Below are 72,089 nucleotides of genomic sequence, written 5' to 3'. Positions count from 1 at the left end.
CATAAATTTCTATATAATTCAACAAATAATCAAGCACAAATTAACAAACAAGAAAAAAACAAAGTGGGAAAGTGAATTTTTGTAAGATAACCTTCATAAGCACACTTCTTAAGCATCTTCTCTAAAATCTTAATCCAAGTGGGGTCATCATCAACGACAAGAACTCTGAGACCAGCCGGGAACGTGTCGTTCCGGGGAGAAGAGAAACCATTCTCCATGAGAAGTGAGATTGAGAACCCAACAAACAATAAGAGTTAAAAGTTTGAGAAGGGTTAGTAGTAACTTAGTATTGAAGTGTTGTGGGGGGGGTGTAGTCCGGTAGAGTGGAACAAATATGGTAGATATGAGACTCTTATAATATATGTTCTCTCACTCTCTCTGTGTTTTCTTTTGTTTTTTTTTTCTTTAAATAAACAAACAAATAATTAATGGGTTTTGTTTGGATTTTTAAGGGAAAGTGGTCAGAGAGAGAATATTGGCGCCGGATTGTTAACTGTCCCTGTACCTTCATGTTAGCCTTCAACCAACTTTTTTCAGTTTGGATTTTTTTTTTATTATTATTCTTCTTGTATTTTTACCCTCCAAAAAAAAGTTCAAAGTTTGCTTTTTTATTTTTTTTATAATATTTTATATCTATGAATTTTAGGTAACTAAGAGTAGAAAATTATACAAATCCTTTTTAAAAAGGAAAAAAAATATATAATATAGTCATGTTGAGCCTTAAGCATAATGAGAAGGAGAGAAAAAAAAATGGGAACTTTGATGTATTGGGAGTAGAATCTTAGGTTAAGTTGATAGAATCTAAAAGTGGGGATAGGGAGAATGTTTGAATGAATAAAAGCATCTTTAAATAATATTAATAATAATAAACAAAAATGTGTTTATGCATAACAGCTCTTTGAGGCAATGTTAATTCCTTTGGACAAACCATGCATGATGAAGCTTAATTTGACTAATAGAATGATTGATTTAACCTCACATGGGATCCTTTTACTTGAAGTTGAAACCATTCCAAATCCAATAGGGTGTAAAGATATGCTCAAACAAAGCTTATTTGTTTTTGTTGTTTTTCCAAAAGAAAAAGGTGATCCATTTTTGGACTAGCAATATTGGACAAGTTGAATTCTTGCTATGGAAAAGAGAACAGAAGAGGCAAGATAGATGCAAGGGAATAATAAGCAAGAAAATAACAAGATCCAAATATTATTAGGAGGGAAAGAAGATAAGGCTTTCTTTATTTTATTTTTCTTTTATGTTGTTTATTTTGTGTACCATATTTGTACCTACTTCATCATCACATTCCTTGAAAAGTTTGAGTATTAACTCTCAACTTTATGGCTACATTTTGGAAATTAGGCCATAATTCTTCAATCAAGACAAAAGTGTATCATTATGCTGCATATGAAGACCTATTATTGTTGTCTTCATTGAACATATATAATATATATATATATTGCTCAAATTTCCCATTAATATATAACAACATATAATATATAAATATATATATATATATATTGTACATAAAAGTTCTTCTTTTTTCTTCTTTTCTTTTAAGGTGGCTTGGAGGGTCAAAAAGATTTGTACTTTTTAATATATAAAAAAGTTAGTAATATGATAATAATGATGTTTTGGGTTATGCTTGTTAATTCATGCACCTGGAAAACTCTAGACTGTGAATAGAACATATTGAGATTAATGTCAAAGAGAATAAATATATTTTTTTTTATGTTGCCAACCACAAGAAGAAGATGAAAAAATTGAATTACATGTGTAAGGCTCAAAGGGTTTTGGTGAATAGCACGTGGAATACATTTGAGAGACAAGTTGGAAAGGTGTTTAAAGAAGACTAGTGGTTTAGATAAGCCAAAGGCATCTAAGCTTGGAGGTACACAAATGAAATCCTATTCATGCAAAAATAAAATGTTATATAAATATATATAATATATTTTTATAGCTTTTTCTCTTTTTTTTTGACATTTTAATGCCTTTATCCAATCCACATTTGACAACATTATGCTCAAGCTCACTAAAACTTGATCCTGATCATCTATTTTTTCAACTCCCTTTCAATAAAACTCTTAAAATAATAGAAGTGGAAGCACATGAAAAAACTTTTCTCATGTTTGATGCGCAATAATTCATTTAAGTTTAGAGCATCTATAATATGTACTTGAATTGTCCAAATATTGATCAATATTTTAAGCCAAGTTATCATATATTTATATGTATATATATATATGACCCCAAACTCCATACTTTCTTTCCTTACTCTTCTCTTCCAATAAGCATAGTATTTATAGGACCCATAATAGTTTTAATATAACAAAATCCAACCAGAGAGGGACAAACCATCTTTGTCAGAAAAAAATTTAGTAATCTGACAGACATTCTTTGTCTATAAATCATTGGTCCGTGAGTTTCACGCATTGATAGTTTACACTATTATATTATATGATGAAAGTGATGGAGCAATAGAAGAGAAGGAGATTCCATAATACATTATGTTTTAAGGATTAAAAATGTTAATTACCGCACTTAAGTTGCATGAAACACTAGCTATCTATCTATGCTTTCATTTCATTAATAATTTTTTCCAAGATACTTCAATGCAAAGAAAAAATAACTTTAATTAGCTTTTAAAAAGGAAAAAAAAGGTTCCATTTGCTCTATGCGAACCTCTAACCATATGACATCTCTCTAATGACATAACAACTATCAAAGCTCTTTTTTTATGTACTATTTAACATAAGATTATATGATACAAATTTTAGGGTCCATGCCCTAAAAGCATGTGAAAAAGACATTTTATTATTTTAAATAAAAGTACAATTTTATTATATTTGAATATTATAATTATTGTTTGAATAATTTGTATAAATATCATAAAATTTCATATTCATTTACGATAATATAATCTTGTATTAGTACAAGAGAAATAAGATCATATATAATGAATAAAATAGTCAGCAGCGTATTATACAGAATCTGTAATGAATGGTTGCTAGTACGGTTTACTAAGCATATGGGATGCAAGTAATCTTGATTCGGATTACTGATGTAGATAGACATATTGGTAAAGATGTTGTATATAATAGTGATTGTATATGACAAGACCGATATGAATTAATTATCTTTATAAACCTACCGTTTGTCATAAAGATTTAATTTATATCACAATAGATGATCATTTGTAGATCAGTCTAAATCATGAGTAATTATGAACTCATGTTTATGTTTATTGGATATTTTGCTTCATCCGTTGAGGTCTCTTGATATAATGAGGCTAGTAATTTTTGTTTTGAAGATTCAATATCATGAATGGCTGGGAACATGATTTTACAATAATGGAATTCATGCTTTCCTAATGAATCGAATATTGGTTCCCTTAAGAGTTAATTTTGGGACTGAATAGTTATTGAACTCAAATCTATAATTTGATTATAGATTATAATTATTCGCTAGTGAATTAATGATACTTAAGGAACAAGAGGTAATTAGAATGGTAAAACGGCAATTTTGACCAGCTCTAATTAGCGAACAAATAAATGGAGGACAGAACTACATTTATTGATTATATCAATGTACTAAAAGAGAAAACTTTGTAAATATAATTATATAAATACTTAGAGTGCAATTCCTCCCAAAATTTTGGGAGGAATTCAGGTTGGCCATTAAATACTGGGGGGAGACCAAGCATAGAGAAAAGCTATTGTATCCGAGAATTTTGATTGAGGTGAGTCTTGCTCAAGATTTTCGTCCCAAAATTTCATTTACTGGTGAATTTGATCATGATATTGAATTGGATGTGAAGTATGAATGGATCCCTATTATATGCAAGAACTGTTCGGGTATGGGGCATGAAACTAATGTGTGTAGGAACAAAGTTCAAACAAAGCAGACCTGGGTCCTAAAGGAACAAACAGAGGTTAGGTCTGTGGAGCCAGTACTTGATGAAGATGGATTTCAGTTGGTGGGAAAAGGGAAGAAAGTGCAGCAACAGCCTATGATAGAAACAAAGGTGAATAATCAGTTTGCTATTCTAGATTTTGATCAATTGGAGAAGAATGAACAGGAGATAGTTAATGTAATGCCCGGATTCCCTACTATGGTTAATGGCTGGATTAGTAGGCCGGGAGGGCCATAATTGTTTAATTATGCCATTGAATGTGTTTATGCATGTTTGTGAGAATTATATTATAATATAATGTTAATTGTATGCATGTCGGTGATATATGTTGAGACCACATTATGATGTGGGTTTGTTCGAGCTATTCGACATGAGACGATCGTAGAATATTGATTAGCAGTTTAGTCACAACAAGTTTAAGTGTCGGGACTTGGGTTGAGTCTCGGGGTGATTTTGGTGATTAGAACGTTACCGGGAGATAAAGGGTAACGGGATGTGAATTATTGGCATTTGAGATTATTGAGAATAGCGGGAATTGGAGAGCGTTAATTATGATTAACGAGTTAGGAGGAAAGTACCAAAAACGCCCTTGGGAGCCTTTAGAAAGTATTAATTGACCTAGGGGTAAAATGGGCATTTCACCCCTAGGATAGATATAACTCTTGATGGCTGAAGAAAATGATGGAAAAACAGAGTATACTTTAGAGTTCTCCCGTACCTTCTTCTCCTCACTGTTCTTTGTGGTTTTTGAACCAATTTTGAGGATTCAAGCTTAGGAAGCAAGCCTTGGGAGTCTAGTAGTGTGTTCCACCATTGAAGGCCATCATAAGCCAAGCTTTGGGTAAGTTTCTAACCATGGTTTTCTCTGGTTTGCTCTGTTTTGGTTTTGTTTTGCAGCTGAGTTTACTAGGGTGAATTCATGGTTTTGTTGGGAGTTTTGGCTAGGGTTCCCATGCTTGTGATGTTTGGGGTGTGTTGGGATGGTTTTTGGGTTTATTTGGCATCAAGAATAGGCTTTGGAAGCTTGGAAATCGAGTTAGAATCGAAGGAGATGAAGAAGGTCGGTTCAGGGGTGTTTGGGCCTGGAGGTAGCGCTACAGCGCCCACCCTAGGGCGCTATAGCGCTCCTCAGGAGGTTTTCTGGCTCTTGGGAGGTTCTGTGTAGAGCGCTGTGGCGCTAGGGGTTGAGCGCTATAGCGCTACCCTGTTCCTTCCAAACCCCGTTTTGAGTGTTTTTAAGGGTTTTTGACTTGGGGTTTCAATCCTTAAGGCCCGGGATCGAATCTACTCACCGTGTGGGCATGTTTCGAGGTCTCGAGGGTGGTGCTTAGGTTAAGACCTTATTATTGTGGATTCTCATTAATGGAGGTTATAATTGGTTGTGATTAGGTAACCGCTAAGGAACTAAAAGATCGATCGTTCTCAGGGGTCGTCTTTATCATACTTCTCGCTCGAACTTGAGGTAAGAAAACAGTGTATGGATACAGTTGCACCCTGTACAGGTATATGACATGCATGGTTTGATATTGAGGCATGTTGGTTGATATATGTGAACGTGGATTGCATAATAAATGCTAATGAATGCTGATTACCTGTTTAAGACACTGACTAGTCAGGGACCGACTCTAAAGTTGATGATCACGCATTGAGTGGCTCCATGGCATTAATGCGGGACCGACCCTAAGGTCGAAGAACTTATAAGCGCTTGCCTGGTCTACGACCAGAAGACTATAGCCAAGGTATATGACCCTCGGTGACCGTTTGTCACGTGGCTAGGGGACGTTGTCCATAGTTTCGACTCTAGAGTCGTGAGGAAGGTTATGTTGGTGACCAATCACCATGCACCTGTCCTAAACAGGCTTATAAAAGAATCTCTTATCTGTTAAGCCCTGGTGACTCTATCGTCACATGGCTAGAGGGAGCGTTGCTCATTATCGTGGCTTTTGGCTATTGTCACTTATTTGTTTGGACTGAGAGTCCTGAAGGGTTATTATGATCGTTGTTGATATTATATCATGTCTTATTGTGTTTTCTTGCTGGGCCTTGGCTCATGGGTGCTATGTGGTGCAGGTAAAGGAAAGGAAAAACTTGGCCAGCCTTGAGTGGAGAGCCTAGGCGATGTGATGTACGTACATGGCCGCTTGACCGCCACGGTCAAGGAGTTCTCTGAGGGACTAGGGGTTTACCCTATTTTTGCCGCTTAGGTCGGCGGAGTTTGTAAATTTGGAACTGTAGCGACTCTTTTGTATTACGAACTACTTGTAAACATTTTGAAAGGCTCATGAGCAGTTTATTTACGTAATGAAATGTACCATTTCCTTTTTACTGGTTTTCACCTTAACCTGATAATAACACTTAGATCACGTTTTAACCAAAGGACTCGGGTAGCGGGTCAAATTCCCGGTTCACCGTAACTGTTCTGGGGTAACCAGGGCGTTACAGTTAATACTGGAGAGGGGAAAGATCCCTCTACGTCAAATGGATAGAATTATCATTTGGAATGTTCGGGGGATTAACAGCCAGCACGAACATAGGGAAATCAGGCAGCTAATTCACTCAAAAAATGTTGGTCTGGTTAGTCTGCTCGAAACCAAAGTTAAGAATAAAAATATGGGTGATCTTTATATGAATTTGTTTACGCCCTGGTTACCCCAGAACAGTTACTGTGAACGATGGATCGGAAATTTGACCCGCTACCCGAGTCCTTTGGTCAAAAACGTGCTCTAAGTGTAATTAACAGGTTAAGGTAGAAAACTAATAAAAAGGAAATGGATATTTTTCATTTCAAACTGCTCTACAGAGCTAATCAAAACATTTACAAGTTGTTCTCAGTACAAAATGGTCATTACAGTTTCAAATTTACAATCCCGCCGACCTAAGCGGCAAAATAGGGTAAACCCCCTAGTTCCTCTGAGAACGCCTTAGCCGTGGTGGTCAAGCGGCCGCATATGTACACATCACCACCTAAGCTCTCCACTCAAGGCTGGGTAAGCTTTTCTTTCCCTTTACCTGCACCACATAACACTCATGAGCCAAGGCCCAGCAAGAAAACACAATAAAGCATGAGATAATATCAACAATGATCATAATAATCATTCAGGACTATCAGTCCCAACAAATAGGTGACTATCGCAAGAGTCACTAATACAGGGACAGCACCCTCCAGCCATGTGACGATAGGGTCACCAGGGCTTAACAGATAAGTGAGCCTTTCACAAGTTTGAACAGGATAGGTGTATGGTGATTAGTCACCAACATAACTTTCCTCATGACTTACAGTCATAAACCCTGGAACAGCGTTCCCTAGCCATGTGACAAACAGTCACCGGGGCCATATGCCCTGGCTCTGAATAACTGGTCTTAGACCAGACAAGCGCTTATAAGTTCATCGACCTTGGGTCGGTTCAGAGTTAATACCCCATATGAGTCATTCTTTGCTGATATCGATTAGATATAATCTTCATTTGGCTCGGCGTTCATGACGCTATGCCATTTCTGACTCTTTAGGTCAATGTCCCTGACTAATCAATACATATACAAGTATTCAACATATGCTAGCATTTAATAGGCAATCCATGTCCACATTTATCAATCAACATGCCTCAATAATAATCATGCATGTCACATATACACAGGGTGCAGTTTTCTTACCTCAGATTCGAGCTAGAAATATTAAAAGAACGACCCGTGAGAACGATCAACCTTTAGTCCTTTAGCAGTTACCTAATCATAAACAAACACGGGACATCGTCAATAATAATGGTCAACATAGGTTTCCACACCAATATCTAGCCTCCAGAAGATCAATCCCAACTAATCTAAGTAGTAGGGACACTCCCGAGGCCCATAGCTAGGTTCCCGGGGTCAAAACGAGCAAACGGGGTGAAAACAGGACAAGGGCTGCGGCCTTGGCACCATGGGCCGCGGCCCCCAGAACTTCCTGAAGCAAGGGCCGCGGCGCCCAGCAGGCACAAAGAACCCCACCTGCTTCTTCAAGGCAGGGCCGCGGCCCCCAACTCAGGGCCATTCCCAAACGTATTTTTAACACTCCAAAGCCTCCAAAATCATACCTAAACATTCCCCAATCATCAAAGCAAAGTTCCCAAGCTTCCCAAAGCTCCAAAACCCTCAAAACCCAAGGTTCAAACCAACCAAAAACTCAACAATTTACAAAGTCTAATTCAAAGCTTAAAAACTCAGAATCTCAAAACTTAAACTTCGATTACCTTCAATTGGGTTGTTTTCCATCAAATCCTTCGGTTAAGAAGCTTCTAATCTTTCCTAGGATCGCTATGCCTCAATCCTCGCTTGATTTCAACTCCTAGAACTCGAGATATCTTCGAAAATGCTCAAACGGTAAAACAGACTACCGAAAGGGAGAACGAGAGGTTTTCTAATCGTACGTTCTATCTGACAGCTACTTCAAGTTTAAGTAACCTCAAATAAAACATAATGCTCGGGGTCCCGAAAATACCCCGGGGACATTATAGTCAAAACCTTCGAAATTTCACCCTGATCTCAAATATTCTCAATTTATCATCAAATAAACATTTCTATTACCCCAAAAATTGACCCCGTTATGACAAAACCGCTAATCCATTATATATGACCGTCTCATGCCGAATAGCTCGAATATATCTCCATGATAATGGAATCTCATTCACAAAACAAGTTATGCACCCAAATACACATATTCACCCTCAATGGGCCAAATTATCAAAATAACATAATTATTCAAATGTGGACCCACATGCATGCATACAACATCATATGATAATATAATTCACATATACATGCATAATATCAATTAATGGCATAATTAAACAAGTATGGCCCTCCCGGCCTCCTAATCTCGCCATTAAACCACATCGGAGAATTCGGGGCATTACAATAATCCTTGGTTAGACAAAGGGAGAATAATAGTTGCTTGGAATCCTTGTATGTATTTTATAGATATAAGGATGTGTACAAGCCAATTGATTCATTGTATTGCTCAAACAAGTCAGAATTCAAGGAAATTTCACATTACCTTTGTCTATGGGTTTAATGAGGAAGTGGGAAGAGAAGTTCTTTGGCAAGACTTAAAAGGGCTCAAGAATGGTATTGAAGAACCGTGGATGATAGTAGGTGATTTTAATGAGATTCTGAACTATGATGAAAGAGCTGGCAGAAGGAATCATAAAAAGCCATTTGACAGTTTTAAGGATTGTGTGGTGCATTGTCAAATGGAGGACCTTAAATTTTCAGGGTGCTTCTTTACTTGGAACAATAAGCAGAAGCCTGAAGAGAGAATTTTCTCTAAGATTGATCGTGCCTTGGTGAACTCGAAATGGACAGATTCATTCTTGAATTCAGAAGTTGTCTTCCTTCCGGAAGGGGACTTTGATCACTGTCCTATCTTAATCTCGTTTTATAAAGATTTAAGTACTGGAAGGAAGCCATTTAGATACTTCAGCATGTGGAAAACAGCTCAAAATTATGTAGAAGAGGTTCGGCAAAGTTGGCAGACCCCCATTGCAGGTACACCTATGTATCAGTTGGTGGGAAGATTGAAGAGACTTAAGAAAGTGTTAAGAGCTATTAACAGGGAGGGGTTTAATGAGATACACAAGGCTGAAATGCAAGCAAAACAAGAGATGCTAGCTATCCAAGAAGAATTGAATAGAGATCCTTGGAATAGTGATTTAATGGAGCAGGAACAAATGGCTTAAGACAAGTATTCTCATTACCATAAAGCTCACAATATGTTTTTAGCTCAAAAGGCAAAAATTAATTGGGTTAAAAATAGTGATGAGAATACTGCCATATTCCATGCATCTTTGAAAGTCCGGAGAGCTCAAAATAGAATTAATTCTATCCGGAATGAGAGTGGCATTTGGATTGACAAACCAGAGGAAATCCAACAAGCTTTTTTGAGCTATTATCAGAACTTGTTAGGGACCTCAATGAGCAACAGAAGTAAGGTCTTTCAATCAGTAGTGGCTGCTGGACTTTTACTTTCAGAGGAGCATATTCAAGTTCTACAGCAACCTTTCACTATCCAAGAAGTTAAAGATGCCATATTTGCCATTCCAGGTATGAAGGCTCCTGGCCCGGATGGGTTTGGGAGTTATTTTTATCATGATAATTGGGATTTGGTGGGAGAAGGGGTTGGAACTGCTGTGATTAATTTCCTAAACACAGGGAAGATACTTAAAGAGATCAATACAACAACCATTACCCTCATCCCTAAAGTCAAGTGTCCAGATAGTGTCAAAGACTTCAGGCCAATTTCTTGTTGTAATGTGATATATAAGGCTGCTACTAAAGTCATTTGCTCGAGATTAAGGCAAATCCTCCCTGAGATAATAGCAGAGAACCAAGGTGGGTTCGTTCATGGGCGATATATAGCTCATAATACTATGGTATGTCAAGACATTGTCAGGCATTACGGAAGGAAGAATTGTAAACCGAGTTGCATGATCAAAATTGATTTGAGGAAAGCATACGACACCATCGAATGGGGATTCATTGAAGAAATGCTCATTGCTTTTCACTTTCCTTGGAAGTTCAATGATCTCATTATGGTGTGTATCAAAACCCCGAGATTTTCTTTATTGCTTAATGGTGAAATGCATGGATTCTTTGAGTCCAAGAGGGGTTTGAGACAAGGCGATCCGATGTCTCCTCTCTTATTTGTTCTAGGCATGGAATATATGTCTAGAATAATGAGAGAAGGGTTCTCGGCAAGGTTTTAAATACCATGACAGATGTGCTACATTAAAGTTGAATCATATGTGCTTTGCGGATGACTTACTATTATTTTGTCATGGTCACTTCATTTCAATTTTGTTAATGTTGAAGGGCCTGAAACTCTTCTCTTCGACTTCTGGTTTGCTGCCAAATGAAGAAAAAATGGTTGTTTATTGCAGTGGTATGCAGGAGGCTGAGGTTACCCGAGTGCTCGAAATGTCAGGATATACAAGAGCTCATCTTCCTTTCAGGTATCTTGGCATCCCAGTTTGTTCAAAAAAAATATCAGCTGCTGAATGTAATGGAATTCTTGAGAAAATGGTTGCTCAGATCAAAGTTTGGAGCTCGAGGAATTTGTCATATATGGGAAGAGTTACATTAATCAATTTTGTTTTGATTACCATTCACTCTTATTGGACCCAAATAATGATTCTTCCAAAAAAGTTGTTAAAGGGTGTAGAAGCTATTTGTCGGGCTTTTCTTTGGAAGGGTTTGGCAGACATTAATGGTCCGGGTTTAGTGGCTTGGCAACATGTTTGTTTTCCAAAGAAAGCAGGGGGTTTGGGCTTTAGGAAGGTCCTCGATTGGAATATGGCTGCAATGGGGAAATACGTTTGGGCAATTGCCACCAAAAAAGATAACTTGTTCGTAAAATGGATTAACAATGTTTACTTGATGGACAGGAATTGGTGGGAGTACCAGCCACCAACTGATTGTAGCTGGTATTGGAAGAGATTAGTTGTTGTCAAAGAAGCTTTCAAAGCCAAGGCAGATCTGTCATATTTTGCAGCATTGAGGTATAGCATTAAAATTGGTCATGATTTACTATTTGATCAACCACTTGCAGTAGGTTGGAGCAAAGTGGTTTGGGATAGACTGAGCATTCTGAAGCATAGAATTGTGCTTTGGCTGGTAATGTTGCAGAGACTTCGAACTAGAGATCAGATTCAAAAGTTTGAGCCTCTAGTGGATCAAACATGTCTGTTATGTGGAGCTGATAATGAGACCATAGGCCATCTATTTTTTCACTGTCATTATAGTAGTGCTTGTTTGCAGAAAATTAAGCACTGGATGGGTTGGAAATCAGCTTCATTGGATCTGTTGCAATTAATTCGGTGGATCAATAAAGCAAAGAAGATGAGTGCTATTCGGAAGAACATCATGTATGCTACTCTTGCAGCTCTAGTCTACCACATTTGGAGAGTCCGGAATGATGTGTATTGGAATAAAAAATTCTGGCATATTACTAATACTGTACAGAAAGTGGAAAGGGAAATACAAGTTAGGATTACTCTCGTAATGCCAAAAAAGGCTCAAACCATAGATAGAGATTGGTTCACTAAGATCTGTAAACAATAGATGTAATAATGGTTGAGATGTGTTTGGTGTTGTAATTGGTTGGTTGTAAACTTTGGAAGTTGAGCAATACAATGATTCTTATTCATAAAAAAAAGAGTGCAATTCCATATTTATAGTAGAGTAATTATGGAATTAATAAATAAGATTATTGAATTAAAGAGTTTGATTAATAATCTGGTTTATTGGAGCTTCGTATTATAGGTCTATGGTCCTCGGGGTCGTCTCTGTCCTACACTGTCAATGGTGGATGTCACAAGGAAGATTAATAAAGAAAAATGACTAAATTGCAAAGGAATTAATTTTCCAAAGCAAGGAGATAATTATGGGCAATTAATTAATTGTGAATTAATTAACTAATTAGTTTTATTTGAAAAAATTTATATTAGTTAAAATAAATATTAATCATGTTTTGATTAATATTTGAGAGAGTTATCTTACACTACTAGAAATATAGGTTTTTACTTCGTTTTTTACATGTAGAATATAAAAAAACTGAAGTAAAAGCCTTTCAATGGGTTTTTACTTCGCTTTTGGGAATGGTAGCACATAAAAATAGGCTGTTACTTCGGTTTCTTAAAAAAACGAAGTTAAAATAGAAAATAGACAAGGGTCATGTTTGGTTTGCACACTATATTGGGGCTTTTCTCACTTCGTTTTTTATAAAAAAACCGAAGTGAAAAGTAGAGCAAACCAAACGCGGCCCTGAAGGCTTTTACTTCGGTTCTTATATAAAAACCGAAATAGAAAAATGGTATTTTCTACTTCGATTTTTATATAAGAACCGAAGTAAAAGATTTTTAATACCCATAATATATAGCTCTCACGCCTCATTCGTCTCTCTGAAGTAAAAATCTCAAACACCAAACCCAGAAAACCTCCATTGTTGTCGTACTCCCACGAGGGTTTCACTAAATATACCATTTTTTATGTTTTTTTACCATTTGAAACTAGTTTTCTTACTTAAAAACATAAATATTAGTTCAATTTTTATTTTTGAGGGAGAAAATAAAGACTTTTGGTGTGGGTATTTTTAGGGTTCGAAAATGGGTATTGTTATTGGACTTTGACTGGTTTTCTTACATTAAAATATGTTCTTGAACTTCAAAAAAGGTATGAATCACTAAATCTTTGTTTGTATGATTTTTTTTTTCTATATTTTTTTCATATTTTTTTTCTTATAGATATAATGTGTTTATTATATATAGATTTTAGAGTTGTTAATATTGATTTAGAGGTTATTTTGAGCATCAAAGAAGGTTTGTTACCTTAAAACTTTGTTTGTGTTAATTTTTTTTATAATATTCCGAATTTAATACTTATTTTTTGGTATATTTGTGTTATATTTTTTTATTTATTTTGTTATTTTATATAATGTTATTAATTATATATATATATTAGTAAAATTTAAAAATTGTTGTGACTTGCTATTTAAATTTCTAAACATAGCTTCAATTAGGGGTGCACATTTAACCCGCAAAACCCGCCCGACCCGAACCCGAAAAATCCATTTTTTCGAAAAAACCGACAAAATCGGGTTTAACCCGACCCGAACCCGAAAAAATCGGGTCGGATTCGGGTTTGCAATATATGTACTGTCGGGTTCGGGTGTAACCCAAAACCCGACTGAATTTTTTTTAAAAATAAAAAATAAAATAAAAATAAATATAATCAAAATCTGAACTGAAACAATTGAATTTAACCCTAAACTTTACCCGACCCCCTTTTTTTTTGGTTCTTCTCCTTCGTTTCAGTCAAGCGGCAGCCCAGCCCCAGCCTCCCTCGTCGTCCTCCTTCGATTCAAGCTTCAGCAGAGCAGCACCATCATCAACATCAAGCACGGGCCACGGCAGCCTGAGCTGAGCCTCCCTCTTGGTTCAAGCTTCAGCACGGCAGCAACAGCAAGGAGGAGAGAAGAAGAGAAGCCGAGTGCCAGCCACTGCCTTGCCTGCCGTCGACCCAACCCTTCGAGACGAGCCCGGAGCCTCCCTCGCCTCGCCTCCCTCAGCTCTCACGCGGCGGCACCCAACCCTTTGTGATGTTGTACATGTATATATATATATATATAATATCTATACGATAATATATATATAAGTACCAGTATACTTACTGGGCAATTAAAGGTTATTATTACATAGAAACTTTAAGTAACTTAATTTTTATCTTCTTTTGGCAAATATCAGAAACAATCGCACATAGTACTACTGAAACTGCCAAAAAATGATATTTTTGAAAGAAAAAAAATGGTATTTTTGAAAAAAAAAATGGCATTTTTGCAAATCTGGGCTTTTCGGCCCAAAATCAGAAATGGCCCATCAAACCCGAAATTACACCCGAACCCGACTGAACCCGAACCCGAACCCGAAAAAATCCGAAAATTTCGGATCGGTTTCGGTACCATTTTTCGTAACCCGAAACCCGCAAAACCCGAACCCGATGAACCCGAAACCCGAAAATACGACCCGTGTGCACCCCTAGCTTCAATAGGTAATGTTGTTGCCAATGTTAGAACTTGAAATGTTTGGATTATTAGTGACATTTTTTTTTATTTTCTATAACTAGCTAGCTTGATATGTTGTTTGATGATTATGTAACTAGTTTAATTAATTATGTAATTGATTTTTATTTGTTTTTGTTTAAGCTTTTTAGTAGGGTTGTTGATTTAGTTGCCAATTTGGTATTGATTTTGGGTGACTTCAAGAGTAATATTGGAGGTGAATAATCTTTAAATTTTATTTATTACTATTGCAATATTTATTTATAAAATTAGAGTTAAATCATGCATGTTTTACTTTAGTGAAGTAGGTTATGGGAAATTTGTTGTTGACGGTGATATAAGGATGAAATTATGTGTGTTGATTTTGTGTTTGTTTGTGTTGAATTTATATAAAATTTTAAAATTGGGATATGCTACAAAAATAAAGGAAACTCTGCCAATTTTTTATAGATTTTATTAATTGTTTTCCTTTTTCAATTCGCACACTATGTCGAGATATTTTGTGTGTTATTTACAGGTTTTTAAATTTTTGGAGATGTTAAAATGCAGTTGTTATGCTGCCGAAATTTTGTTAGACTTAGGAAAATTTAATAATTAAACTTCAATTATGTTTGATGTCCTAGAAAAAAGAACTAGGAGTGGAAGATGTAGAGGGATATGAAATTTGGATAAGAGCGCGATAAACGAAGAAGACTCGTGTCGAATATAATTTGGACAAAAAAATTGAAGAAAGAGTTGTAAGTGTTTTAAAGCAAAGTAGGAAATTTTTCTAAGTGTTGTTACAAGTTACTAATTTAATCTATCATTGGTTTGTTTCATAGAATGAACTAAATGACAAAGTTACTAGTAGACAAATTGTCGCCAAGGGTCGGGAGGACATCTTGCCAATCCAACAAGAATAGTTAAGCCGATTGATGACTTAAATTTATTAGTAAGACTATTTTGTTTATAGATACATTTAATTTTATGTGAATGTATATATAAATGTTTAGCCTATTTTACTTAATTACAATTATGTGATGTATATATGATTGATTATGTTATTCTACTTAACAATTATGTGAGTGTATAAATATTTAATTTTATAAGAAATATAATTCTAAGTATAAATTTTATGATTTTTATTTCTGTTATAAATTAAATAAAAATAAATCAATTCCAATTGTAAAAATATATATAACTATAAATTCATATAATTAGACTATTTAAAACAAAATAGGAAAAAAAAAAATATATATATATATATATAAAAAAATAGAATTGAGCCATTTAAAAATAATTAGAAATAATTATTAAAAAAAATGGGGTTTTCTACTTCGATTATTATGTAAAAACCGAAGTAGCGGTTTTTACATAATAACCAAAGTAGAAAGTTTATTTTTCACTTCGGTTTTTACCTACTTTTTACTTCACTCCGAACTACTGCGGTTGCGAATTTTAGCGAAAACCGAAGTAAATCCAGCTTAAAAACCGAAGTAAGAGCCATTTTTTCTTATTGTGTTATTATAAGATAAATATGTAAAACTGATAGTTTTTTAAGATAAGGTTAATTTTGAATTAACAAATATTTATTTTGGGAATAAATATATTGTCTTAAAATTAATTAAACAAATAAATGAGAAAATTAGGGATATCACAGTAGTGGCACATGCCACTCATTGTGTCAGATAGTGAGTGGTGAGTGGCACCACACGTTACTACATCATCTCTTATATTTGAATTTCAAATTAATTTGTTAATATAATTGTTTAATTATTCTTTTTAAATATGATTTAAATTAAATAATTAAAAATTGTTGTTTTTATTTATTAAATAAAGAATATTGAAATAGTTTAAATTATCTTTCTAAACTTCCTTTAAAAAAGAAGTTGTTTTTCTAGGTTATATAAAATTTTCAAAAACCTCACATTCTAGAAGTTTCTATACCCTTTTCTCTCCTCAAACCTCTCTAGATCTTTGGGAATATCTAAAAAGCCTAAAATCAATATGTGAATCCTACATGGTCACACATGTTCTTGTGTGTTAGATGAACGACTTGGAAAACAAGGTGTAAGCTTTCAACTTAGATAAAAATATCGTTTATTTTTACGAAAAGATTCAACTACGAGAAGTAATCTCTACATCCTGACTGATGTTAATACTTTTTTAAATTCCCCTCCCATATCTTCTGCTGCGTATGATATTTTTATATTTAAATACCAACAACAAAATGTGGAGTAGACTAATCATTATCATTGATTGAGGCCACTATATACCCCAAAGAAAAAGAAAAGGGTTTTAAGGCCATAATAATGTGCCATTTGTTTCATATTGGTTCCAACTAAAGTTGCATATTCTTGAAGTTGATTTTAAAATGAAGAGAATGGATAAATTCAATTCTATGTGCTAATAATCACTTAATTATGTTTCTTATGGTGTCCAACTGGATTAGGTTTCTTGGCGCACTTGGGATACATGATTTAAGCTTTGAGAACATCTTGTCTTGAGTTTTAGAAGTGGCAAACCTATTTCACTATCAAGGGTCTTTCTTCTTTGCTTTAAAATATTGGAGTAATTATCAGTGTAATAAGTTTTGATGTTTTTTCTTCATTTTTTTAAGAAGGGGTAATTGGTATTGCGTATTGTGATTCAACTCTCAATTATAGGAGCCTAAAAGGTATACTTTTTGAGAGTGGAGTATTGAAAGGGTTTGAAGACAGATAGGGAGAGAGAGAAAGAAAAAAAAACACTAAATGGCTCTAAAAGGAAATGCCCACTTACAAATTCTTTATGTCAATGAGCATTTTTTTAACTTAAAAAGAGGGTGAGCATGATTGGTGATTAACATATTGGGAGGATGAACTCCATGCAACTTCTCTTAAGTGGAGAATGCTTTTTCATTAATTTAATTTAAAGTTTGGAATATGGCTCTTTCTTTCTTATGCTCTACTATGATGCTTCAGCTGTTCATGTTCTTTACCTGTTTATTCTTTAACCCTTTTTTTAAAAAAAAATTATTTAATTTCTAGTATTTTACTGCCATAGCTACTTTACTTCTCTTCTTACTGTTGTTTATGTTTGATGCTAAATAATGCAATAACCTATTTGTTCATAAGAATATGCTTTCAGCCTGTGTTTTAGCACCCCACTTAGAATTTAAAAGGTCTGATGAGAGTAGTAGTGTTTGGTATTAGACCCATTAGAGATAATTTTATTCTTTTTTTCCCCTCTAGATTGGACACATGCTTCTTTATGCATATTGTTCAGCAAACACTTTGTCTGCTTTGATAATATAGGCCCAATCAAAAATTTATGATAAACCCAACCACTATTATCATAGATGGGCTTTTTCTAATGTCAACAGTAATGACTGGTTAAGAATAGTTGGTTAATAAAGACTGAACTCATTTCTTGATGGACACTTTACACTAGAGCAAGCTACCCAACACTACTGGCATGATCCCATAATTGGAATCCCTTAAAGACACAATTAAGCTAATTTAAGACATAAAATGAAGTTAAACTAGAGGGTGTGGTTAATTACTATTGTCTAAGCTGCATGAGGAAAACTTCTAGAATTAGAAATTTGGAGCAAAGTAATCATAAACTAAATCAAAATTACTTAAGGGTATAAAATTTGTTATGGCTATGATCTTTGGTATACTATCAAGATTCATCTATGGTATCAGGCTCATGTTTATTGTTGTGGTAGTCATCTGATGGATGAAGGCATAACTACAAATAACTTTTCAAAGAAGGTTGGGAAAGGAAGCTTTGGATCTGTTTATTATGGAAGGATGAAAGAATGAAAAAGAGATATCAGTGAAGCTCATGCCTGAGTTATCAGCCATGAGGTAGTACCATTACTCAATCCATGTAATTTCTCATAGTTAATAGTTCATATTGACATGAAATTGCAATTATAGCCTATGAACTAAATGATTTTAATATCTTATCCAAAGTAGTTAATTCAGCTATATTGGTATCTCATGCCTTCTTGATTTCTTGTTAGGTACTATTGACTAGAAGTGCTTTGACTGGCCACTTGACCTCTGAATAGCAGAAAACGCAGCTAAAGAACTAACAGAGAACTTTCTGACTAACTTTTTTCATGCGTTGCTTATTTTTACATACTGGATGCAACCCCACTATCATCCACAGTGATTTGAAAACAAGCAATATTCTCTGACATCAATATTAGGGCAAACAAGGCAAGCTGAGGAAGATTCTACTCACATATCAAGTGTGGCAAGAAGAACTGTAGGCTACCCAGATCCTGAGTAAGTTTTATGTGATCATTTTAAGTATAATTGATGAGAGGCTCTCTCCTGCATTTACTTAAGCTAGCTAATTATGTCAATGCTCCAATTCAGGTACTATGCTTGTCAGCAATGGATAGTTTTGGGGGTTGTTCTACTTGAACTTATATCAGGAAAAAACCTGTCTCACAAGAAGACTATGGAGCTGAACTGAACATTGCTCGCTGGGTATGGATACTAGTTACTATGTCATATATTGCCAATATTTCATATCACTACCCTATCTGTGCTTTAGTTTAAATCAGCATAAGCTAAGCAAAAATGATAAAACTTTGCTTTAAGAAATTCAGTGGAAAACTAGGTGAACTTAAACATAATAGCATCTTAATGGGAAAGAGGATGTACAAGGAAGAGTATAATGAAATTTAACAAATGCAGTAGTAATGTGACAGCCAAGCACAAGAAGACATTAGTCTACAAGATGGCAATGTATTATATATAAATAATTTACAAGAATCACATGTGAAATAGAAAAATGACTTGATTCACATGTAGATATTTAAGAAATCCATTAACACCAGAGTCCAATTTAAGAGAGAAATTACTGCCACAAATTCTGTTGCTTCCATCAGAACATCATCTTGGGGAACACTACTCGAGCTCTGAAGGCCAAAGACTTAGAGGATGAGATTTTCTATAGGTACTGAAAGGTTTGGTAGCATCCCACAAATTCTGTTTTAGCACCCCACAAATTCTGTTGCTTCCTCTTCCCTTTGCAGCATCCTCAAGTAAACGCGGTACTTCTTCTGCAAAGGCCAATATTTATGATAAACCCAACCATTATTAACATAGATGGGCTTTTTCTAATGTCAACAGTAATGACTGGTTAAGAATAGTTAGTTAATAAACACTAAACTCATTTCTTGGAAGGCACTTGACTTAACACTAGAGCAAGTTACCTAACACTACTGGCATGATCCCCTAATTGGAATCCCTTAAAGACACAATTAAGTTCATTAAAAACATAAAAATGAAGTTAAAGAAAACTTAACCAGCAAGAGGGTATGGCTAATTACTATTGTCTAAGCTACATGAAGAAAACTTCTAGAAATAGAATTTGGAGTAAAGTAATCATAAACTAACCAAAAAAATTTTGAGGGTATAAAAAAATTTGCAGCTAAGATCTTTGGTGTGTTATCAATATTCATCTATGGTGTCAGGCTCATGTTTACTATTGAAGTAATGAAGCAACAAAATGCACAAGGTCGCAACCTAAATGACTGACTATACTAAAATATCATCATGATCATTACAGGTAAATGTGAAAAACCAGTGGTAATCAATGCTGTTGATCTTCACAAGAAAAAGAAAACAAGATTTAATCAAGTCTCATCATAGCATTAATATCTGAATGAGGAAACTACAGTTAATAGGGTGGAACTATGGAACCTTATTGTTGCAAGGAGCCAAATTTTAGATATATTATAAGTGATACATTATTCCAATCATAGATTGTAAACTAATGAGCAAAAGCCCAGATACATACAATTGCCATTTGCACTACTCACTCAGGTTCCAAAAAAGCTGAGTTGAGTGCCAGACATTCTCATATTTTCTTTACATAGAAACAGCAGAGTTATAGCAGTAGACTAGGGACCATAATCCTTTCATTTGTACAGGCTCTTTTTATAAAGGTGACTTTTTGTAATCTCCTAACTCCATGTTTATCACCTAATTAAAAAGTTGGGAAATGGGTGTCTTCTGGTTGTTTGGTTTAATATATACATCTACCAGAAAACAACTCCCAACCAGTCATGATCCATGGAAATAGAGACTATTCTTCAGACTACCAGACTCTATATACAAGGGGGTAGTACTAGTAAACATTCTATAACTTGCTGCATCAATCTTCCTCTACAGTTCAAAGCATGTAATCAAACAACATAACATGTGTGTCTGGTGCTACAAAAGGCCTCAGATTTTCGATATAGAGATAGAAGCGTCTCAGGTTTTCTTTTGCAAGAGCTACTGCATCAATGACATCGTTGATGCCAGTTAGAACCCACAAATCTGTGGAGCTAACTCTCTTGAGACAGCCACGACAAAATGGGCAGGATTCTGATCGCGCATTCCTGTAATTCAAGTGAAATTCTTGCTTAGCCAAAAGAAAAAAAAATGGACATTTCTCAATCTACACACTATTGCAAAAAAAATTGAGATTTATTATAAAGGAAAAATGGAAACTTGAGATAAGATACCAGTCATGGAAGCAGCAGATGCACATGGAGTGCCCACAGTTGGGCAAAACCATCTTTGTAAAGTTTTCCATGCATATCCCACATTCTTCTTCTCTTTCAAGATCTTTATCAGAAATCTTTCTGTGGTGTTCTTCTTTATATTGGTTTCTTGTATTGCAATCTTCCAATTCGGAAAACTCGCTTTGAAGTTGCCTAAGCGAAGGATATATTACAGCTGCCACAGGTTTTAAATAATGAAAAAGTATGAAAAATAGTGAACCCCAAAGATTCATAATATTAAATTGAAGACAAGGCCAAAAGAACAAACCATAAAATTCCCTTAGAGTGGCTTTCCTTTCCTTTGAGGAGATAGAAGGCATTCCATCAATATATACCTAAGCAATCATGTATAGCTTAGTTTTGTTCCTTTAAGTGGGTAGGGAAAGAATGTAAGGAAACATGAACAACAAGAAACTAAAAATAAGCAAAGAAAAAAAACCACTCAAACTAGTTACCATTCCATGACCATATTTTTGTTCGAAACTAAGCTACCCCGCCTAACCCTAATATATTTGGGAATTAATATGTAAGTACCAAGGACTCGGAGGAGGGCCTCGAAGCGCAAACTTTGTAGAAACAATCCACATGCCCGACCATTTGAACTACCCTCTTGGATAGTTACCATGAACATATTGAAAAGAGTTATAATAACACTTACTAGATAACAATTAATGACCACCATGAACATATTGGAAAGAGTTATAATAACACTTACAAGATAACAATTAATGACCATTTGAACTACCTCTCCTGGGTAGTTACCGTGAGTCCGTGACCATATTGGGAAAAGTTATAACACTTAACAAGATAACAATAAATATAAGGGAATAGCTACCTTGTACACAAGTATGTGAAGAAGGCCTAAATAACTAGGCAGTGAATCGGTGCAGCTATAATCCATCCATTCAATCAAATACAAGAAAAGAGGAGCCAAAGGACTGTAAGACAATCTCATCTGAACACAATCCCCATCATAGTCTCTAGGGAGAGCAGCAGCCCTGCAAAGCCTCAATCAAAATCACAATGATTAACTCTTCTTGGTCAATGCTCAACTAGGGAAAACTAAATTCAGCATAAGCTTTCATCTGAATATTATTTTGAATTTTTTTCCCAACAAAAAAAAAAGAATGTTATTTTGAAAAACACCCCATTATTACATTCAAAGATAAAATTGCCAGGAAATAAAAAGGAATAGAATTGGAAGAAATTATCATAAAATATACATGACCACATTATTATATTGAGTCAACTTTACCCTTCTTCATTATGACATAAACCACCCAACTACCACAACTTCATGTAATTAATATACACAGCACCAATTATCCAGGAAGAAAACAAAAACAAAAAAGAAAAAACCCACCTTAAACATTCAAGAACATAGCAAATGCAAATGGGTTCACAGGTTTTGATCAAATACAACATATAGCTATAAAAAAATTACAAACTTAAAAGAGAAAAAAATCCCTCCTTCAAGACAATAAAAGTAAAATATAGAAATAGAAATAAAACTCACAAGCTATTGGCATGCTGTATATCTGCTTCAAGAGTTTTCAAAGACTCTCTGTAAGAAGAATTGCTAGCTTGATTTTGCCACATATGTTCAACCTTTATGGAAAAGAATTATATATATATATATATATATGTGTTCAACAAGAGACAAACCCAGAAAGAGAAAGAGATAAAAAGAGTGACCCTTTTCTTAGTTTCTTTTTTTTCTTCTTTCTTTGGGAGAAGGTTGGAGAAGAGAGTTTTTTTGCAGTGGGATTCTTAAAAGGGAGGAAGAAAAGATACAGAGAGGGGGAGAGAGAGAGAGGCACAGGTTGCTTAGCGTTCAAACTATTGTCATTTGAAGAAAAGAAAAGGATACCTTCTCCTTCTCCTTCTCATTCTCATGTTATGTTATCTTCTTTTATCTCTCAACTCAACTGCTCTATTTGAGGGCTTTCTCTATCCCAACTCTGACTTTGCTTTCCTACTTTCGGCTGACTCAGCCATTCTTTCTATCATACATTTGTTGTTAAGTAAAATATAGTAAAAAATAATGAGATTCTCATTTCTTAACACGACACCCTCCCTCTTCCTCTTTTGCTTTGTCTTTTTCTTGTTTTTCTGTTTTTTTTTTTTTTTTTTTTTGAGAAATGTCTTTTCCTTCTCTTTAGTATCTCTTTTCTTTCCTTCTTCTCATATTTTGTTTGGGCCAGTCAAAACCTTTAAAGCCCATTCATTGAACCTAGCCCAAAGGTCGGCCTTGGCCCAACCTATAACACCAATATGTCATTTTTCTTGTTTTTTGTTTCTTTAAGGATAAAAATTATTGGGAAACTTACAACTATACCTTAATACGGGAAAAAAATTCAAAAAATACGGTTAATGAAAATATTTACATATATACGGTAGAAAGTTGTAGACACAGGAGATGTTAATCCGAAAAAGTAACTTAGTTGACAAATAATTCTACATTAATCGGCTATATACTCCAAACTTGCTACACAAAATAAAAACAAAGAAATGAATTTTTGTTTTTCAATAAAATATAATTACTAATATTAATAAAAAAAATTGTAAATATATAATGATATGAATTTAAATATATTAATTAAATATTTTTTTATGAAATTAGTTATATTTAAAAAAAAAAACCATTTAATGATAATAAATATTTTCTTATATATAAAGTAATAAAAACTTTGTAAGATAATAATTAAAAAAATCATTAAAATGGAAATAAGTTGTAACAAAAAATAAATATAACAAAATGAATGGAAAATCAAATTATAAATAAGTAGTTACAAAAATATGAAAAAGCAATAACATAATTGTTGATAGTAAATCCTATAAAATTTTGAAAGTATTACTAACCTAAATTTACAAAATTGATAGTAATTAATCTTGTAATTGAACAATATATTTATAACACATGTCACAAAATTATTAGTGATTACTTCAATAACCCTTTAAAATAATTAATAACTCATGTTTACAAAATTGTTAGCAACTAATCTAATCATAATTAACATTTTAGTAATCATTTGGTAATTCATCATTACAAGCTTAACTCATTGTTACCAAATGGATAACTCATTGTTACAAACTTATAATTAATTGTTACGAAATTGGAAACTCGTTGTTATTAATTTGGAACTTATTTTTACGACCTCATAACTCATTGTTATAATATTAGTAACTCTTCCTTGTAAAAGTATTACTATAAAGTTTATAGTAATACTTTTCTGTGTAGTTACAAAATTGTAACCAAAGTTTACAGAAAAATATTTACTTTTCCATATTGTTACAATATTGTAACCAAAAGTTACGAAAATCCTCATAGTTATATAAAACAACTTAAAAATAAATATTCATTATATATGAAAAATTCACAAAAATATAGTAACATTTAAAAAATATATGAAAAATATGGAGTTTTATGAAAAACACGAAAAGAAAAAAGTGTAAATATGGAATGACAATAAATTATGTTTATTTGTAAACATTTGTTACAAATTTGTAAATATTATTTACAAAAACTAGTTTCAAAAAAACATTTCTGTAAACAACATTGACAAATATATAACTAAGTTTGTAACACATATTGTAGCATATAAATACCAAACTAATAACCAATGTTATCAGATTGTAATCATGGTTAACTATTTTGTAATATATAATTATTAAACAAATAACTAAATTTTTCTATATTATAACTCATAACTACCAAATTAGTAATCATATTTACATATATATGTTGTAACTCACAGTTACAAGTTTGTATCACATATTGTAACATATGGATACCAAACCAGTAACTAATGTTTACTGTATTGTGAACATCGTTAACTATATTGTGGTTCTCTGTTAACTAAGGTTTTAAGTAAATGAGTAGTAGAGTGTACCTTATATTACATTGGATTAGAATGACGTATTGACATTCAGAGTTCAGAGAAAAGGATATTTTCTCATTTCCCCATTAAATCTCTAATATAGAACCAAATGAAAGCAGTGCATGAGGCTAATATGGTAATTTCACTGATCTCTCCAGCAGCCAATCTTATAGTGACACAACCAATGCCATTCCTAATAAAAGTTGTGATCATGCACAGAATATAAAGCGGCCTTCATTTCTCTCTCTCTCTCTCTCAACAGAGAAATAAAAGCTTATGTAACTTAGGTACAATGATCTTTTTTCATGGCTTATAACTTAGTGATCACTGTAATGTGTTTTGAGAAAGTGAAAATTTTTATCTCTTAACGATTTAGTATTAATTATTTTATGAGCGTTGGTAGTCCAGAAAGTGGAAACTGAAAACCACTACAATTGCATGCTTCGTTTTCCGATCGGCGAGTTTTCCGATCCGAGATGGATCTCACCAATCACACACACTTAAATGAGGAGCAAACTCTTAGATTCATTGTCCGATGGACTCGTTGTCGAGGGACCAATTTTGATAGAGGTGGAGACTACTTTACTTTGGTTGGGATGTTGTGCGTGTAAATACTTGAGGAACAAACTCTGTTTTTGTCTAGACAGAGGTGAAGACTTTGCTTTGATTGGCATGTCGTGCATGACAGGGATGAAGAACAAAGTCTTTAGTCTGAAGTTAACCGTAATAATGTAATTATTTCTAATTACCGTAAAAATCGAATTATTTTCTAAATCACCGTAATATGTATAATTTTCCCAAAATTATTTCCACATAATGATTATGTAAGTTGGAATTACTCAGAGATCAAACACAAATAAGATGACTAATATAAGCCTATCAACTAAGCTGTTTATAAGATCAAAAATTCCAAAAGCATTATAAAAACACAAACTAAAAAACTAATAAGGCTTAATCAATCAAATTTCATTGTTGTGTAGAAGAATCTTAATTCTTCTTTATGAAAGAGTATTGACATATTAACTCTAATAATGACCGGCAAATTAAACAAAAAAATCTTCAAAAGATTAAGGGTGATTGAAACTCTTTTATAAAAACCTAAAATATAAAACTTAAAATCAAACAAAACACACTAAAAATTATATTATTAGATACCCATTAAATAATTTCAGACAAAATACAACAACAATCTATGTGGCTAAAACTTAAAATTTAACAAAAATTTCACTTTACAACACTGTGAATAATTTTTAATGACTTGAAAAAATTAGGAGGCACAAAATGTATTGGTCATAGTTCGGACAAAAAAATCCTAAATAACACTTCTAAATATATCGATAGCATTTGTATTAATTCATCACTAGTGTTAAGCATTACTTGACTTACTTTTTTTCATATAGAATAAGTACCACTCGTTTTCAAATGAATTGTATGCTCAAAGAGATTAAATAAAGAAGTCAAAGTTTAAATCTTGAACTTTCAAACTAGTGCCAAAATGATTTAATAAATGAAACCAGATTGTTTGTCTTTATGGTTTTGGATTATGTAAGCTATGACTATATATTTTGGGTTTGAAAGTAATGAATGGCATTGAGTTGGGTAGGTGTGGTAGTTAAAAGTTGAATGCATTAACAAGTGGAGTGGGGAACACATACGTTACAAACTACAAACCCATTAGATTAAGGTATGGCATTTATAACCAATGACTTTTTAGAAAGAGAATTGCTAATGGGAGTCGTTGGTGCTTAACATTGTAAAAATGTGACATATTGCTATTGGTAAAATTCAATACTGAATCTTACATATTTTAATTTAATAATTATTATAAGGTGTCACTAATTAATTATAAAATGTCATATTTTTTGGTATTAAACACCTTAAAATACTAAATAACAATAATCTTTTAGAAATCATAATATAACTGCTTTACTTAAGTGAATGGAATATTAGAAATATAGCTATCCAAAAAAATAATATAATGTGTCATTAGTGTGGTTAGTGGTCACCCTTAAAATTCAAATATAAAAATATATCCATTGGCTGCTGTAGTTGGGACTACTCTTTTGACAAGGAACAATTATGAGAGAAAAAAATAAAATGAAATAAATAATAAGACATAACATATATATATATATATGTATATATATTAGATACAATCAACGTCCAATATGAACGTTTTGTTAGTTTTATTTATAAAATTTATTAATTATTTTTATTAAATTTATATTAATGTCATAAATTTTGAAATGAATATCTTATTTTAATTAAATAATTTACTTATTTTTGTTTGTTGTGGTTTTTGAATTTGACAGTGGCAACAAGAGATTGTATATTATATATTTAATGTAATATTCACAAGAGATTATATATTATATGTTTAATGTAATATTAAATATTATACGTGGATTTTAAATTTAAGTTTATTCCTAGTTTTAAAAAAAAGCAATTTGTTGCTAATTCACAGTAGATTATTTATATTTTTAATATGATGTTATTGTAATAAGTGAGTTTAAGTTTAATTAAATTTTATTTGAGTTATAAAATGTATGATTTTATTATTTTTAAATAATAATTATTAAAATATCTAAAAGATATTATATTTTAATTTGTTTAATTATTTATTATTTTAAAATAATTATCATTGTAAAATATCTGAAAAATATTATATTTTAATTTGTTTAATTATTTATTATTTTTAAATAATTATTATTATAAAATATCTCAAAAATATCATATTTTAATTTTTTTAATTAATTATTTTATTTTATTTAAGTTGAAGTGTTTACAAACTACCGTTAAATATAATAATATTCCGTTAAAGTTAACATTAAAAAACTAAAAACCGTTAAAACCAAGAATCTCCGTTATCTACACGCTTATTATATAGAATAGATATAAGAGCACTCTCTTTCGGTGCTCTACTTCATCTTTTAAAATATCTCCCCAAAACACACATTTTTCTATTTTACCTCTAAGTTTTACATTTTACCATACATCAGATTCTGTATATCATTTAAATATTATATTTTCACACATTTTTTATTCATTTCAAATATTTTTTATAACTATCAATAATATCCTTATATATTTTAACGTTATAATATTAGGTTGAATGATGAATAATATACATTAGATATAGCTTTGTATTGTAGCTTTATCTAAAAATATTTGTAAAATACATTATCCAATGGATTCCCATTTTTCTTAATTTTAGCTATTTTTTTAAAGATTTTGGTAATATACCTCACTGGATGGGAGTGCTCTAATGTAAATGACTGTCTTAGCCTTTCGCCATTTTATATATTCTTTCCAAACAAGTAATGACTCGTATGCAATGAGAAAGCTATGATTTTATTTGTGGTAATTTGAAAACAAAAATGTAATAAAAATGAAATTTTTGCCTGTAATTATATAGGATATTTTTTATAAGATGCTAAATAATATATAAATATAATGAAATAATAATATTAAATAAAGAGACGGAGTCTTTTAACTATTTTTTTTATAGTTATGGCATGTTTACTAATACTAGGTAAAAATAATATGTAATGGAGGATGACTTAGTTTTAAAGTTATAAACATGATTATTCAAATATGTATTTATTTTTAGGAATATTTGCGGCATAAATATCTAATGTTTTACACTTGTTACAGTTAAATACCTAATTTTTTATTTTTACGTCAAAAATACTCAATGTTCAATATATGTTAAAGATAAATACCTAATCATTTTTCTTTGCGGCAAAAATATATAAAGTTTTTAAAACATTACTTTTTTCAATACCTCATCTTTTGGAGTTGTTAAGTGTTGACTCACCAGATATGTATCAGTCTGTAATTTATGTATTTTTGTTATCAAAATATGTATTATTTAAATTTGTATTAATTTAAAATGTCTTTTCAATTCATTTTTATAATTTAAAATATTTAAAAATAAATAAATAAATATGAAATTGATCGATTACAGAGTAACAAATGTCTGCTTAGTCAATATGCTGAACAGTTCCAACACAGAAGGTACTAACAAAAGTAATGTTTTAGCAACTTTAAGTATTTTTGTCGCAAAGAAAAAAGATTATGTAGTTATCTTTAACATATGAGTAATGATATGTGCACCCAAAATATGCACCCAAACATTACACACAGTGACGTGTCACTGCTTTTTAAAACAGTGGGTCTCAGTTTTAATAAATGTGATTGGCTAGGCCAAACTGTCACATCACTGTGTGTAATATTTGAGTGTATATTTTGGGTGCACATATCATTACTCTTAACATATATTGAACATTGAGTAATTTTACCGTAAAAATAAAAGATTAGGTATTTAACTGTAATAAGTGTAAAATATTGGTGTTGACGCGGTTCTTCGGCAACAGATAATTAATAGAATAAAGAGCGGGATTAGTGCTAAATAATGAACCGTAATAGATGAATGATCTTAAAGCAAAATGATAACACAAACACTTTTTTAGGTGGTTCAAAGGTTAAAATCATTCTAGTCCACTAGCCAATATTATTGCTATCCTTCTGATATTCTTTATAGGGTATTTCTTTACAAAATAGAATCCAACCCTTTGCAACTCCCATGGTCTCCATATTTATAGGGAGAGGGCACCTGGGGGTCGGCAAGGGAGGTCATCCCGTGACCTTCTCACCCATCATGTCACTTCTGTGACACTCATGATTAATTCCTAAAACCTGACAACGAAGTGTGGTCTAATCAATAGGTAAGGGGGATAATGGGCCGCACGGCCCAACCTAGTCGTGGGTGCCTGAACACGCACGTTTATGCTGCGTGTCCGAGAATTCAGGGATGGATCAGACACGTGATGTCTGATATATGCACATTTACATTGCGTGGTTGACTTTATAAGGGGTCAGAGGTGCCAACCCAAGCTCGTATCACGAGCTTGATGTAGTCTCAGCCCGTGGTGTCCCTACTTCTGACTCGACTCCTTAGTAATCCCATTAAGACTTAGATTACCTCGAGCTAAAGAGGTAGGACCTTGTAACAGTAGCTCCGGGGACATGATATCCACGTGGCTGATATAATTATGTCTTTTCTCAGCTCGCTAATAACCCGTGGATATTTAGGGCGTACATTTTCCCCTCAAGCCCCTGCTCGTGGCATATGACATCACCCAGGGGCCACAGTGGGGGCTTTTAGGCTCCTTTGTGGACTCTTCACATTCCGCCCATTATGCTGGCGTCGAATACGTGGAGCATCATGGTTGGTGACGGTACGTCTTCCGAGGACCGCATTAAATGGCCTAGCCTATATTCGGCCGTCGTTTCGTCTTTCGAGTAGTGATCCTCGTATCCTACATCAAGGCGATCCAATGACCCTCTTCCTTTGGCCTCTTATGTATATAAAAGGGCTGGCCACCTTTCGCATGGGCTACCCGTTCATTTGAAAATTTTCTCATTTTCTCATCTTCTTCTTAGTCTCAAAATGCTCTCTTTCTTCCGGTCACTGTTCCCAGCATCCTAGAAATTCAGGCACGAGAGTTCCTTCGAGACTCCGGTACCAGCGATCCCAGCAGGATTCCAACCCTGACGACCCTTTCAGCCTCCTCACAGCAAAACATTTCTGTAAGTCCTCCGTTTGTGCATGTTTTAAATGTTTTCCTTCATTGTCGCTTAGGTAAACTGTCTCTGTAATCGCATGCAGTATGTTGCTTGTTCTTTGCTGGTAGTTTATGCGTAGGTTTTTATCCTAGGGGTATCGACCGTAGGAAAAACCATTTAGGAGCATGACTCATAAGGTACACTTTCTGGGGAGATTTTCTGGGTAAAATCTTCGTATGCCTGTTTGGAATAACCAGTTCTTAGGGTGCAAAAACCGGGTAGCTTAGGGGACACGCTTCACAGGCGGTTTTGCACTGTTGCCTACTGAAACTTTCCTTCCAAGGCAAAATTTTACTCTGACCCTCCTGACACACGGATTTCGAGTAATCGGGGACCCATTGGGAGCACAGGCGCGTGTTCATAGAACCGCGTGGTCTCACTCTCCACGGGCTGAGATTACCTCAGCCCGTGTAAAGGAAACACTTCGCGCTAGATTCTTTCTTATGCTTAGGTCGCCCTTTCTAAATTTTATTCTTTGTTCGTTAGGCGACCAGATGGGACCAAAGAAGAGCGCACCCAAGAAGAGTGATGGCAGCTCGTCCTCCCAGCAAGCCAACAAGGGAAAGGAGGTGGCCACGGACTCCCCGATCCCCGCCTTCGATCCAGCTGTGGAGAAGGAGGTCGAGGTGGGGCCCGACGCTTTCTTCGAGGCCAAGAGGATCGCCTCGAAGGTCACAACCCAGGGGAAAGTGAATAAAATCTTCATTTCCCATAATATTGAGATAGGGAGGGGCACCCTAGACGCCCGACCTCCCCTTGAAGGCGAGCGGAGCTGCGCACCGCTCGATGAGGAGTACGCCGCTTGGAGCGACGAGCACCTCAAGGCTGGGGCCTTCCTTCTGCTGGACCAGTACTTCGCGGATTTTTTAAATTACGTGAAGCTAGCTCCCTTCCAGCTTCCCCCTAACTCATATCGTCTGTTAGCGGGGTTGAAGTATCTATTCCTGAAGCAGGAATGGGAGGTCCCCACACCGGCGGACATCCTCTACTTCTTCTGCCTCAAGGCCAGCCCGGAGCAGCGGGGGCGAGGCGACAGGTTCTACTACCTGACCCGTTTTCCAAATTCGGCTGCATTCATCGAGCTACCCAGCCACCCCAACGACTTTAAGGACCAGTTTTTTATGTCCAAGGGGTTTTGCAACTGCGAACACCACTACTTCAACCGTCCTCATAAGTACCTTCTACTCTCAGCTCGTAAGTTGATTGTTGATTAGCTTCTTTTATTCATTCCTGACTTAGAAACTATCATGCAGCTATTTTCACGAGGATGGCCAAGTCAGTGACTCTTGGGGGTCAATACGAGACCTTGGCGGGGCTCCCCCCAAGAGAAAAGGATTATTGCCAGCTCGTGTCCGACGAGACGATGCTGGCGTGCAAGCTAATCTCTCCGGGCCAGACTTTGGCCTTGAGGAGACCGCGGAATCTCCCTCCTGCTCGCGAGATGGCGCCCATCCTCGAGGAGGAGGCCGTGGGAGAGGATGGGGACGAGGAGGACGAGGTGCCCCTCATGCGGTGGAGGCGGCCTTTGGAGGTCGCCTAAGAAGCAAACGTGGAGAGGGCCCAGTCCGGGGCAGCAGCCAGCCCCTCCGGCCAAGGTAATCCTTATTTATTTAGGGATTTAGATAGGGTCACTGTAGACTTAAGGCTTGCTAGGTTTACTCCCGGCCAAATCGTTCACCGCCACCGAACAGACCCAGACCGCAACACCACTTTACTCCAGTGTGTTGACCAGCTCGTGCTGCGTAATGAAATGGGTCGCCCTAGGGGAACGGTAGTAGTAGACAACACCCTAGCCTTTAGGCCGGCCTTCTTTGAGGAGTATGGGACCAATCTTAGGTCGTGGCCCTCCCTCCTGGAGGGTGTAGTAGCTCCGGGTCTTAGGCAGTACGTAGAAGAGTCCAGTCCCGAGGCAGGTCCGGACCCAGAGCCTCTTCTAGCTCGCAAAGTCGTTATCTTAGACTCCCCTGCTGAAGCTCTGGGGCCGGAGGTCGTGACCATAGATTCCTACTCTAGCTCGGAGGGTAGGACCCCTTTCAATACATACTTGAGCTCTGTTTTCTTTTTCTTTTTTTTTTGTACAAATATTTTTACATGTATATTAATGCTTTGTCTTTGTTTCAACAGAGATGTCGCAGGCCGGGGATGACAACTTGCGGGCCATGTTCCAGGGGGGAAACCCTCCCTTCGGGCCTTTGGTGAAGAGGCTCCGGTTAACGAAGAAGGCTGTTGGGACACCCTCTAAGTCCCTGGTTAAGGGGAAAAACCCAGGCCCTTCTGCCACTGAAAAGGTGCCTCCACCCCCTCCTGCCGCAGAGAAGATGGCTCCACCTCCAACGCAATCTCTCGTCCCTGCTCGGGAAAAGGAGGCGGTCGCCGGGACCTTGCCAACTACGCCCCCCGAGGTGCGCGTCCCGATCAACCCCCAGGCCTTGGAGAAAATCCCCGATGTCTTTCGTGGGACGGTTTACGAGACTGCGAGCTACACCGTGGACCACTATTACAACGCCACCCCGAGGGACCTGCGGGAGATCGAGACGAGGAGTCCTGAGAACGTGATGGAGTCGTCATTGGGGATGACCCTCACGGTAAGTAAGCTCTACCATTCGTTTCTTTTCATTTGCTTTATTTCTAAGGCCTCTACCTTACACATTTTTTCTTTCTCGCAGGCGTCTTTGGCTCTTCACCGGAGCATATCCCGATCTAGGGCCAGGCTCGAGGAGATGAGGAGCGAGCACCAGACTGCCCTGGCCGCCTGTGCGACTGCCCAGAAACAGGAACAGGACGCCAAAGACGCCCTAGCGACCGTGCAGGCTGAGCTAGACGCATCTCGACCTAAGCTGCTGGAGGCCGAGTCTACCAAGGTCACCCTGGATGTTGCGAGGGTGGAACTTGAAGAAGCTAAGGCTGCCCTTGCGGCGGAGAAGGCGACCTCCACCACCTCCATGGAGAACATGTTGTACCATTGCTGGGCCTTTAACCCGGATGGTGACTTTTCCCTCTTGGGGACGGAAGCGTGGGAGTCCTTCCTGGGGAAGTTCAAAGCTCGCCTCCAACAAGAGGCGCCCTCCGAGATCGGGGAAACTCCGTCTACAATCGAGCAGGACGGCGAGGTGGTGACTTCAACGGAGCGACCTGGCAGGGCCTAGGAATTTTCTCCTCCTTCTTTATCGTTTATTGATTTTTGTAACTTTATGTGATGAGGTTTTTTAACCTCGAGACAATTGATTTCTTCAACTTTATTTTTAATTGATTTACATCTTTTTGCTTCTATCTCATTTCTCTTCTAAGCATTTGGTAATATTCTTAGTTTCTGTTGGTGTTGTGATTGACATCCTATGCTTTTCTAAGAAAAACATCTGTTAACCAACTTGAACCAACTTCTAAGAGTTAAGTCCTGGTTGAATCCAGTACATTAATTTGAAAACTTAGTTCGTGTTAATCCTTTATTAATATCTCGTGCTTTTTAAGAAAAACATCAATCAATCAATTTGAATTAACTTCTAAGTTTTAGGACCTGGTTACATCCAGGACGTTAATTTGAAAACTTAGTTCGTGTTAATCCTTTATTAATATCTCGTGCTTTTTAAGAAAAACATCGATCAATCAATTTGAATTAACTTCTAAGTTTTAGGACCTGGTTACATCCAGGACGTTAATTTGAAAACTTAGTTCGTGTTAATCCTTTATTAATATCTCGTGCTTTTTAAGAAAAACATCGATCAATCAATTTGAATTAACTTCTAAGTTTTTTAGGACGACCTGGTTATATCTAGGATATAACTTAGTTCGCATTAATCCTTTACCGATATCTCGTGCTTTTTAAGAAAAACATCGATCAATCGATTTGAATTAACTTCTAAGTTTTTTAGGACGACCTGGTTATATCCAGGATACATGCCCCCCAAGTAATTAGGAAAGGGTCTTTCGTGGTTACTTGACCTTACACCCACAAACATACACAAGATTTAGTTCTCATTACTTAATAAACAAAAGATGGCCTCTGACTAAGCCTTACAAGGGTATCATTGATAATATTTCTTCAAACAGATAGCGTTCTAAGTTCGTGGGACTGCTTCTCCATTAAGCCGAGCTAACTTGTAGGTTCCTTCTTTTACGATCTCGGTTATTTGGTAGGGCCCCTCCCAATTCGGTCCCAATGCTCCGTCTTTGGGGTCCTTACTGGCTAAGAAGACTCTTCTGAGGACCAGGTCGCCAATGCTAAAGGCACGTTTTCTGACCTTTGAGTTGAAATAACGAGTGATCTTTTGCTGATAATGTGCGAGCTGCAGCTGTGAATCTTCTCGTCTTTCATCAATAGGGTCGAGGGATGCGCAGAGCAATTCGTGATTGCGGTCCTGGTCAAATGCCTGGACTCTACGCGAGGCTACCTTTACTTCGACAGAAAGGACTGCCTCACTCCCGAAAGCCAGGGAGAAAGGAGTATGACCCGTCGGCGTTCAATGTGAGGTCCGGTATGCCCACAGTACCTGGGGGAGCTGTTCTGGCCAGACTCCCTTGGCTTCATCCAGTCTTTTCTTAAGGCTTGCCTTTAGCGTCTTATTTACGGCCTCGACCTGTCCATTCGCCTGGGGATAGGCCACGGAGGAGAAACTTTTTACAATGCCATGCCTCTCATAGAATTCGGTGAAGAGGTCGTTGTCGAACTGCATTCCATTATCTGATACGATCTTCTTTGGCAGCCCGAATCGGCAAATAATGCTTTTGACCACGAAATCGAGGACTCTTTTTGAAGTGAAGGTTGCCAGGGGCTCTGCTTCTGCCCACCTGGTGAAGTAGTCGATGGCCACCACCACATAACGGACCCCTCCCTTTCCAGTAGGGAGGGTGCCAACCAAGTCGATTCCCCAGACCGCGAATCGCCACGGGGACGAGATCATCTTCAGCTCGACTGGGGGAGCTCGGGAAACGGTGGCGAATCACTGGAATTTGTCACATCTTTTGACGTAGGAGATTGAGTCCTTTGACAGAGTGGGCCAGTAATATCCTTGCCTTAAGATCTTCAGGGCCAAGCTTTGCCCCCCAGCGTGATCTCTGCAAAAACCCTCGTGCACTTCCTGCAAAATGGTCTTCGCTTCGCCTGGCAGAACACATCGTAGGAGAGGTAGAGAGTGTCCACGCCGGTACAATATTCCATCTACCACTGTGCATCTTGGAGCTTGGTAAAGCACCCGCCTTGTGTCATTTCACTCTTCGGGTAACTTTCCTGCTGTGAGATATTCGAGGATGGGGGTCATCCAGGTCGGTCTGACGTCGATCATCTCGACCTCCACCGTAACTCCCTCTATGCTTAGTTTCTCCAAGAACTCTATCGGTACTAACCCTAAGGTATCCGCCTCCCCGGAGGTAGCGAACTTTGCTAGGGCATCTGCGTTGGCATTCTGCTCCCGAGGTATCTGCTCGATTGAGCCCCGCTCAAATGCTGACAGCTCGACTTTTACCTTGGCCAGGTAAGCAGCCATCTTGGTTCCCCGTGCTTGGTATTCACCTAACACCTGGTTTACCACGAGCTGGGAATCACTATAACACTGAACGGAGCTGGCCTTCAGCTCCTGGGCCACCCTTAGCCCGGCCAGTAAAGCTTCGTATTCAGCCTCGTTGTTGGATGCCTTAAATCTGAATCTCAACGCCGAGTGGAATCGATGTCCTTCTGGGGATATCAAAATGATTCCAGCCCCGGAGCCATTCTCATTAGATGAACCATCTACGAAGACCTTCCATGAGGCCTGGGCCATAGCAGTCTGAGTCGAATCTTCCACAGGATCTTCTTGGAATCTTGTGCACTCTGCCACAAAATCAGCCAGGGCCTGGCTTTTTATTGTAGTTCGCGGTGTGTACAAAATCTCGAACTGGTTGAGCTCAATAGCCCACTTCAACAAACGTCCCGATGCTTCAGGTTTTTGCAAAACCTGCCTTAAAGGTTGATCGGTTATGACATGTATTGAGTGGGACTGGAAATACGGCCTGAGCTTTTGGGAGGCCGTAATGAGACAGAAAGCCATCTTTTCCATTAACGAATATCAGGACTCAGCTCCAATAAGCCTCTTGCTGACGTAATAGACTGGCTTCTTAGACCGGTTTTCTTCTTGGACTAATACGGCACTAGCTGCATCTTCTGTGACGGCTAGGTAAAGGAAGAGAGGCTCTCCTGCCATTGTTTTGGACAAGACGGGTGGCTCGGCTAAATGTGCTTTTAGGTCGAGGAAGGGACACTCGCACTTCTCGGTCCATTCGAACTTCTTATTCCCCCGGAGCAGGTTGTAGAATGGCAGACACTTGTCGGTAGATTTGGAAATAAACCGATTAAGGGCTGCCACCCTTCCTGTCAGGCCTTGAACGTCCTTTCGCGACCGAGGTGAGGGCAGCTCGAGCAACGACTTGATCTTATCGGGGTTTGCCTCGATTTCTCTGGTATTGACGATGAAACCTAGGAATTTTCCAGATGCGACCCCGAAAGTACACTTCTGCGGGTTAAGTCTCATGCCGTATTCTCTCAGTATCTTAAAGAATTCCTCCAGGTCAGAAACATGGCTATCAGAAGTTTTTGACTTGACCAGCATGTCATCAACGTACACTTCCATGTTCTTCCCGATCTGGTTGGCAAACATCCTGTTGACCAACCTCTGGTATGTAGCTCCGGCGTTCTTCAGTCCGAATGGCATGACCTTGTAACAATAAAGGTTAGTTGGGGTCATGAAGCTAGTGTGCTCCTGGTCCACTAGATTCATGGCGATCTGATTATAGCCCGAATATGCATCCATAAAGGACATGAGTTCGTGCCCCGCCGTGGTGTCTACCAATTGGCCGATCCTTGGCAAGGGGACATAGTCTTTGGGGCAAACTTTGTTCAGATCGGAGAAGTCGATGCAGGTCCACCATTTCCCGTTGGGCTTCGGGACCAACACAGGATTGGCGACCCAGACCGGGAACTTAGCTTCGCAGATAAAGCTGCACTTTAACAGTCGGGCTACTTCCTCTTCTAATGCTTCAGCTCGGGTTGTTCCCAGGCGCCTCCGTTTCTGGGATTTCGCAGACATGCTCTTATCCAAGTGGAGGGTGTGCATGAAGACGCTCGGACTGATCCCCACCATGTCCTCATGCGATCATGCAAACGCGTCCAGGTTCTCCTGCAGGAACTTAATCAGCTCCGCCTTCCTTTCGTCACATAGATTTTTCCCGAGCTTTACCATTTGCGAGGGATTCTGTGGATCGATATTTACCTCCTCGAGCTCTTCGATAGCTTGGAGCTCAGATTTATCCTCGCCTATTTTGGGGTCAATATCATCACTTAAGATGATATTTTCCCCTTCGGAATTATGAGATTTTTCAATCTCAGGATTAGGCACGAGTTCTTAAGATTCCTCATTTCCACCTTGGACGGTCATCGTTAAACTGCTCGGGTTTTAATTTTCACTTCATAGAAATGTTGTAGCATTCCCTGGCAGCAAGTTGATCGCTACGGACCGTGCATATCCCCATGGAAGAGGGGAATTTTAGCGCGAGATGGCGGATGGAGGTAACGGCTTCAAACACTATTAGTGTAGGTCGACCCAAAATGGCATTGTACGCGGCGGGACAATCGATGACCACCAACTCGAGGAGTTTCGAGACTGTCCGAGGTCCCTCTCCCAAGGTGATCACCAGCTCGATCGTTCCTATTGTCATCGATCCTTCTCTAGAGAATCCATACAGCATCATGGAGGTGGCTTTTAGCTCGGTGACAGACAAACCCATCTTTTCCAGCGTGGACCGGAACAGTAGGTTGACCGAGCTCCCATTATCGACCAGCACTCTCCTAACCCTCTGATTAGCGAGCTTCACGGCTACGACCAGAGGGTCGTTATGAGGGAACTGGACGTGACTAGCATCTTCTTCAGTAAATATGATTGGTTGCCTCTCCAATCCCTGCTGCTTCGGTAAATGCTGCTCGGGGACGAACTCCACTCCATTATGAGCCTTAAGCTCGTTGACGTATCTCTTTTGGGCACCTCTGCTCGTGCCAGCCAGATGGGGACCTCCAGAGATCATGGAGATCTCTCCTCCTATCACGGGAGGAGGGAGGTCCTGATCTACCCGAGACCCGGGCTGACTGACCGGGACCTCCAGAGCTGGATGGCCTGCGGGAACTCTATTCCGCGCATACTGAGCCAAGGGTCCGGCTCTGATGAGAGTCTCGATCTCATCCTTCAAGTGTCTACAATCATCAGTATTGTGGCCAATGTCGTTATGGAACCGACAAAACTTGGAAGGGTATCGCTGACCCTTCTGGTGCTTTAACGGTTCCGGCTTCTTCCAGGGGATGCGAGCAGAATTTGCTAGGAAGATGTTCTCTCTAATGTGGGTGAGCTCGGTATAAGTCGCGTATACTGGCTTGAATTTTTCTATGGACTTGTTCTTCTTTGGGCCATGCTGGTTTCCCTCGCCGCTCCCCTTTCTCTTGTCTCCACCAAACTGGTTATTCTGTGTAACGGTCTGGGTCGCTGTCACGACCTCCGTTCCCACTCCAGCGGGCTGTTTAGGGGCTTGGCTGGTTCCTGCGGCTAAGGCTCGGTCCTCCTCCGGGTTGATCCATCCCTGGGCCCTATTTAGGAATTTATTTACTGTGCTGACTCCCTTCCTTTGTATCTCTTCCCAGAGTTCTCCACCGACGAGGATCCCAGTTCTCAAAGCCATGAGCTTGGAGCTGTCATCTGCGTCTCTGGCCCGAGCAGTGATGTTCACGAATCTGCTCAAGTAAGCCTTCAGAGGCTCGTCGGGTTGCTGCCTTACGTTGGCCAGGGTATCGGCCTTGACGCGGGCAGCCTGGGAAGCTCGGAATGCTCTCTTGAAGTCAACAGAGAAAGTTTTCCACGAGCTGATTGACTGCTTCTTACTCTGTTTGAACCATTGTCTGGCCGAACCAGTCAAGGTGGAAGGAAATATTAGACATCTCAGCTCGGGACCAATGTTGTGGGCCATCATCAGGGTATTGAACATGCCCAGATGATCTGACGGATCCCCGTCTCCGTTGAATTTGGACAAGTGCGGCATGCAGAAACTAGGTGGATATGCCATTACTGCTATGCTGGGGGCGAAGAGCTCAAGTTCGTCCCCTGAATCATATTCATCTTTTTCTGATAGGAGCTTCCTCATCAGCTCCTCCATCTGAGCCAGACGCTCAAGGGTTTTGTCTTGACTTCCTTGGTTGTTCCGGGGCTGTTCAATAGCTCCGGATCCATTGTGCGCGTTTGGCAGGTTATTGTCCCTCCTATCTTAAGATAGGTTATATGGGATGTTCCCGCTGTCACGTACTTCAGACAGGTCATCCCTTTGGCGAGCGCGGCTACCATTTCCAACTGGGTCTCCTCTTTGAGAGTTTAGGCGATCTCGGAGGTCTCTTCTTGGGGCGGCCTGAGGACTTTGCGCCGAGCTCAAGCATTGGCGCAGGTCTTCGCCGGAGAGGTCACTTCGACGGCTTCCGGTCCAATAGCTTCCATTTGAGAAGCTCGGGGCCCGCCGCTGAGGACGGGGATCCGGGACTTCTCTAGGTGCCCGGCTACGATGGGAAGGCCCGGCAAAAGGAGGATTTCTTCTGCTGCTCCCATGAGCCGGAATGTCTCGGATTGGCCGAGGAGGAGACAGGTATCTTATTGGTGAAGGAGGATATCTGACCGGAGATGCGATCCTGGTCCCGTCAGGGCGGATCAGGTTAGGTCGCGGCCGCTCCGCTCTACCATCCTCCGCATCCTATGCTCGGCGGTCTGAGCGGGGTGCAGGACGGCTGACCGGGGTGGGCTGTCGTTGTGAGCCCTCCTCGGATCTCCTTCGCGAGCTCCCTCGAGCCCTCCTGGGCGCGCTCGAAGGCGGGAGTAAGCTGGGAGTTGAGGTCCGGACCGATCGACTGTACTGTTGCTCGGCCCTAGGAAGTTCCTCAAAAGTGGTCTCCTGATGGTGCGATGTGGGAGTGGAGTTTGATGTCAGGGGTCTGATCGACCGACTGGGCCTGGACCGATTACCCCGGCGGGACTTATGAGTCTCGCCTTGCCTCTTTCCGACGTTAGCGTCGGTTGTAAAAGGGGGTAGTCGAGTCAAAACCTCTTGAATTTGCTGGTTAGCTTTCGTCAGCTGACTTCTCAACTGAGCATTTTCCATTTCCACCACCGTGTAAAAATCTGGGTTCGGATTGGGCGACCGGGGAGCCGAACTTGCCTGGCCGCTGCTGGACCTCAGGGTTCTGATCATCGGAAATGGCGGCATGATGGGCCTCATGCCCATCACGTTGGTCCCCCTCGTTACCATGTCTTGAGCGAGTGACTACCATGGTTGGGTATTTGCGATAGCACCAATCTAACAAACTCTCAATGAAAGCACCAAACCGTTGACGCGGTTCATCGGCAACAGATAATTAATAGAATAAAGAGTGGGATTAGTGTTAAATAATGAATCATAATAGATGAATGATCTTAAAGCAAAATGATAACACAAACACTTTTTTAGGTGGTTCAAAGGTTAAAATCCTTCTAGTCCACCAGCCAATATTATTGATATCCTTCTGATATTCTTTACAGGGTATTTCTTTACAAAATAGAATCCAACCCTTTGCAACTCCCAGGGTCTCCATATTTATAGGGAGAGGGCACCTGGGGGTCGGCAAGGGAGGTCATCCCGTGACCTTCTCACCCATCATGTCACTTCTGTGACACTCATAATTAATTCCTAAAACCTGACAACGAAGTGTGGTCTAATCAATAGGTAAGGGGGATAATGGGACGCACGGCCCAACCTAGTCGTGGGTGCCTGAACACGCACGTTTATGCTGCGTGTCCGAGAATTCAGGGATGGATCAGACACGTGATGTCTGATATATGCACATTTACATTGCGTGGTTGACTTTATAAGGGGTCAGAGGTGCCAACCCAAGCACGTATCACGAGCTTGATGTAGTCTCAGCCCGTGGTGTCCCTACTTTTGACTCGACTCCTTAGTAATCCCATTAAGACTTAGATTACCTCGAGCTAAAGAGGTAGGACCTTGTAACAGCAGCTCCGGGGACATGATATCCACGTGGCTGATATAATTATGCATTTTCTCAGCTCGCTAATAGCCCGTGGATATTTAGGGCGTAAATTGGGTATTTATACCGCAAATACATTTGAATATATCATATGAAGTTCTTTAGGACTTCTCTACTCATAATTTAATCTATAAATAAAGAATATATTTAATAATTCTCAATCAACAAGATGAAATAAGAAATCATTCTTCAATAGTTTATAAAATAATCAGGAGCTCTTCAAAAGTTTTTTACAACGTATTATTTACGAATTCACATTGCATAGGCATTCATACTTGTAATTTCAAATAATTATTCACCTACATGTCTTTAATCCAGACAAAGATATTTGTTGTATAATGCGCGCGACTTTGAATTTATATTTCACAAGACATGTTAAATTCTTCTGGAATTTTTCCGGTAAGGTATTTTAAATTTTCATATTACTAGAAGCTCCAAATAAATCATTTGTGCTGCAACGTTTATATGACACATATCAATTCTCATAAAACATATATACTCCAGGCAATAATTAAATCTTGTTTAATGCCCAAATCGTGACAACCACTAAGCGGTGGTTGTAGTATAGATCGAGTGATCGATCCACAAGGAGGTAACCTAAAACCAAAATATTAGTAGAAAATAACACAAAAAGTTAGTAACATAAAATAAATAAAAATGGAAATGAAAGGATATTTGAGATTTTAGTGTTGTCTTTTTTATGAAATGATAAAATGAGATAAGTGAAATAAAAGTAAGGTGTAATCAAGAGTTTGAGAAATAGAAAAGTTTTAAGAATCATCCATATGCTTGTTTGGTTACTTAGTTACTTGATTTACAAAAATACACAAATAAATAGTTCACATCCCAACATTTACTTAGAAAATCTAACATTAAAGTCTATATTCTTTTCTAACAAAAGTTCATTTAAGTTATAAAGCTCTTTACTTTAAAAGCACAATATTAATATTATGAAAAATCTAAAATGACAAAATACCCAAGGGCAATAATGTAATAGAGGATTAGGCATAAAATTATGTATCAATATTACTTTTACTAATTATAAGCACATAGAAAGAGCATGACTAATTATATATACTATTAGTGCAAGTAAATAAATATAACAAAATAGAGATGAGGATGAAAGAACGTAAATAACTCAAATACATTATATTAAGATCATAGTAAATCAAAGTAGCAAAATAACATCACTAGCATATGGAATCATCCCTAACCTTCCTAGGAAGATTAGGCCATTATGTTCATGATTCTCACAAAATTCTAAGAAGAAAATATGAGAAGAAAGTGAGTAGAAATTTTGCTATAGTTTATTTACTATAAAAATTACATACCAAATGTGAAAGAAGAGCTCCTATTTATAGAATGAGAAAATGACTAAAAAGAAATTAAATTACAAATGGGGTCTACAAAATAAATTTGAAATCTTAATAATAAAATATGATTTTGAAAAATCAAATCTTATTATTAATATTAACCTAGTTATTTTAGTGAATAGTCATTTTGCCATTTTTCTAAAGCACCACAAAATATGAGCTTAAGAGCTCAAAATGGAAAGGTGCAAGACCCAAAACCCACAAAAATTGGGTTGAAATGTCGCTGAAAGTGTTGACCAAGTGCAGCCAATAGAGACGCGCCACATGTCCAGGTGGTGGCAAGCTTGGGCTTGGGCTTGTTTGGCATCATTTTGGGCCTAATTCCCTTAAAAAAATGTCACGTTTTCAACTCTTTTTTCACTTTTGATTCTTTCTTTCTTCTTTTTTTTATGCCAAAATGCAACTTTAATTCCTACAAAATAACAATAAATTAAATTATAATAAAATATATTTATTTATAAAATATTAATTACATGAAAATATTAATTAAACTTAATTTATTTTTACCATTAAGATCAATAAATATGCATTTTTCACCACTAATCACAACCCACAACTAGTTTATTGCTAGTCCCTAGCAATTCAAGCGAAAAAGAAAATTGTCAAGTTGAATAATCAAGTCAAACCAAGCAAAATCATCTAGGCATTTTCAAAGTATCAGCAAGAAGTCAGAAATTACTATCTAAACTACTTCAGTTGCGATTCCAGAGTTATGTGAGTGTGCACCAAACCATTTTTTTTTTTATCGCAAGTCATAACACAAATAGTATCGAAAAATATCAAAAGTATAAAGGTCTCAACTCCAAATTCCTCACGGGCATTGAAAGTATTTGTATGGGAATGATTACACTCTTAGAGTTTGAAATGTAACAGTTTACGCTCAAATGAGAAAGATAAACTTTTTAGGACAAGCAATTTGAACAAGTTTTGATCACAAGATAGGCAAATCAACTTATTGGAATTCAAATGACAAACAACCTTTGGGATTTACATGAGAAAATTCAAAGAGCAAAATGACAACTAACTAGAAATGATAAATAAGAAAATGAACTATAATGATAATCAAATTAATATTTTTTTAATACAATTACACAAAATAATAGTAATAGAAATATAATGTTTTCAACAACTACAAAATAATAGAGAAAAATGTTGCTCTTGTTCTTTTTTTTCATTTTTTTTTCTTCTTTTGTTTTTTTTTTTCATCATCATTTTTTTTCATCATTCTTTTCCTTTTTTTTTTCTTTTTTTTTCTTGACAAGATACACACACAAAAATGAAAGGAAATTACAAACAAAATAAATTGAACATAAATTTAAAAAAATATTACAAAGACTCATTCTTAAATGAAAAACATCCATCTAGTAAACGTCATGTTTTAAATTCCAAAGATGTGACTTTACCAACTCAAATGAAAAAGGTAGGGAAAGAGAACACCTGGATGATGACCATGTGTTTAACGCCCAAAACGTGCATCCACTAAGTGATGGTTGTAGTATAGATCGGGCGGTCGATTCCACAAGGAGGCAATGAAATAAAATTAATCAATAAATAAAGTTTAGAGATAAATAATATGAGGGAAAATAGAACAAGTGATATTTTTGTTGTTTTTAAGATTTAAATATTAGAAATAAAGATAGACTAAAGTGTGATATAACAATAGGTAACAAGTAGGAAGAATCAAGAGTCATCAATATGCATACTTATTTATTTGGATATTTGATTCACAAAAATTACACAAATGGATAGTTCACATCCCAACTATTCATTTGGAAGATTTAACATTGAAGCACAAATATATTTTACAAAAATGTATTCAAGTGATTACTATTATTTACCATGGAAGGATGAGATAAATATTATGAGAAATCTAAAAAGGACATTATACCATTGGCCATAATGTAATAAAAGATTGGACATAAAACCTAACACAAATATTACTTTTACTATTTATAAAATACATAGAAAGAATATGACTAATTCTATATAGATTTAAAAGTAAATATATATGAATGAGATGGAGAAAATGATAAAGATATTATCTATATTATTTTCACTAATTTGATAATACATAGAAAGTGCTTGACAAAATCTATACACTATTAGTAAACATAAATATAGATAACAAGATGAAGGAATGAGATGAAAGAAAATAAATCACTCAAACATATAAATTTTAAGCACAAGGTCAATCAAAAATACCAAACAAAATCATAATGCATATATGATCATCCTAACCTTCCTAAGAATGTTAGCCTATTATGCTAGACATTCTCATGAAATTCTAGAGAGAAAATATGAGAAATGAGACTAAATTTGGTAGAGTTTTGCTGCCTAAAAATTACATACAAAATGTGAAATGAGAGTCCCTATTTATAGAGGGAGAAAATGACTAAAAAGAAATCAAACAACAAAATGCCCTAGATGTAAGAGGCGTCATTTGGGAGAGTGTAGGGCAAATACCTGCTATTTGTGTGGAGCAGTGGGTCATTTTAAGAAGGATTGCCCTAAGGCAAGAAAGGAAGAACCCAAGAAAGCGGACAGCTCGGCCCCAGCTCGAGTGTTCGCATTGACTCAAGCAGAAGCTGAGGCTTCACCCTCAGTTGTTACAGGTCAGATTCCTAGTGCTGGAACCCCTTATAATGTATTGATTGATTTTGGTGCTACACATTCTTTTGTTGCTAGTAGAATTATTGATAAACTGTGTAGACCCTGTGATTTTGACCCTGTGATTTTTTATGCTGTGGGGTTTGAAACTTTATTATCCACTGGGGAATTGGTGGTATCCAGGAGATGGGTCAGATCTTTGCCAGTGACAGTGGAGGGCAGAGACCTATCAGTGGATTTGATAGAGTTGGTTATGACTGACTTCGACATGATATTGGGTATGGATTGGTTGGTAAAATATGGGGCAACCATTGATTGCAGAAGGAAGATGGTCACCTTTGAGCCTGAAGGTGAGGATTATTTTGTGTTTGTTGGTACTGTGCATGGACCTCGCATACCTTTGATTTCAATTTTGAGGGCTAGAGATCTATTGCAAGGGGGTTGCATTGGATTCTTAGCCAGTGTGGTTAATACCACTCAGGTCATGCCGGTGAGACCAGAAGAGACTAGATTAGTTTGTGAATTTCTAGATGTATTTCCAGAAGATTTGCCAGGGTTGCCACCACACAGAGAAATAGAGTTCATGATAGAAATGGCACTAGGGATGAAGCCAGTGTCTAGAGCACCTTATAGAATGGCCCCAACTGAGTTAAAATAATTGAAAGTACAGTTGCAAGAGTTGTTAGATTTGGGTTTTATCAGACCTAGTTTTTCACATTGGGGAGCGCCAGTTCTGTTTGTAAATAAGAAGGATGGTTCTCTGAGGATGTGCATTGATTACAGAAAACTGAATAAGTTAACAATTAAGAATAAGTATCCTTTGCCAAGGATAGATGATTTGTTTGATCAGTTGCAAGGTAAGAAGGTATTCTCAAAGATCGATCTTCGTTCTGGTTATCATCAGTTGAGGGTCAAGGAGGGAGATATACCGAAGACTGCTTTTCATACCAGGTATGAGCATTATGAGTTTTTAGTCATGTCTTTTGGATTGACTAATGCCCCTGCTGCTTTTATGGATATGATGAACAGAGTGTTCAAGGATTATTTGGACCATTTTGTGATTGTCTTCATCGATGATATCCTGGTATATTCTCAATCTGAGTCAGAGCATGAGCAGCATCTGAGGTTGGTTCTGCAGAGACTGAGGGAACACAGACTGTTTGCAAAGTTCAAGAAGTGTGAGTTTTGGTTATCTCAGGTATCCTTTCTTGGGCACATTGTCAGTAAGGAGGGGATTAAGGTAGATCCAGCGAAGATTGAGGCGGTCAGAGATTGGACAAGGCCAAAGAATGCTTTTGAGGTTAGAAGTTTCCTTGGATTGGCAGGTTATTATAGGCGTTTCGTGGAAGGGTTCTCAATGATTGTTACTTTGTTGACTAAGCTGGCACGCAAGAGTCAAAATTTGTATGGTCAGATAAGTGTGAGAACAACTTCTAGGAACTGAAGCAGAGGTTGATTACAGCTCTGATTCTGAGTCTTCCAACAGATCAGGAGAAGTTTGTGATTTATTGTAATGCTTCTCATCAGGGTTTGGGCTGTGTTCTGATGCAGTCAGAGAAAGTAATTGCCTATGCTTCACGTCAGCTGAAGGAGTATGAAAAGAGATATCCCACCCATGATTTGGAGTTGGCGGATGTGGTCTTTGCTTTAAAGATATGGATGCATTATCTTTATGGGGAGAAGTGTGAGATTTATACAGACCACAAGAGCCTGAAATACTTCTTCACGCAGAAAGATCTGAATATGAGACAAAGGCATTAACTGGAGTTAGTAAAAGATTATGATTGTGAAATTTTGTATCATCCAGGAAAAGCCAACGTGGTAGCTGATGCTTTAAGCCGGAAGGGTCCGGGGCAAATTTATGGTGCGAGGCTGATAGCCAGAGAGTTAGCTGATGATATGACCAGAGCTAGTATAGAGTTGCTGGTGGGCCAGTTGGCCAATATTATGCTACAGTCTACACTATTGGAGAGAATCAAGGAGGGTCAGTTGAGTGATCCACAGCTGATCAAGATCAGAGATGATTTTTTGGCTAGAGCATCCAAAGATTATTCAGTGTCTGATTTGAGCTTGTTGAGATACAAGGGGCGGATATGTGTTTCGTTAGACACTGTTTTAAGGCGAGAGATTCTGGATGAATCTCATACTACACCTTACTCTTTGCATCCAGGCACCACGAAGATGTATCAGGATGTGAGATCGTTGTATTGGTGGGCGGGGATGAAGAGGGATGTGGTAGAATATGTGGCTAAGTGCTTGACATGTCAACAGGTCAAGGCTGAACATCAGAGGCCAGCAAGGTTATTGTAGCCTCTGGATATCCCAGAGTGGAAATGGGAGGACATCACGATGGATTTTCTGGTGGGCTTACCCAGGACTGTTGGTCAGCATGATTCTATTTGGGTGATAGTGGATCGCTACACCATGTCAGCTCACTTCTTGCCAGTGAGCACTACTTATATAGTTGATCAGTATGCATATCTCTATGTGTGAGAGATCGTGCGCCTCCATGGAGCACCTAGGTTGATCGTGTCAGATCGGGACCCCACTTTTACTTCTAAGTTCTGGGGAAGTTTACAGAAAGCCATGGGAACACAATTGAAGTTCAGCACTGTTTATCATCCTCAGATAGATGGGCAATTTGAGAGGACGATCTAGATACTGGAAGACCTGCTGCGAGCATGTGTGCTGGACTTTGGTGGATCTTGGAGTAAGTATCTACCTTTGATAGAGTTTTCCTACTACAACAGTTATCAGTCTACAATTGGAGTTGCACCTTATGAGATGCTGTATGGTAGGAAGTGCAGATCCCTCATTCATTGGGATGAGACAGGTGAAAGGAGATACTTGGGTCCTGAGGCAGTTCAGAGGACCAGTGAGGCCATTGAGAAGATTAGAGCTCGGATGCTCGCTTCTCAGAGTAGACAGAAGAGCTATGCAGATACCAAGCACAGGAACGTGGAGTTCCAAGTGGGAGACTATGTCTTCCTTAGAGTCTTGCCATGGAAAGGGGTGAGGAGGTTTGGGAAGAAGGGCAAGCTGAGCCCTAGGTTTGTAGGTCCATTTGAGATCCTCGAGAGGAATGGTCAGGTGGCTTACAGGTTGGCCTTACCTCCAGCGTTGTCGGCCGTACATAATGTGTTTCACGTTCCAGCTCTTCGAAAGTATGTATCTGATGTGAATCATGTTTTGAGTTATGAAGATCTGGAGCTTGAGGCAAATCTCTCCTTTGAGGAACAGCCAGTCCAGATTCTTGACAAAAAGGACAAGGTCCTCAGGAATAAGACGATACCTTTGGTTAAGGTATTGTGGAGGAACAGCAAGGTCGAGGAAGCGACCTGGGAGCTGGAGTCAGATATGTGGAGTCAGTATCCCGAGCTGTTCAGGTAAATTTCGAGGATGAAATTTCTGTAAGGAGGGGATAGTTGTAATGCCCCAAAATCCCTAATGTGGTTTAATGGTTGGGTTAGTAGGCCGGGAGGTCCATAATTAATTTAGTACTGTTATATGCATGTTTATGTGAATTATATTATAATATGATGTTAAATGCATGCATGTGGGTCCACATTTCATGTCAGGGGTATTTTGGTAATTTGGCCCGTTGAGGGCGTAATTGTATATTTGTATGCATGTCGATGATATATTATTGAGGCCACACTATAATGTGGATTTGTTCGAGCTATTCGGCATGAGACGATATTTGAATATTAAGTAGCAGTTTAGTCATAACGGGATTAAATTCGAGGCTCGGGGTGTTTTAATGATTAGAGCGTTGCCGGGAATTAAAGGGTAACGGGATATATATTATTGGTATTTGAGAATATCGAGAATAGCGGGAATTGGAGGGTGTTAATTATGATTAACGAAATAGGTTGGAACTGATGATTTTACCCTTGGGAGTCTTTAGAAACTGTTTAATGACCTAGGGGCAAAATAGTCATTTCACCCCTAAGATATATATATATATATATCAGCTTTGAAGGCTGTAGAAGTTTACCCAAAAACAGAGTGTTGTTCTTTCTCCTCACGTTCATCATCTTTCCCTTTTCTCTTTTGGATTTTTTGTGCCCAAATTGAAGAATTAAGCTAGGAAATCAAAGGTGGGAGCTTAGGATCTTGGTTTATCCATTGAAGAGAACTCAAAACCAGCTTGAGGTAAGAAATCATCCATGAACTTTAAGCTTTGCACTGTTTTTCTTATAGTTTTCAGCTTATGGATTTTGATGTGGATAGTTGGGAATTAGTGGAGGTTTTTGAGTAAGATTGCTTAGGTTTTGATGAGGGTGTGATATAGATGAAGTTTAGGGGTTGAATTGGATGTTTTGGTAAGGTTTGGGATTGGTTTGGAGGGTTGGTTTCAAAGGAAGTCGCAAGGAGGGAATACCAGAAACTTTTCTGGTCTGAAGCTGGCGCCCCAGCACTATGCAGGGCAGAGGCTAGGGCCTCTCTGCCTTGGTTCAGCGCCCCAGCGCCATTTGGCAGCGCCCCAACGCTAGGCCACTTCCAGCAAATCTCATTTTTAGGGCTCGGGGGTTGGTTCCTTTACCCCGTTTGAGTAGATTGATATTCCCAAGAGTGTGGGAGTGTGGTTTAGATTGTGAACCATTTATTAATTTACTTTATTAATGGATTCCAATTGGTTATGACTAGGTGACCGCTAAGGAACTAAAAGACAGATCGTTCTCAAGGGTCGTTCTTTTATTAATTCTCGCTCGAACCAGAGGTAAGAAAACTGCACCCCATATGTGACATGCGTGGTTATTCATGAGGTATGTTGAATGTTTAAATCTGTACATGGATTGATTATTGAATGCTTAGCAAATCTTGCTCACTTGTGTATGCCACTGACTGAATAGTCAGAATTGGCAAAGGTGTCAGTATCAACTGTGAAGTTGTAACTCATTAGTCAAGTTCGGCAGTGGTACTGGGCACTGGTCACACAGTGTTGACTCATAAGTCAAGAACGGCCTTAGCGTATTCAATGCAAGCCAACAAAGATTAGATCTAATCGACATCTGCATTAAATGACTCAGAAGAGCATTAATGCAGGACCAACCTCAAGTGTGATGAATACTATAAGCACTTGTCTAGCCAAAGGCTAGTTACTTAGAGCCACAGTGACTATTTAGTCACATGGCTGTGGGTGCCGAGCCCTGTGTGACTTACCCAGCAGTCACTCATCTGTTTAAGCTAGTGACTTACCCAGCAGTCACTCATCTGTCTAAGCTAGTGACTTACCTAATAGTCACTCATCTGTTTAAGCTAGTGACTTGCTTGTCAGTCACTCATTATGGTTTACCAGAACCTTAAAGTGATATTCACTCATCTGTTCAGAGTTATAAGCTTTGTGTGATTATAATAATCATTTGATAATATTTATATGCATTACTGTGTTTTCTTGCTGGGCTTTGGCTCATGGGTGCTATGTGGTGCAGGTAAAGGGAAAGAAAAGCTCACCCAACCTTGAGTGGAAAGCTTAGGTGGTGATGTGTACATATGCGGCCGCTTGACCACCACGGCCAAGGAGTTCTCAGAGGAACTAGGGGGTTTACCCTATTTTTGCCGCTTAGGTCGGCGGGTTGTAAATTTCAAACTGTAATGACCTTTTTGTTTCGTAAACAACTTGTAAACATTTTTATGGGCCCATGAACAGTTTTATGTTTTAAATAAATATATCATTTCCTTTTATTGGTTTTCCACCTTAACCTATTAATAACACCTAAAAGCACGTTTTTAACCAAAGAACTCGGGTAGCGAGTTAAATTCACGGTTCATCGTTCACCATAACGATCTTGGGGTAACTAGGGCGTTACACCCTCCCTTTGTTGTCCTAGCACAGCTCCCACAACAAAGTTGATTGCGTCACACATGATCTCGAAAGGAAGACTCTAATCGGGTGACTGAATGATGGGAGCGGAAGTGAGTGAATTGACAAGCATTCGGAATGATTCCTCACACTTAAGTGTCCATTCAAAAGTGACATCTTTGGCAAGGAGGTTGCTTAGTGGACGAGCAATCATTGAAATTTTTTGTATGAACCTCCTATAGAAACCAGCATGACCAAGGAATGACCTAACGTCTTTGACAGTCTTAGGAGTAAGCAGGTTGGAGAAAAGGTCGACTTTGGATTGAACAACCTCAATTCCTCTTTCAGAAACAATGTGGCCTAAGACTATGCCAGGAGACACCAAGAAGTGGCATTTCTCCTAATTGAGCACAAGTCCTTTCTCAATGCATCGTTTTAAAACAGCTTCAAGATGAAGAAGACATGTGTCAAAGGAATTTCCAAAAACGGTTAAGTCATCCATGAATACTTCCATTGATTTTTCAATCATGTCACTAAAGATGCTCATCATGCATCTTTGGAAAGTAGCTGGTGCATTACATAAGTCAAACGGCATACGTCGGAAAGCAAAAGTGCCAAAGGGACAAGTGAAAGTGGTCTTATCTTGATCCTCTAATGCAATCTTAATTTGATAATAGCCAGAATAGCCATCAAGAAAGCAATAGAAATGATGACCAGCTACACGTTCAAGGATTTGATCAATGAATGGGAGTGGAAAATGATCTTTGCGGGAGGGGGCATTTAATTTTCTATAATAAATGCACATGCGCCACACAGTCACCGTTTTTGTGGGGACAAGGACCCCTTTTTCGTTTTGGATCACGGTGACACCAGATTTCTTGGGCACGACTTGAGTAGGACTGGCCCATTTGCTATCAACTACTGGGTAAATAATACCAGCGTCTAGCAATTTCAAAACTTCATTTTTTACAACTTCTTTCATTGTGGGGTTCAGTCGCCTTTGAGGGTCTCTTCGATGGATAGCCTCGTCCTCTAGATTGATTCGATGGGAGCAAATTAAATGGCTAATACCTTTTGATATTAGCAAGCGTCCAACCTATCGTAGATTTATGCGTTCGCAGTAGCTCGAGTAACTGCAATTCTTGAGAATTTTGAAGGTTGGACAAGATGATAACTGGAAAGGCTTCACTGTCCCCCAAGAAGACATGTTTCAAACCCTCGAGAAGTTGGGTCAATTGAACAATTGGGACCTCTTCGGGTGAAGTTTTTGGCTGTGACCTCTCACGATGTAGCTCTTCAAAGTGAGGTTGCCAAAACTGAGTCCTTCTATTGCGTGAGTCTATGCGATCTGATATTGCAAGAGTAGACTCAATAGAACTGGGACTTTCGTTGTCAGAAAGAAGGAGGAGTTCATCAAGATTATCAAAGTTGCTTCGCAATTGAAACTCCTCGAGAATTAAAGAGTCAATCATGAATGTTTGATAGCATTCATCATCTTCTCGGGGTTGTTTCCCAATGTGGAAGATATTGACTTCAAGAGTCATGCTTCCAAACGATATCTTCATTAGACAATTCCGACAATTAATCAAAGCATTTGCAGTAGCAAGGAATGGTCTTCCGAGGATAATAGGAATTTTAGACTCCATGTTTACCACAGATTGGGTATCAAGAATAAGAAAATCCACGGGGTAATAGAATTTTCAATTTGAACTAACACATCCTCAACAATACCCCTTGGCTTTTTGGTGGAATGGTCAGCAAGCTGTAGCACAACAGATGTTGGCTTTATTTCTCCAAGACCGAGTTGCGAGTATACAGAGTAAGGCATGAGATTTACACTCGCGCCAAGATCAAGTAAGGCTTGGCTGACTTCATGGGTCCCAATTTGGCAAGAAATGGTGGGACAACAAGGATCTTTGTATTTTGGCAGTGTCTTTTGTTCAATCACTACACTCACTTGCTCAGTCAAGAAAGCAGTCTTCTTGACATAGTGCTTCATTTTTGCAGTGCATAGACCCTTGATGATTTTGGCATAAGCGGGCACTTGTGTTTATGATGTGAAGCAAAGGAAGATTAATCTTCACTTGTGTCAAGTGCTCAAGGATTTCAGCTCGGTTATCAGGAAGTTTCCCAACAGGTTTCAAAGCCTGGGGAAATGTTACTTTTGGAGAGGCATTGAGTGGTGGATTTTCGGAAATGACTTTTGGAGTACTGTGAAAGTTGGATTTTATGGGTGGATCTTGCAAAGTTTTACAGCTTCTAGTCGTGATGGCATTTACTTCCTTGACATTTTGATCATTAGAATTTGAAGATTGAGTCATGTGTTGGCCTTGCACATTGAATTTCGGTTGGGAAGGAAGTTTGACTTTTTCCGGAATGGCCAAGGATTCAGTCAATTTTGAGAATTGACATTTCATTTTCTTGATTTCTTCCATCATTTGGCAATTTAGTTTGGATTGTTCCTCTATGAATGCATGAAGAGTATTCTCGAGAAAATTTTGTTGTGGATGAGCATTGTATTGAGGTGCAGAATACGCCTTTGATGGTTGAACTTGTTGCTCATTTCTCCATTGGCCTCCAGACGATTGAGCTTGGTTGGAATCTCTCCAAAATTTGGGTGGTTTCTCCAACCAGGGTTGTACGTATGAGAGAATGGCTTGTTATATGCCCCTAAGGCATTGCATTGCTCCTCATAAACCCCCATCATTTCATTCAAAGCTAAGCATTCCTTTGCTAAATGCCTCGTCCCTCCACAAACAAAGCAATGTTCTTGCGGTTCCGCTTGAGCGATCATATGCGATTTTTGATCATTTTTCGTCATTAAGACCTCAAACTGCTTTTTCAAAGCTTCGAGTTGGGCCTTAACACTATCCTCTTCTCGAAGTTGATAGATCCCAGATGGTTTGTGCTAGTTGGTGCTATCAGTAGAGAGAACAATATCAGTTTCTATCATTTGTAATATTACACAATTGTTCCCAATACTAAGTGTTTTATGATTGAAATTTTATGAAAAATTTTATGTTGTTTTTTTGTTTTGTTTTGGAAAACCTAAATTCTAAGGAAAACTAAGACAAAGAAAAAGAAAAGCCTAAACTAAGCAACAAAATAAACAACACCAAAATAAAATAAAGAATTAAAGTGAAGATAGAATAGCAAGCTTAATCTTTTTTTTTCTCAAATATGTATTAAACTAAAAAATAGAATATAAATTAAGAAATAGAAATGGAGTAAGAATTAGCTAAAAATAAAAAAAAAAGATAATTATATATATATATAAATGGTTCTTTTTTTTAACCAAAAAGGGAGGAAAATGAAAAAAAATAAAAATAAAAATAAGAATAAATATTTTTTTACATTTTTTTATAGATATGTATATATATATGTTTTTTTTACTGAAAAAGAAAAAGAAAATGAAGAGAAAAAATATATATAAATAATTTTTTTTTTATGATTTTTAGTTAGTCTTTTTTTTTTATCTTTTTTGTTTGTTTTAATAATAATAATCAAATTAACTAAAAATTAGTAAATAAAAAAAACTATACTAACATAATGTTTATACCAACAAAAATACAAATAAAGTTACTAATATTTTGGTAAAAATTTCACTAAACATTTAAAAACTACTTCCTCGGCAACGACGCCAAAATTTGTTCAACGCCCAAATCGTGACAATCACTAAGCGGTGGTTGTAGTAGTATAGATCGGGCGGTCGATCCACAAGGAGGTAACCTAAAACCAAAAGATTAGTAGAAAATAACACAAAAAGTTAGTAACATGAAATAAATAAAAATGGAAATGAAAAGAGATTTGAGATTTTGGTGTTGTCTTTTTTATGAAATGATAAAATGAGATAAGTGAAATAAAAGTAAGGTGTAATCAAGAGTTTGAGAAATAATTTTTTTTTAAGAATCATCCACATGCTTGTTTGGTTACTTAGTTACTTGATTTACAAAAATACTCAAGTAAATAGTTCACATCCCAACATTTACTTGGAAAATCTAACATTAAAGTCTATTTCTTTTCTAATAAAAGTTCGTTTGAGTTATAAAGTTATTTACTTTAAAAGCACAATGTTAATCTTATGAAAAATCTAAAAATGACAAAATACCCAAGGGCAATAATGTAATAGAAGATTAGGCATAAAATTATGTATCAATATTACTTTTACTAATTATAAGCACATAGAAAGAGCATGACTAATTATATATACTATTAGTGCAAGTAAATAAATATAACAAAATAGAGATGAGGATGAAAGAACGTAAATAACTCAAATACATTATATTAAGATCATAGTAAATCAAAGTAGCAAAATAACATCACTAGCATATGGAATCATCCCTAACCTTCCTAGGAAGATTAGGCCATTATGTTCATGATTCTCACAAAATTCTAAGAAGAAAATATGAGAAGAAAGTGAGTAAAAATTTTGTTATAGTTTATTTACTATAAAAATTACATACCAAATGTGAAAGAAGAACTCCTATTTATAGAATGAGAAAATGACTAAAAAGAAATTAAATTACAAATGGGGTCTACAAAATAAATTTGAAATCTTAATAATAAAATATGATTTTGAAAAATCAAATCTTATTATTAATATTAACCTAGTTATTTTAGTGAATGATCATTTTGCCATTTTTTTAAAACACCACAAAATATGAGTTTAAGAGCTCAAAATGAAAAGGTGCAAGACCCAAAACACACAAAAAATGGGTTGAAAGGTGGCTGAAAGTGTTGACCAAGTGCAGCCAATAGAAACGCGCCACATGTCCAGGTAGTAGCAAGCTTGGGCTTGGGCTTGTTTGGGCTTATTTTTGGCCTAATTCCCTTAAAAAATGCCACTTTTCAACTATTTTTTTCACTTTTGATTCTTTATTTCTTCTTTATGCCAAAATGTAATTTTAATTCCTACAAAATAACAATAAATTAAATTATAATAAAATATTTTTATTTATAAAATAAATGATATTAATTCCATGAAAATATCAATTAAACTTAATTTATTTTTACCATTAAGATCAATAAATATACATTTTTCACCACCAATCAAATCTTGATTGTATTTTCTCATAACAATATGTATATGCTTTTATTTATTCATTCTCTTGTCTATGCAAATTTTGTACAATAATTTGTTTGTGACAAATATACAAAATTCTCATTAGAATTACAATTTCTTGTACAAATATTTATTTGTACCCCTACAGGCTTTACTTCACTTTATGTGAGTAAATTTATACTGCTTGGATTACGTCATATAATTTTGGCCAAAATTATATATACATGGATAATTCTCGATCCGTTTAATTTTATTATCCTTGTTATTTCATATTAGTTTATTGCATATGCAAACATTTTGTATTGTCGACAATAATTCATAATATGATAATTTCCTCCCATATTGACACAATTTAAAGAGATCTCATTATTTTCAACATACTTGTCAAACATGTATATTCCTTATAGGTGCCTATATAACCACTTCAAGGGCTTTAATTATTACCAACTTTGTTATGTCTATAACTTTTTTAAAGAGTCTCTTCAGGAGCACCATTTTTATTTAATGTCCAAATTATCAATACTTTATAACATTAATGTATCTTCATGAATGCCTCTTACTTACAACATCTTCAGAACGAACCAAATGAACATTTGTTTTCATAATTTCTACTTTGTTCACTTACACTTCAAGTGTTATTAGACTCATTCCGACTAAATTTAAATAATATTGATTTGTAGTTGGCATACATATATGTATGATTTTATCATTTTGAACTTCTAGTTCTTATTTTGTGCAAGGATCAATTTTCAAAATATTCATCGATCCAACTGCATTTCTCTCCCCCTGATCGAGAGAATATTTAAAAAATTAATACATCCTGTAGGGATTTCAGTATATCACAATAAATTAATATTTGTTCAAACTCATATATATTATTGGGTCATTAAACTTCAGGTTCAATAAATCACAATTACGAATATATTTCATTTTCAAGAATGAGTCATATATATATGTATAGTTGAAAATGTACAAGCTTATAATTTTTGTAAGTTCATGATCATACGACCTTATCATATCGATAAGAAATTATGCAATAAAAAGTCAACAATGATTCAAGAATGCAAAGTGAATATAATTAAATACTCATTATCAAAATAATATAATTTTTTTTTTCGTACATCTTGGACAAAAAAAAAAAACTATATGGCAAAATAATTTTCATAGGAAATATAATTTCAAGTTATAAATAATTATGAAAAATCTGATAAATGAATGCACTAACTTTCTAATGAGTGATACTTTTATAAATGATATATATGAAATAAAAAAATTTAACAATAAAATTGGACAAGTTAAAATATTTATAAACAAAACATTTGAAAACTAGTCGAAATATATATATTTTTCTTTTAAAAATATAAGATATTCAAATTTATTTTCGCTTCATATATGCAAAATATATATACATAAGAATTAATAATAAAAAGAATATTCTGGTTCTTCATCTAAATATAGGAAAATTTATATATTTCATTGCATATGATTGATCATTCAATTAATGAACTTCAAGTTCACTATACTTTGTATTTCACTAAAATTTTCAACATATACATAATCGTTATAAAAGTTTAATTTTTGTTTATATACTAGAGAATGAAATAATTTTAATATCCTACAAAATATATAATAGCATTGATTCTTCAATAATCAGATTTTTCCATTTGATTTTTGTAATATATTATGTTCAACAACATTATATTTAACAATTTTATGTATCCAACGGTGTGCTTGCTTAAAAGCACACTTATTTTTCAAATATAAACTTATCATTCATTCAAGTTAATACACAATGATAATAATCATATTTGTTGTAGAAAAATAGATATAATCATAATATGAATATATCACTTATTTTTCTTTCTCATTTCTTTCCAACAAGTAGTCAAATTCATTAATGAAATAAATCATTCCTTATTCTTATGACTTGATATATTATATAATTAAATGTACAAGTGGTACATATTATAAGTCATTGTTTTTGCCACATTTACAATTATAGAGAAATTGTACAAGTGGTACATAAAATATATTTAACTTTAGCTAGCATTATTTTGTGTTAATGTTTCATCAAGAACTTCTTCAAATAATCTTTGTGACTTTATAACACTTTGAGGAATGTAATTATAAATTATATTTTGATCAATGACAAAGTTCACTATAATACTAATAATTAGATATTAACTTTTAGGAATGTGCAATAAATAATTGACATAAGTAATTAATCATTCATTTCAATGAATAACATTGAAAATACCATACTTGCTTCTGGCATGGAATATTTCATTTATAATAACATGACTAATAATATCAATACTCTTTAAAATAAAATTTACTTTCTATCAGTCTCTTCAGGGAATAATATTTAAATGTACAACAAAATTGATATGCATGTTAACTTATTTATTGTACAATAAACACACATTCAAGTCAATATCAAAGGTAGTTACACCCGAATTAATTTATTCTCTTCATATTTGTTTTTCAATCTTGTTTATCATTATTTCATATTTTAATGTTTTGATGCAATTTTCTCAAAACTTTTGGGACTTGAAAAAATCAGTCACCAACTGTATCAATCATAATACATTTCAATGTTTTTAATTGTGTTCATAAATTTAATATAATTGACAAATATGTGAAATATTAACTTCATGGAATTTTTGCTAAAATATCACAACTCTTTAGCAATTATATATCTTAATGAATAATATCACTTTTGTATAATTTTCAGGATATATGAAAGGTCTTATCTCAAAGATCTATAATTTTTTTTTCAATATGCCATACACATGGAACTTTACAAATTCTAATGTAATCATTTGTAAATAACTATAAAATAAATATTATAGAGAAATCAATATTAATTATGTGAGATAGTAAGAACACATACATATGAATATAATCATATTTACGATAACAAGACATTAAACCATCTAATACTATTACAATAGTAAAATAATAACTCACATATACATTTTTTTTATAATCAATATATATATAGTATGATAATCATATAAACATACATTCATAATAAAATATTTTTACCTCAATAAACTATGATGACTAGAGGCTTGATAATGAATTTTGTTATCAACACAAGATGATGGTTGAAGATTAAATCATCTAGTTCAGATTCAACGAATGATTATGACTAGAGATTCATGATACGAATTTGAACCTACAAATAATGATAGTTAGAGAGTCGTGTTGATAACGTGTTATAAAACTGTTAAGATTACAGAAATATAAAGTATAAATAAATAAACAGAATAACATAGAGATGTAAAGAGAGAGTGAAACTCTTGTGTATGTGTTATTTCAATGGGAGAATGACCCCTATTTATACAAATAAATAAGCCTTAAGGAAATCGAGTAAACACTTTGAATACAATCAAGAATTAATGCTAATATTTTATTTTGGGTAACCTAGTGATACTTCATTATTATGGACATCCATATATATAATATTTATAACAATAAAAAAATAATTATGATTTTTCAATATTTTATTCTCATTCATTCTCTCATTGATTTATTCTGATTACACTACAATTTAGTAAACGTGTCATAGATTAGATGTTAAAAAAGACAATTTATATATTTACGGTCGAAAATCCTTAAATTATTGACAATTGAGATTTTCTTCTCAACATTAACATTTTTATTTAATCTTATCATAGTAAACTGATTTAATTATCCAATTAGGTTGAAAAAACAAATAAACTAGTGGTGTAAATTAATCAACAACAACTAAAAAAATCTTAATTAAAATAAAAGAAGAAAATAATCACCGAAAGAAATAAAGAAAGATTCGGAGCACTAAAAAGAGGTGAGAGGTAAGTTTATCCCGCGTGGGGCCCATAAAACGAGGAGTTGGGTTGTGTCGAATCTAGTGGGCCCAATGAAATGGACTTTTTGATAATCATGAGCCCATATATGTATTGTTTACTCACATCACACGTACTAAAGCTCAGGCTTAGCCTTTGCTCGATATTTGTTTTACTTTTGCCTACTCCACCAATTGTTAGTGGGCCCACTCGATGCCAACACCTCTACTCTACTCATCAGACTCATAAATAGCTGAAAACTACCCAAATGTGATATTTTTCTTTAGGAGGGATCCACAAATGTTATATCACATTCATTGCCATATGCTCATGGTAAAAGGAAAAAAATAATTATTACTAGTTTTTACCATTTTTTTATGGTATTTTTGTGCCCATGTATGTAGCCAATATTGCTTTTTAAGTACTTTGTTGAGTATATAAATCATAGAAATGTTTTTTTTCTTTAAATTAATAACTCATGACCGTTTCAGCAGTTACTTGCGTATCCAATTAAGGTACTCTCTCCTTGCCACTTTTTTTTTTTTTCTTTCACTTTTTAAACTAAATTTGTACTACTAATAATATGCCTCCACTAAATTGTTTTATTTAGGTTTTATTTGTAACCTTTTTTTTTTCTTTCTATTTTGCCTATATATGCTTAAGTTTTTTATATGGATTTAAAATTTTTATATGATTAATTATTTTCTATCCCCGACGAAGTAAAATTTTAGATTTATCACTCTCGTTAGGTTGATTTTGCTCCGAGTTATTTTTGAAAAAATTATGAGAGCAAGTTTTACCCACATTGATTAAAAATAAATTGCATAAATTAAAAATTTATCTTTCTTTTGTTTATGAATTTTTTTAAAGATTAATTATATTAAATTATAGAATATCAATGTTAAAATGACACTTTTTTTAATTACAAAAAAAAAAAAAAAAGAATCATGTTGGCTCGACTTGCTAATAAGGAGGATAAGTCATACTATTACTCGCTTGCCTACAAAGTAAGGGGCAAATTACAATTATTCCTCTCATTTACATTCTTAGGGATATGTACACACTTCTTTAGATTATTTTTGTTGTTTTATTGTTTCTTATAAAATTAAAATTGATGTCATTTTTTTATAAGAATATTTGTGGCATAATTATTTAATGTTTACACTTATTACATTTAAATATATATTTTTTTTTATCAAGAAGGAAAAATCTTCATTGAAACAAAACAGACAAATACAACCCAGGCCAAAGTCTAAAAAACCGGAACTAACTAACAGACAAGATCAACCCTTACATTACATACAATTGAAGCTTCTGTAAGAAGAGCTTAAACAGAGGGAAATCTGTCCTGGTATGAACCAAATACAATCTATACTTCATTAGTGTAATAATTTCTTTAGCTATACAATAAGCAGTCAATGAATAACCTTCATGTAAGCATCTATTCCTATTTCTCCAAATACTATAAACCACAGCAGCTAGAATCAAGTTTAAAGTGAGACTAAGACTATTACTAAACCCAGCATGTAAATTGACTGTCCAAGCCGAGTACAAATGGGACCAAGCAGGGAAACCAATCCAGGTGAATATGACCTCCAGCACCTTTAAGGAGAAGCAGCAGTCAAAAAATAGATGCTGGTGGCTCTCCAAATGATCAGCACAAACCGGACACAGTAAGCTAGATAAGTGCATATGAACTTTGGCAAGATTATCTCTGGTCAATAGATAAGAATTGAGCACCATCCATAGCATAAATCGATGCTTAGGAAGAATAGACCGATGCCAAATAATTCTTTTATACTCTGCTATTTCCTGGTTTAAACCACTGATATAGAGTAAGGCTGGTTTAAACTTCCCAGAACAACCAGCAGCCAACACCTCATTTTTACTAAACTTATTTATGAGATGGCACAGTTTTCGCCAGTACCAACTAGTGTCCAACTTCAACCCATAGCTCCAAAAATCAGCCCCCTTCAAATAGACATGTTGCACCCATTTTACATTTAAATATTTAATATTTTATTTTTATGGGAAAAATACTCAATGTTCAATATATGTTAAATATAAATACTTAATATTTTTTCTTTGCGACAAAAACACCTAAAGTTGCTAAAACATTACTTTTGTCAGTATCTCATCTGTTGGAACTGTTAAGTGTTGACTCGCCAGATATGTATCACTCGATAATTTATGTATTTTTGTCATCAAAATATATATTTTTAAGTTTGTATTAATTTAAGATGTCTTTTTAATTCTTTATTCCAATTTAAAATATTTTAAAAAAAATGAAATTGACCAATTACAAAGTGACAAATGTCTGCTTTGTCAACGTGCTTAACCGTTCCAACACAAGAGGTATTGACAAAAACAATGTTTTAGCAACTTTAGGTATTTTTGCCGCAAATAAAAAAGATTAAGTATTTTTTTTAATATGTATTGAACATTGAGTATTTTTACCGTGAAAATAAAAAATAAGATATTTAATTCTAACAAGTATAAAACATTAGGTATTTATGCCACAAATATATATTTTTTTATATACTTGGCAATTTTGATGTCATTTACATTTAAAAGCATGATATCATTTTATAAATTGACATTAAAATAAAAATTATTTTCACCAATTACTATTTTTATCATAAACTTGGAATAAGTGTGGTTATTTTTTAAAGCCATGGATTGATGATGGTATAGATGGGGGACCAATATATATGTATGGTAATGGTGTCCAAGATAAAAAGGGAGCATCATGTGCATACTTTTTCAAAGGGTAAAAGCTATTAGACAAGTTGGTCTAAAAGAGATTTTGTTGTGTACACAAAAATAAGCTAAAGGCAATTAAAGCAGTGGATATTTATATATTTAAATGCCTTAAAAAATTCTGATACTGATACTGTTAATGCTTTTGCTTTATTAATAGATGCTTTTTTTTTTCTTATGCATGGGCATGGCCTTAGATCTTTCCCTACAGTCCCATGAACCATGATAATTAAAATAACAATAATAATGTACTAAATAGCTAACATTCCTTTTTTTTTTTAATTGGTTTCATCTTAATTTAATATTCTAAGATTAAGTATATGGGGGGTCACACTGATTAAAGGAAAGGCCAACCAGAAATGAAGTAGAGATCTTTTTATTATATTTCTTTAACTTTTTCTTGGGCAAATGAGATTCCAAAACCTCAAAAAGACATAAACGTGAATGAACATTACTAAAACTCATCAATCAAAAAGAAAAGTTCAAATTTTTATGACATGTTCAACCTTAAGCCATTAGTAAAGCATGAGTCTTTGTATTACCCCAGCTCACTATAATGCTAAACCTTGAAAACATCGCAGACAGCAAGTTGTTTTCTTGAACTTCCATCATCAATGGGTTTTTACATTCATCACTACTTGCTTGTTTTTATCTTTCTTGTCCCAACTGTTCTGTGCCAAGTTAAAGGTATGTTCTTTCTTTCTTTCGAGTATATATATTTAACTTATGATATGAAGCTTATTTTGAAGTGTATTTTTTCTTTTTTCTTTTTGAATTGAAGATTTTATCAGCATAGACTGTGGTGGTACCAAAAATTACACTGACCCTAGTACAGGACTAGAATGGATTTCAGACTCTGGAATGATGAGCCTTGGCACATCAGTAGTAGTAGAAAACCCAGAAAAGAACTTAACCCAGTACCAAACACGCCGAGAGTTCCCTATAGATACCAGAAAATACTGCTACACTTTGAGAACCCAAGAGAGGAGGAGGTATTTAGTACGAGCTACTTTTCATTATGGCAGTATTAAAGATGAAGATACATACCCAAAATTTAAGCTTTACTTGGATGCTACTGAGTGGTCTACTGTCACCATTTTTGATGCCTCAAGAGTCTATGTGAATGAAATGATTATCAGGGCACCGTCTGATTCAATTGATGTTTGCATTTGTTGTGCCACTACTGGTTCTCCATTCATATCCACCCTTGAACTGAGGTCTCTGAATCTTTCTATGTATGCCACTGATTTTGAGGATAATTTCTTCTTGAGAGTTTCAACTAGAGTAAACTTTGGTGCCTTAACCAAAGATCCCTTAAGGTAAGTTGTAGCAGCTTCAAAGGAGTAATTTTTTGTTTTTTAGTGGGAAAAGGGTAGTGTTAAATGCAAGAGAATTGTCTTTTTACAGGTACCCAGATGACCCTTATGACAGAATTTGGGACTCGGATCTGGAAAAGAGGCAAAATTATTTAGTTGGGGTGGCTTCTGGTACTAAAAGAATACAAACATCAAGGGATATAGATGTAAGGACAAGAGAGTACCCACCTGTAAAAGTAATGCAAACGGCAGTTGTTGGCACAGAAGGAAGGTTAAGCTACAGATTAAATTTAGAAGGCTTCCCTGGAAATGCTCGAGCTTATGCTTATTTTGCTGAAATTGAAGACTTGGGTCCAAATGAGACTAGAAAATTCAAATTGGATGAACCTAAGATACTTGACTATAGCAATGCAGTGGTAAATATTGCTGAGAATGCCAATGGAAGCTACATCCTTTATGAACCCAGCTACATGAATGTGAGCCTTGAGTTTGTTTTCTCATTTTCATTCCTTAAGACCCCGGATTCTACTCGAGGGCCACTTCTAAGTGCTATGGAGATCAGTAAATATGTTCAAATTGCTGCAAAGACAGATAGGCAAGATTGTAAGTTCGCAATCTTTACTTCTCACCATTGTAGCAGTATTTTTAAGTGTTAACAATATTGTCTTGTTGCCTGGATTTTGAGACAGAATTAATGCACTTCGCCATTATTGATGAGCTGTTTGCTGTTTTTGCTTGCAATTTTTAGTGAATGTTATCAATGCCCTTCGCTTGATATCTTCCGAAGCTGCATCTACAAATGAAGGCGATCCTTGTGCTCCAACACACTGGGAATGGGTGAACTGCAGCTCCAGTGTACCACTGAGAATAACAACAATGTAAGTTGCTCATATTATTTACTAGTTACATAAAGTAAGTAAGTCTGTACAAACATTACATTGTTGATAAAACTTCTAGAGTTTTTGATTTGTCGCATAATTTTGAATAAATTTATAAGGTTGTCGTACAAAGAAAATCTAAAGTTTTCAACTTTAATTGGCTGCAACATGCATATAATTCAATTTTCTAACCTGTTTTACAGTAACCTCTCAGGAAAGAATGTGAAGGGTGAAATCCCATCTGAGCTAAACCACATGACCGAACTAGCAGAGCTGTGAGTGTTATTTTGCTCTAAACAATAGTTTTATTTTCTTCATTTACATCTTTTTCCTCATGTAATTTCTTTTTCCTCTCTTAGGTGGTTGAGTGATAATTCTCTCACAGGAAATTTCCCTGACATGAGTAATCTTATCAATTTAAAAATTTTGTAAGACTTCTTGTTCATTTTTGTGAATTTAATTATATTGTTAGAGAGAAGATGTTCCCAATTATACTTCTTTCTCTTATCCACTTTTAATGGTGAAGTGTAGGCATCTAGAGAACAACCAATTGACTGGTTCCTTACCTTCTTATCTGGGGAACTTGCCAGGTTTAGAGGAACTGTATGTATCAATCTACATTTTCTGCGTCATGATGAATGAAAGATCAAATTCAAAATAATTATTCTTACTTTGGTACATGGTTAGAAGAAATGTGTAGTAAACTTAAAATCTATATGTGACAGGTATATACAGAACAACTCCTTCACTGGGGGCATTCCTCCAGCATTATTTAGTCGAAAAATAATCTTTAAGTAAGTACTGAAATTTCATAGACACCTATCTAGCTCTAATGAGAGTGACTTATCTCAAGAGTTCAAAACCAACTATTATCTTTCTTTTGCCTTAAATTTTTTTGAATCTTGCAGATACCAAGATAACCCTGGATTACACCAAGAGGCAGAAGACAAGAAGCACTTGAAGTTGCTAATTGGAATTTCAGTTGGAGCATTTGTCCTTGTGTTAGTTTTATTCTTGGGAAGTTTATTATATATCCGAAATCACCGAAGGAAGGCATCTCAGTCAAAGAGTGATGAAAAAGGTCTGTACACTATGGAATCTGTTGAATCAATTCAGTCTATAGTCTTAGTTTCTGCAATCTATAATATTTTGTGTGGTTGTTAGGTTATTCTCTACGTGCAAGCACCAAGCCTTCAACTTTCTTTTCAGTTTCCCGAGGTAGTCATCTGATGGATGAAGGCATAGCTTGCTACATTACGCTTTCTGATCTTGAAGAAGCCACAAATAACTTTTCAAAGAAAATTGGGAAAGGAAGCTTTGGATCTGTTTATTATGGAAGGATGAAAGATGGAAAAGAGATAGCAGTGAAGCTCATGGCCGAGCCATCTAGCCATGGGGATCAACAATTTGTGACTGAGGTAGTGCCATTACTCAATCCATGTAATGCCTCATAGTTCATGCTGACATGAGATTTCCATTATAGCCTATGAACTAAATGGTCTTAATATCTTATCCAAAGTTGTTAATTCAGTTATATTGGTATCTCATGTCTTCTTGGTGTTCACTTTCTCTCCTTTGGTTAATTTCTATCTACTTCTTTATCTAAATTCATATTCCCTTCTCTTTTCTTCCTTAGTTCTTCTACATCACTTCTGTACCCACAAAACCAGGAGAGACAGCTCTGCATTAATAATAAAAAACGCACTTGCAGGTTGCCCTTTTGTCAAGGATTCATCACAGGAATTTGGTTCCTTTAATTGGATACTGTGAAGAAGAACATCAAAGTCTTCTGGTGTACGAGTACATGCACAATGGAACCTTAAGGGATCACATTCATGGTTCTACTCTTCATCTGGATATTTCATAAAAGTTCTTTCTATTTTCCTGTTTAACAGCACCAAAGCAGTCTCATCAACTTCTGCATAATGATTTCTTGTAAGGTACCACTGGCCAGAAGCGCTTAGACTGGCTACTTCGCCTTCGAATAGCAGAAGATGCAGCTAAAGGTTTAAAATAGAACTTTCTGACTAACTTTTTCATGCTTCTTTTTCCTAGTGATTCTCTTTAAGAAAAATTTAGATATCTGTAGGTCTTGAGTATTTACACACTGGATGCAACCCCAGTATCATCCACCGAGATGTGAAAACAAGCAATATTCTCTTAGACATCAACATGAGGGCGAAAGTATCGGATTTTGGACTGTCAAGGCAAGCTGAAGAAGATTTAACTCACATATCAAGTGTGGCAAGAGGAACTGTAGGCTACCTAGATCCTGAGTAAGTTATCTTTTTTAATTTATATATAATTAATGAGAGGCTCTCTCCTGCATTTACTTAAGCTAATTATGTCAATGCTCTAATTCAGGTACTATGCTTGTCAGCAATTGACAGAGAAGAGTGATGTGTATAGTTTTGGGGTTGTTCTACTTGAACTTATATCAGGAAAGAAACCTGTCTCACAAGAAGACTATGGAGCTGAGCTGAACATTGTTCACTGGGTATGGATACTAGTAACTTTCTTTCATATATTGCCAATATTTGGTATCACTAGTAACTACCCTGTTTGTGCTTTAGTTTATATCAGCATAAGCTAGGCAAAAATGCTAAAACTTTGTTTTAAGAAATTCAGTGAAAAACTAGGTGAACATGAACATAATGGCATCTTAACGAGAAAGCGGATGTACAAGGAAGAGTATATTGTAATTTAATTTGCTGATTGAGAAAATAATTGAGTCCAATCCTAAGCATTGGAATAGATGATTATGAGAAGCCTGTTGTTCTTTGATTTATCAGTTTTTCTGAGTACGTACCTATGAATTGTAGAACTTCTAAGTGCAGTAGTAGTATGACGGCCAGCCACAAGAAGACATTAATAAATTCCAGACAGCAGTTAGAGCCAGAACACTGCATAAGATAAGTACAGGATACTTGTCCTGGAATGGAAACAAGCTATCTGGAAAGTGGGTTTTGGTGTGCTTTTCTTTCATATCCTCAAAATTTTGGATAACACCAAACAAATAAGAGAAAACAGATCATTTGGTCTTGCCCCCTAAAGTCCAATCTTTCTAACTAATTGGGTTGGCCCCATATCCCACCCCATCTGAGTTGTAAGTGGGTCTAAGCTTGTTTGCTGTTTGTTATCTTTGTTCTTTAGTTCATCTAGAATCTTTCCTAAAACAAAAATAAAATACAATAAACCACGGACAAAGCATTAAAAGGCTGAGTTTTAGTATGGAACTTGTCAACAGTGCACTATGGGATGTAGACAAGGCAAGATAAGAAGATATAAAACCAGATAATCCTTAGCTCATATCCAACTACTGCAGATGTGATTTTGCTTTTATCTGCCTCTTGTTCACAGTTTGATTAAAAAGTCTGGTTTACAACTCAATGTCCTTTGCTTTGCAGGCAAGATCCTTAGTTCGCAAAGGCGATGTGATAAGCATTGTGGATCCATTTCTAGCTGGGAATGTCAAAATTGAGTCCATGTGGAGAATAGCAGAAGTTGCCATCCAATGTGTAGAACAACATGGTGTTTGCAGACCAAGAATGCAGGAAATAATTCTCTCCATACAAGAAGCCATCAAGATTGAGAAAGGCGTTGAAGGAAACTCAAAACTATCTCCTAGTGGTTCAAAAGCGCTATCTTCTCGGAAAACTTTACTGACAAGCTTTCTTGAAATTGAGCCTCCTGACTTGTCAAATGGCTACTTAGTCCCCTCTGCAAGATAATTCTGTATTGTTTGCTATCTAAAGACTTACAGATAACCAAAGTAACATATGCTGTCACAAATGTTTGTGAATGCTGTTTTGCTTCTAAGACTACAGAATGGTCATACCCAATTGTAAAAAACACCTTTTTGTTTCATATTTTTCTTGTGTTAGAAGGCACAATATGTATATGAACCAACAAAGAAGATAAGGTTTTGTTCGCTTGCTGAAGTGGGCATGTAGCTTTCATCTAAGGTTGCATATATATTATATATAGAGTATAAGAATATGCGGTCAACTATCGAGATTAAAGCTTAAACCCCAAGTTATATCCTTATTTTATAATCATAGTGGACCAAATCTTAAGATTAATACTTTATTCAGAATCAGGTGCATTTTTCTAATCTTTTTGTTGTTGTTGTTGTTCTGTATAAAGATGAACTTTTCAAAGTTCATTAATCTCAAAAGTCAGCCAAGAATGGTGTCAACAATGATCATCCATAGAACAACTACATATGACAATCGTTTCAATTTCATTGACTGACTTTTAGTCTAGAAAAAGGCAATGAATTAAACTGATTAATTACTTTGTATAAAATATATGCTGGGTTCAACTGCATTTAATCCGGAGCCATTTTAAGAATTTACCAGAACCACATGTGAAAAATGACTTGGTTCATATTTTTCTAATAAACAGTCAAGAAAATCATTGATACCAAAGTCCAACTTGATGACAGACATTCTCAACAAGGACCAAGTTACTCGTGTACTAAAATTTTGAAATAATAAAATTATATAGAACTTTTATGATAATGTGTGTTTTGCTCCTTCATTTTTTAATATTTTTTATCTTTATTTATTTATTTGACTCATGTAAAACAATTTTCTGACTTCCTTCTTCATTTTTTTAAATGATAATATTACAATTAGGGATGACAATTAATGAGCTAATTTAACATATTTTTCAAACAACTTAATAAAATTCAACTAAATTAATCATTATATTGATAAGTATTTTTGACACATCGATCATGAAGTAAAATTTTATTAAACAGATCATAAGCAAACAATTCAAAAATAACACGGTTAATATTAGATTAGCATGATTAGCAGGAATTGCCACCCTTAATTGCAATCACATAATCATACTTAACAACAACAATCAAGAAAGTGACAATAAGTTTTTCTCTCATCATTATTACACAACCACTAACTACTGTTCAAGTACTTGTCAAGTAAACAAAATCCTTTGTTCATAATAATAATAATAATAATCCATTCCATGGCAATATAGGTCCCCACACCCACCTCTACAACAACCTTACCTATTTTACATTTACATATATAGCTATAGCTACCTCTTATGTTTTATTATATTAATAATTAGTATGGCCTCTCTAACTCTTGGAGAATTTTAAGTATTTTTTGTTGAAACTTAAGTAATTAAGAACAATAATGCAAAGCCACTATTCTAGCTGTATTAGCATATCTTAGGCACTGCCTGGTTTGGTTGAACAAAGATTTTAGCCTTATTTTAAATAAACAACAATTTTTTTAGTACTTACAAAATTTTGAATTTATAATAGAAGTATTTTATAGTAATTATTATTATACACCAAATATTCTATCTAACATTTGTCTTATTTATTGAAAGGAGATATTATATATATATGTTGTGTGTTGTTGTTGTTAGCAAACAAATTATATATGCATGATTCATGAAACAAATAAATGAATGCCCGTTGAAAAGGCAAAGCCATATTGTCCAAAGTTAATTATGACCAAACCACATTTAAGAGCATAATTAAATTATTTTTGACCTAATCTTTAATGGATTTCTTTTCTTAGTATCAAAATCCAACTGTCACCCAAATAATACTCTACATTATTATTCCATTTTTATAATAATTTTCTTCAGAACCTTCACCAGAAATGTTCAATCAGTTGACCAAAACCCTAAATTGTCCTTTTGATCCATTTGTGATGGAGTTGTACATGGCATTATTCATGATATATATGTATTTTAAAAAATATACTTAATCTTTCATACTATGTATAAGCTAATATTAAAAGGGAAATTTGATAAATCATGCTTACATTAGCTTAATATTTAAAATTTGAACCAAAGTTAACTACCATATGAAACAAATGCTCATCTTTCATTTAATACCAAAAATACCCCCATACCTTTCCTCTCTATTCTCCATCTTTCTCTCTACCTTTCATTTAATAGCTTAATAATTAAAATTTGAACAAAAGTTAACCACTATTTAGAATGCTGTTTAGATGTTGGATTTGTAGTTTGTTGGTATTTTTTTGTAGTTTTTTGGGTGAAAATCGTGTTCTGTGAAAATCTGCGTTTTTTTTGGGTTCCTTGAGTTTTTTTCGAAATGCCCGATAGTGTCCGATAGAGGCCCGATTCGGGCACGATAGTTGTTGAGTTTCAAGGTTAGGGATGAAGGTCCGATGGAAACCCGATGGTTGCTCGATAGTTTTGGTTACCCGATAGTTGCCCTATCGTGCTAATGTCGTACCATCATCGTACATTTATGGCAAAAACTACAGTATTGCACACTATCGTACCCACTATCGTCCCACTGTCGTACCATCATCGTACCATTGACAAAGTAAGTTAACATTTTGAAACTAACTATTATCGTACTACCATCGTACCTATATCGTCCCACTACAAATTCTAAAATTACGATGTTATAGTAACTACTTAACAAATTCTATCGTACACCTATCGTGCTAATATCGTACCATCATCGTACCCATTATGGAAATAACTACAGTATTGCACACTATCGTACCCACTATCGTAATACTGTCGTACCACCATCCCTAACCTTGACTATCGGGCAACCATCGGGTTGTCATCGGACCTTTATCCCTAACCTTGAAACTCAATAACTATCGTGCCCGAATCGGGCCTCTATCGGACACTATCGGGCATTTCGAAAAAAACTCAAGGAACCAAAAAAAACGCAGGTTTTTACAGAACACGATTTTCACTAAAAAAACAGCAAAAAATACCAACAAACTACAGATCCAACATCTAAACAACATTCTAAATGGTGGTTAACTTTGGTTCAAATTTTAATTATTAAGCTATTAAATGAAAGGTAGAGAGGAAGAGG

At 35.9% G+C, this 72,089-nt stretch overlaps 4 protein-coding genes across 4 annotated transcripts in view; 2 read left to right on the top strand and 2 right to left on the bottom strand.

The window, feature by feature from the left end:
- The window catches only part of LOC133822278 (two-component response regulator ARR11), a 4,272-nt gene extending 3,640 nt beyond the window's left edge, over positions 1-632 (bottom strand). The window contains exon 1 of the mRNA XM_062254563.1: positions 92-632. Coding sequence (XP_062110547.1) covers positions 92-218 — 127 coding nt within the window. The 5' untranslated portion in view covers positions 219-632. The remainder of the gene's footprint in view (positions 1-91) is intronic.
- Positions 633-9,651: 9,019 nt separating this feature from the next.
- LOC133823726 (uncharacterized) lies at positions 9,652-11,998 on the top strand. The gene is made up of 2 exons (XM_062256570.1): positions 9,652-10,473; positions 10,751-11,998. Exons 1-2 carry the CDS (start codon positions 9,652-9,654, stop codon positions 11,996-11,998), a joined length of 2,070 nt encoding a protein of 689 aa, XP_062112554.1.
- An 8,162-nt stretch (positions 11,999-20,160) lies between these two features.
- Positions 20,161-23,061, bottom strand: LOC133822277 (E3 ubiquitin-protein ligase AIRP2-like). The gene is made up of 5 exons (XM_062254561.1): positions 22,544-23,061; positions 21,863-22,025; positions 21,296-21,362; positions 20,989-21,202; positions 20,161-20,862 (listed from the first exon to the last, which is right to left on the bottom strand). Exons 1-5 carry the CDS (start codon positions 22,624-22,626, stop codon positions 20,652-20,654), a joined length of 738 nt encoding a protein of 245 aa, XP_062110545.1. The 5' UTR covers positions 22,627-23,061; the 3' UTR covers positions 20,161-20,651.
- Positions 23,062-63,310: 40,249 nt separating this feature from the next.
- LOC133822276 (probable LRR receptor-like serine/threonine-protein kinase At1g67720) lies at positions 63,311-69,198 on the top strand. The gene is made up of 15 exons (XM_062254560.1): positions 63,311-63,732; positions 63,827-64,364; positions 64,453-64,964; positions 65,110-65,239; positions 65,443-65,514; positions 65,599-65,667; positions 65,771-65,842; positions 65,965-66,033; positions 66,148-66,320; positions 66,404-66,657; positions 66,951-67,077; positions 67,180-67,245; positions 67,329-67,515; positions 67,604-67,736; positions 68,647-69,198. The coding sequence occupies exons 1-15, from the start codon at positions 63,660-63,662 to the stop codon at positions 68,968-68,970; spliced, it is 2,799 nt and encodes a 932-aa protein (XP_062110544.1). The 5' UTR covers positions 63,311-63,659; the 3' UTR covers positions 68,971-69,198.
- The last annotated feature ends 2,891 nt before the right edge of the window (positions 69,199-72,089 follow it).

Source organism: Humulus lupulus, chromosome 3 (genome assembly GCF_963169125.1).
Source record: "Humulus lupulus chromosome 3, drHumLupu1.1, whole genome shotgun sequence".
NCBI lineage: Eukaryota > Viridiplantae > Streptophyta > Magnoliopsida > Rosales > Cannabaceae > Humulus > Humulus lupulus.
The sequence above is the reverse complement of the archived record's forward strand: the minus strand, read 5'-3'. Positions and strand labels throughout refer to the sequence as shown.

Excerpts from the sequence above, each read along its gene's own strand:
- LOC133822277 (XM_062254561.1), bottom strand. The coding sequence starts at position 22,626 with ATGTGGCAAAATCAAGCTAGCAATTCTTCTTACAGAGAGTCTTTGAAA. Across the intron at positions 22,026-22,543 it reads ATACAGCATGCCAATAGCTT|GGCTGCTGCTCTCCCTAGAG; the intron begins GTGAGTTTTATT and ends GAGGCTTTGCAG. Across the intron at positions 20,863-20,988 it reads ATCTGCTGCTTCCATGACTG|GAATGCGCGATCAGAATCCT; the intron begins GTATCTTATCTC and ends CTTGAATTACAG.
- LOC133822276 (XM_062254560.1), top strand. The coding sequence starts at position 63,660 with ATGGGTTTTTACATTCATCACTACTTGCTTGTTTTTATCTTTCTTGTC. Across the intron at positions 64,965-65,109 it reads AAAGACAGATAGGCAAGATT|TGAATGTTATCAATGCCCTT; the intron begins GTAAGTTCGCAA and ends TGCAATTTTTAG. Across the intron at positions 67,246-67,328 it reads AGCAGAAGATGCAGCTAAAG|GTCTTGAGTATTTACACACT; the intron begins GTTTAAAATAGA and ends AGATATCTGTAG.
- LOC133823726 (XM_062256570.1), top strand. The coding sequence starts at position 9,652 with ATGTTTTTAGCTCAAAAGGCAAAAATTAATTGGGTTAAAAATAGTGAT. Across the intron at positions 10,474-10,750 it reads AGTTCAATGATCTCATTATG|GGCCTGAAACTCTTCTCTTC; the intron begins GTGTGTATCAAA and ends TTAATGTTGAAG.